The sequence below is a fragment of the Rattus norvegicus genome, chromosome 15, assembly GCF_021556685.1.
Source record: "Rattus norvegicus strain SHRSP/BbbUtx chromosome 15, alternate assembly SHRSP_T2T, whole genome shotgun sequence".
Classification (NCBI taxonomy): Eukaryota; Metazoa; Chordata; class Mammalia; order Rodentia; family Muridae; genus Rattus; species Rattus norvegicus.
This window is the reverse complement of record NC_141548.1, coordinates 95,900,418-95,972,506: the sequence shown is the minus strand read 5'-3', so window position 1 is coordinate 95,972,506 and position 72,089 is coordinate 95,900,418.

Genomic DNA, 72,089 nt, shown 5'->3' with positions numbered 1-72,089 from the left:
AGTGCATACCATGTGTGTTTTTCTGTGATTGGGTTACCTCACTCAGGATGATATTTTCCAGTTCCGACCATTTGCCTACGAATTTCATAAAGTCATTGTTTTTGATAGCTGAGTAATATTCCATTGTGTAGATGTACCACATTTTCTGTATCCTTTCCTCTGTTGAAGGGCATCTGGGTTCTTTCCAGCTTCTGGCTATTATAAATAAGGCTGTGATGAACATAATGGAGCATGTGACTTTTTTATATGTTGGGGCATCTTTTGGGTATATGCCCAAGAGAGGTATAGCTGGATCCTCAGGCAGTTCAATGTCCAATTTTCTGAGGAACCTCCAGACTGATTTCCAGAATGGTTGTACCAGTCTGCAATCCCACCAACAATGGAAGAGTGTTCCTCTTTCTCCACATCCTCGCCAGCATCTGCTGTCACCTGAGTTTTTGATCTTAGCCATTCTCACTGGTGTGAGGTGAAATCTCAGGGTTGTTTTGATTTGCATTTCCCTTATGACTAAAGATGTTGAACATTTCTTTAGGTGTTTCTCAGCCATTCGGCATTCCTCAGCTATATTTTCAATACTTCTTCCCTTCTTTTAAATTAAGTTAGATATTTTTCATCACACAATATATTCTGACTTAGGTTGCCACTTCTGCTACTCTTCTCATGCTATCATCATGCTCTTCATTGTCCACTCTCTTTCTGAATCTCATTAGAAAATTAATGGAGTTTTATGGGAGAATAATAAAATAAAAATTAATTAAATAACGTAGAATAAAAGAAAACAAAGCCAGCACATAATAGTTCAACAGGATGCACAAAGAGTAGGAAAAAATTCCAGTACAGTAAGCTGAAGTGATACTATAAACCCAAAGGACCTATAGGATATAAAGAGAGAATTAAAAAAAATAGTAATTGGATTTAAAAAATGTGTTACATCTACAGAATGGAGTGCTACTCAGCTATCAAAAACAATGACTTCATAAAATTCATAGGCAAATGGAATGAACTAGAAAATATCATCCTGAGTGAGGTAACCCAATCACAGAAAAAACCTACTTGGTATGCACTCACTGATAAGTGGATACTAGCCAAAAAGCTCAACTTACCCACGATGCAATCCACAGACCACAGGAAGCTCAAGAAGAATGACCAAAATGTGGATGTTCCCACTCCTTAAAAGGGGGAACAAAAATATCCATAGGAGGGTATTTGGAGGCAAAGTTAGAGCAGCAACTGAAGGAACAGCCCTACATGTGGCCTATGTGGTCCATATATATATATATATATATATATATATATATATATATATATATATATATATATATATATATATACAGCTACCGAAACTAGATAAGATTGATGAAGCTAAAAAGTGCATGCTGAAAGGGACTGGATATAGATCTCTCCTGAGCGACACATCCAGAGCATGTAAAATACAGAGGTCAATGCTAGCAGCAGACCACTGAACTGAAAATAGGACTCCCTTGGGGGGAATTATAGGAAGGATTGAAAGAGCTGAAGGAGCTTGCAACCCCATAAGAACAGCAATGCCAACCAACCAGATCTTCGAGGGACTAAACCACTATCCAAAGACTACACATGGACTGACCCAGGGCTCCAACTGCATATGTAGCAGAGAATAGACTTGTTGGGGCACCAGTGGAAGGGGAAGCCCTTGGTCCTACCAACGTTGGACCCCCAGTGCAGAGGAATGTTGTGGGGAGGCGGTAAGGGGGTGGGATAAGGGGAACACCCATATGGGGGAGGGGGAAAGGAGAGGGGGTTTATGGACATGAAACTGGGAAACGGTATAACATTTGAAATGTAAGTAAGGAAATATATCTAACAAAAAATATTAAAAATAATCAAACGAATAAAACTTTTTAAAAATGAGATAAAAAGAACTCAGATTAAAAAAAAAAGAACCCAGATGCTCTAATGTGACATTCTGAGAAAAGGAAACTTGAAGGATATCCTTGGCTTTATCTTCTTTCAGTCATCAACTGTTGGGCCTAAATCCATATCTATCCGTAGTCTGTTTCCCTAGTGAGGGTCCTTTGGAGTAAGGCCAGCATTCATTTTTAAGTAGTTGTCATCTGAAGATGGCTTCTGGCTTAGGGGTGGGGACATGTGTCCCCAAATTTGGGATCCATCGTTGTAGACTCTTGCAGGTCCTGTACATGCTTTTTCTGTGGGTTCATATGTACATCAATCAAGTCAATTTACAGGGCTTTGTTTCCTTGGTGTCTTTTATTCCCCTGGTTCTTACACCCCATCCAACTCACATTCCATGAGGTATCCATAGCCCCAAGTAGAGGGATTTGATCAAGACATTCCTTTTACAGGGAATTCCCCATGGTTTTCACTCTCTATATAATTCCAGATAATGGATCTTTGCTTTTCTCCCAATCTGCTGCAGAAGGAAACTTCTCCAATGGTTGTTGAGCAAGGTGCTGATCTATGAGTATAGCAGAATATTACTAGGAATCATCTCTTCGTTGGGTTTCTTAAAATGTAATTAACTAATTTGTTTTCTTTAGAACAGTAGCATTTGGCTTTACGCTATGTCCCTCGGCTATTTAGTCTCAGATTCTTGGTGACCTGAGCAGAATTGGTTATGGGTATTATCTCATGGAATGGTCCTACAGCCAAATAAAATACTAATTGGATACTCCTACAAACATTGTGCCACAGATGCTCTAACATGCCTGTCAGGTTGGACATAATTGTAGATCGAGGTATTTGTGGCTGAATTGGTGTGTACTTTTCCCTTTTGGTTGCATGCAGAGTACAGTTCTCTATCAAAGACACTAACAGGTAAAGGGGAAGAATTTGTGTAGGCACCAGCTCAACTTTTCTGTGTACAGTGAGCTACGCGTGTGCTGTCGTTAGCAACTGAGAACATCCACCACCTAGTGGAAAGCAAATTCTAATCTAGGCAATAACCTAGGCTCTTTGAGGGTTCCCATAGGATACTTTGGCCAAAATTCCATTAGATTTAACCAAACACTAGAACTTGAAGATTCACTTGGTGACATGATATACCCAATTGAAGTTCTATGTCTCCTATACTTTGGAAATTTTATTTAGTTGTATGTATTTTGGGGAGATTACACTGTATTAGGTTTCAATACTACTATTCAAATAGCCCATAATTTTACATGTCTCTCCATATCCCCTCCTTCATCTTCCTCAGACTTTTTCCTTTATACTTGATCCTTCTGTTTCTGTTGCCTTCCCATCCAATATAAGAATTTGTTCCACTTCCCTTCCTATGGAGAATTATCTTTTTCTCTGCCTAGACCCATACTCTATACCTACATTCTTGGTTCTATGAACTGTAGCTTCATTATCATAGACTGAACAGCTAGTATCTGCATATAAGAGAATGCATACCATATTTGATATCCGGGTCTGTGTTACCACCCACATGATGATCTGTTTTCTGCTTCCATCCATTTACCTGTGAAATATATGACTTCACTTTTTTCAATGTTGATTGATACTTCAATGTGCAGATGTATCACATTTTCTTAAATCCTTTGTTGAGGGACATTTAGGTTGTTTCTAATATTTGTATATTAGTAATAGAACGATAATGAACATAGTTGAGCAAGTTAATTTTTGGCATGATAAAGATACTTTGATTCTATATTGTTGCCTGTAGCTTTAGCCACCTACCTAAGCTCTGGATACCCAGAAAATATTGGATTAGACATACACAGTTATTCAATTTCAACTTGTCTTTTGACACAATTGTTGGGTTTCTCATCTCCAACTGGAGATGCTTGCCCTTATCAACACTCTCAGCTCCACACCTCTCCACCTGCGTCAACTTTATTTGCTCGATTATATCTAGTCCCAGCTAAACATCCTCAACTGCCAACCTGTAGAAATGGCCTGTGGCCACTCTGTCTGAGATCTGACATTGCTGCTTGGCTTTTGGTCTCTGAAGCATAATGAACCCTCCCTCTCCCTTCACTCCTCTCTACCTCTCTCCCTCCCTTCCTCCCTCTCTCCCATACTTTCCTGTGTCTGTCTATCTGTCTCTTCTTTCTGGGACCTGGAAATCTCACCTATTTCTTCTGCCCAGCAATTAACCCCGTGGCTTCTTTACAGATAGATCAAGAACCAGTTGGGAAACAGGACCTTATTATCAGCACCATCTCTACACTATATATTCTCAAGAGTTAGATTTTGAGGTAGGTAAGTTTCCATTTCCCTAAGGAACCTCCACAATGAGTTCTGTAGTTACTGTACAACTTTACACTCAAACCATCGGTGGATGTGTGTTCTATTTCCCTTATTAAAAATCTTTTTTTTTTTTTTTTTTTTTGGTTCTTTTTTTCGGAGCTGGGGACCGAACCCAGGGCCTTGCGCTTCCTAGGTAAGCGCTCTACCACTGAGCTAAATCCCCAGCCCCTCCCTTATTAAAAATCTTAGCCTGCAAAATTTATCACTTACTCTGTTCATTTTAGTCACTCTGATGTCTGTAATATGAAATATCAAAGGAGTATTGATTTCCATTTACCTAAATACAATGGGTGTTCAATATTTTTGAAAGTGTAGGTTAGTAATTGGAGTATTCTTTTTTGAGAATTCCCTATATAGATCTGTAATTATAGTATTTTTTACTAACAACTATATATATACATAAATATATATATATACATACATATATTCATATATATGTATATATGAGAGCATGTATTGCTCAAAAACCCAGAGTGCTGTATTAAATGTGTAGTTGGTAAAGATCATTTCCCATTCTGTAGGCTGCCACTTTGTCCAACTGGCAGTTTTTTTTGTTTTTTTTTTTTGTTTTTGTTTTTGTTTTTGTTTTTTTTTTTGATATTCACAGCTTCTCAGTTTCTGAGAACTCGCTTACTTTTCATTGACCTTAGTGCCTGCTCTATTGATGTTCTTTTCAGAAAATCTTTTGCTGTGCCAATGCATTCGAGACTATTCCCTGCTTGCTTTTCTATCAGGTTCAGTGTACTTGTTTTCATTTTGAAGTGTTTGATCCGTTTGGAATTAAGTCTTGTGCAGGGTGATAGGTATGGATCTATTTGCATTCTTCTACATACAGTCAGTCATCCATTCAATGAACACCATTTTGTTGAAGATGCTGTCAAAGCAGATGTGGATTGGGGGATTGGTGGAGGGGTAACCAGGAAGTGGGATATCATTTGAGAGGAAAAGGAATGGAATGATGGAGAGAGAGAGAGAGAGAGAGAGAGAGAGAGAGAGAGAGAGAGAGAGATTCACCTCTTCATTTGCTGAGTCTATTTCTCTTGTTCGCTTGAACTAACTTTAGGTTAGCCTTGTGTTTCTTTAGGTTAACCATGTTAGGTTAGGATTTTGCTTCTAACACCTTTTATAAGAGTTTTACTTATTTATGTGCATGATTTTGTTGAAAATATTTTTTTGTACCTTTGACCCAAGCTTTTTCTCCTTCCTCTTCATCTTGTCAGATAGTACTCTTAAACTGTCCCAGATTTCTTAGGATGTTGTATGCCTGGGGATTTTATATTTAACATTTCCTTTTATCAAGGTATCCATTTCTTTTATCAAGTATTCAATGACTAAGATGCTCATTTCCATTTCTTGTATTCTCCTAGTGAGGATTGCAACTGAGGCTCCTGCTTGAGTTACTAAATTTTCATTTCCAGATTTCTCTCAGTTTAGATTTTCCATTTATTCCAATCATGCTTACATATTTTGAATTGCTTTATTACCTTTCTACCACTGTTTGAATTTAGGCAAATTTCTTTAAGGTATTTATTCATTTCCTCTTTAAGAGACATTATCAAATTCACAAAGGCTTTAAATGGTCTTTGACTTGTGTTTCAGATGTGGTGCAATACTCAGAGCCTATTATGGTAGGGTTGTTGACCTCTAGGGAAGACACATTGTCTGGCTGTTCTTAACTGATTACTTTTGTTTGTTTGGTTGGTTGGTTGCTTTTTGTTTGGTTGGTTTATTTCATTTTTTGGTTCTTTTTTTTTCCTTTGGAGCTGGGGACCGAACCCAGGGCCTTGCGCTTCCTAGGCAAGCACTCTACCACTGAGCTAAATCCCCAACCCCGGTTTATTTCATTTTTATTGGTTATTTTCTTTATTGACATTTCAAATGCTATCCCCCTTTCTAATTTCCCCTCCACAAAACCCCTATCACCTTTATCTCCCCTTGCCTCTATGAGAGTGCTCACCTACCACTACCCCCCAAACAATGCTGCCTCAGCACCCTAGCATTCCTCTATCCTGGGTCATTGAGCCTCAATAGGACCAAAGGGCCCTCCCAGTGATGCCTGATAAGGGAATGGATGGTTGCTACACATCCATCTGGAGCCATGGGTCCTCCATATGGATGCTCCTCCTGTATGCTTTGGTTGGTGGTTTAGACCCTGGGAGCTTTGGGGATCGGGTTGGTTTATGTTGCTTTTCCTATGGGGCTGCAAACCCCTGTAGCTCCTTTAGTTATTCCCCTAACTCCTCCATTGGGGTCCCTGCTATCATGTTTGGCTGCAAGCATCCTCTTCTGTTTTGGTCAGCCGCTGGCAGAGCTTGTCAGGGGACAGCTCCCCTCAGTAAGTTCTTTGCATCAGCAATAGTGTCTGGGTTTGGTGTCTGTGGATGGGATGGATCCTTGGTGGGAGGTCTCTGAATGGCCTTTCCTTCAGTCTCTGATTCACTCTTTGTCCCTGCATTTGCTTTTAACAGGAGGAATTCTGTCTTAATATTTTTGAGGTGGGTGGCTCCATTCCTCAACTGGGGGTCATGCCTATCCTCTGGATATGATTTCTACTGGTTCTATCTCTCCTTTGTTGGATATTTCAGCCAATGCTCTTCCTGTTAGGTTCTGGGAACCTCTTGTATCCCTGGCATCTAGGATTTTCTAGTGGCTACCCCCCAAGTCCCCCTCCCCCACTGCTACTCTTCTCCTTTTAAATTTCTGAACCACTGGACTTCTCCTCACCCCCCATCTCCTCCTGCATCTGAACTTCCTCTCTTGTGTTTCTCCCCCTCCCTTCTCCCTCCAAGATCCCTAGGCCTTTGTGTTTGGAAAGACTATAATGCCAGTTGCTATAATTTGTGTGTTGCTCCCTGGTTTTTGTTGCTCTTCTGTTTCTTAGAAAATATGGTGGCTGTGTGTTACTAGGTAGGAAATTATTCTGGGAGCTTTATAGGTGTATCCACTGAGGATTTCATGTAAAATGTAACCTTAGGTATTGGGAGTGAACACTCAGGAAAAAGGATTGTCTGAGCGGGTCTGAGGGGAGGAGGAAACCAGGGCATTCTTCAGGCTCTCCTTATTACCCTGGCACCAAGGTAGCCTTGGCACAGCTGAGGATTGGACTGAGTTGGATATAGAAGAGAGGAAGGAAAGTGAAGGTTTGACACCTGCTTACCTGCTTTGGCATCTTATTTAATTCTTTCCAGGTGCTGCTGGTGGGTTCCTAGGAAAGGCCTGATAGACTACCTCCTTTTCTCTTCAGAGTGGTCTCTGGTTTCTCAGGGAATGCCTGTTGTACATGTTGATTGTTATAAAGCAATAAGTACAGGGAAGGGTGGTTGGAGAGAAAGAACAATGTGGTTCACTGGAGATGAGGGAAGTTGGGGAAGAGAGACTGCAGTAAGTTGTCTGCTGGGTGGGAGACTTGACTTGGGGATTAGATGTGGAGGAGGGTAGGGAGAGTGAAAGGTCTGCTGTTAGCATAGTCTGCTTACCTGACTGTAGTGCCCAGGTGGAAAGTTTTGATCCAACAATTTTTTCAGCTATTAAATTGTTACCTTTAACATTATCTGAAGTAGACTGAGAAATGCAATCTTGAGCATTTTATCCTTTAATATTTGTAAATTTAATGCCATTTTAATATAAGTTAATAGTATTGAATAGTTGAATAGTTAGTACTAAGTATTGGTATAAAATTATAGAAGCTAAGAAAATATATTGGTGGCAAAATATTTGTGTAATGCCATGGCCTTAATTGTCATATTGTCATGCCTGAAGAAGAATGTGTACACACACACACACACACACACACACACACACACACATTATACACAGTGACATAAGTTTTATTTTGCTTGAAAAAAATCCTACCTCCCCTAGTGACATAAATATTAAGAGTGTTCCTCCCTCACCAAAGCTAAACATATACAATTTTTTTATACAATTTGTGTATCTGCTACAAGAGAAAAGACACATGAGATCGGCCCAACGATTTGCTATCTTGAATGACAGCTAATGTTGAAAGTGCACACTGGGATCTGAAACTCACACTATTGAATCACACTGCAGATCTCTCAACTACAAGGAACTTAATTGTGCTCTGTAGGAACACAAGAAATTTAGTTCTCCATTTGCAAAGTGAACATATTGGTGTTTAACTGACCGTGTTACTCTGAGGGTACAATGATTTAATGCAGAGAAAATGGTCAGCCCTACCAGGATTCCATGAATACGAATATAAACGCTTCATACTTTAAGACTAATAAAAAAACTATCAGCAGTTTGTCATACTGTCCTAGCCTTTTTTGTAAATTTATTTTAATTTTTAGCCCTTTTTTTAAAAGAATACTAAAATGAAAACAATAGCCATTTGGAACACAAATTAACATTTTCCTTTAGACATTATAAGGTTTCTTTTGTAGTTCTAGAGTCTGAAAGTTCATTAGAAACATGCATTCCTGAAAGCACTTTTCAGGCTACTTGACAGTGGGTTTGTGTTTTCACATGCGGACATTCCTCAGTGGGAACGTTCACTTGCCAAAGTAACTTTTTTGAAATTGTTCGGCCTATTTTGTGGAAGATTACTGGTATACACTTCCTATCTCTAGTAACAATGTCACCTCCTATAAAATTAAAAAATTCCATTTTATTTGCCACCAAAACTCATCAATAGCTTTTCACAGAATGTTACAGGCCTGCTTTTGCTTAAAAAAATGGCTGGCTATAGTTTTTCTAACTGTGGTCAACTTGAGGTATTTATTCATTTTTCTAGGAATAGTGTATTGCATTCTGTGAGACTCATTCACCTGGTCAAAATTACGATTTGAAATGCAAATACCCCATGGATCAATGGCAACACATTAAATTATTGACCTGTTTTGTTTTCTAACCAAAGAGTTTAATTTTCCCAGCAACTTGAGCCAATTTATCTCTACTGATGGCCAGGGCTTCACACTCAGCTTTAGAAAGAAATTTCACACTTGGTCCACAGGAAATTAATGGACATGCTGTGAATAATGGACTCTTTAATTAAATACAGTCAGAGAAAAACTGGGTAGAACAAAGCGTTTTTGTTTTTTGCGTTTTTTTTTTTTCCTTCTCAAACTTCAAGTAACTTTTAATTTGCTAAACTTTGGATGTTTTGTTGCTGAGATCAGTTATGCAGTGTTTTATAAATGCACTTGAAAACAAAATGTTTTAGTTAATAGGGTATCATAAAAGACTGAAAATCTGTATGCCATGTCATCCCTGAAGGGAGATATCTGTCATTACTTGCCAAAGCTAGTTTAAAATCTTTAATTTATGTTGGCAAGTGTCCTCCTCCCTTTGTCCTAAATCAATAGTCCTGATGTCTTCCTATTTTATCACCTTCATATATTTACCTGAAACATATGCTGAGATTTTGATCTAGCAATATTACTTGGAGTTCATCAATATTTGTCATAGCCCTAAACCCAAGCTTTTTTAAATAAGGACTAGTATATGCACTATTTTACAACAAAGTTGATTTTAAAAATTAAATAAAGAAAAAATAAGCAAAGGCATAATGAGTTCACAGTATTTTAATATGTTGTGTTAGTTCCCTGGTTTCTCGGTATTTGCATATAAGTAAAGCATTCTGTGTTACTCTTAGTGACTGCTACTCTCAGTGAAACGCACATTTCTATTTTATTATGATACAGTCTTGTCTACTCTGCTCAGTTATATTCTGACAAGGTACTTTTGTGTGAAGCTCAGACATTTAAAATATCATCTCTGTCCGTCTAAGTGTGTTCTCCAAAATATCATTAGAAAATATTGTTCTCTAAGATCCTGCCTCTGTTTCTCCTGCCTTTTCATTGTCATTCAATTTGGATTGATTGTGTTCTTCAGCGTTTACTAATAAAGGCTTAAAAATTCTCAAATCTCTACCTTTACTATTCAGAATATGTCCCCATTTTACTCCGTCATTACAACTGATCACACTTCTCACCGTGAAGTTAGTATAGGACTGAAATTATATATTTTTTCACAATTATATTTGTCCCCAAGGACATTGACCTCTTCAGTGATTATTCAGACTGGATGATTGACAGTTTCAAAAGGTTTTTGTTGGTAAGCTGGATAAGGAAAACTGTCCTCTCTGAACTTACTCTGAGGCAAAGCCTTTTGTTGCATTGTACAGGCTAACAGAACCACAATCAAAGACTCGGGCCTCCTTGGTTCATCCTGTTAATTCACTATTTATATTCACAGCTAAGCAAATCCCAACCTTAAATAAAAGCATATGGCATTTTAAAGATAGATCCTTCTTCCAGTACTTATCTCGAAAAGAAGGAATCATCAAATTTAAGAAATTTATTTATTTATTTATTTATTTATTTACTCACTCACTTATTTTATGTTCTGACTTTATACCCAGTCATTTACCACATTTAGATCTATCCAGACTGTAGTATGTGAAAAAGTGCAGAATGCTTTCACTGGCACAAAAGACAGAGCCACTATTCCACATGATCATACCTTGATAAAATGTGGTAGAAGGAGCCCTTCTTTTCTCTGTATGCAGTCTTTTGTGTATAGTACATATTCATTGAAGTTGACTAAGGGCTTAACTCTTTAATTTTTGGCCGGTTGCATTAGCAGACTACTTTTCTGTGTCTGGTAAGTGCTCCATTACTCCTCTTAGAGCCCCATTGTAGGTAACTAGATCATTTGCTGTGACTTATGAACTATCTAATATATTTAACCATGCTGATGTACAAGACGATGCATTTGTCTCTTTGCCAGATTCTTACTCACCACTGCCACTGCTGTCCAAGCTGTGTGTGCTCATATTCCTGAGTGCTATCTATATTAAGCTCATATGTTTTTCCTCTCGAATATTTGTAATATAGTATAGTCAAGGATAATATAATCTACTATGTTCTTTATTATCTCATCCCTTGGGAAGACACATTAAATATAGCCAGGATTATTTGTAATAACCAACTTTACTCTTTCTATATTTGTCAGGAGCCTTCTAGGAATGGCTAAGGCTACCAAGTTCCCAAGAGACTTCATCTCAGGATGGCTTCTTGCAGCTGATATGCCTTTCCTGTCCCTCTTACTAAATACTCTTCTAAAGAATTCCTGGGCATTGGCCTACCTTATTGAACACACTTTCTGCAGACTAACATAAAAGCAAACTTTTATGAATTAATGCTGTTTGGATCAATTAATCATCTTACAGAGTTCCGGATTCGATTCAAATAGTCTTAGGAAAAAAATTTAAGAGATGGATTTACCTGTTTTACTAGAAAGATGTACTAAAGTTAGAATCAAGAATGGAATATGCCTATTCCCCATAATAGTAAGTAAAGGCTCCACACAAGGAATGCAATGAGCTTTCACAATTAGACCAAAAAGAGAACTAGGCTAGGGTCAAATTTGTGATCAAGAAAAAAAACACTCATTCTATGTCAGATCCAATGATTATGCCAGAAGTGTGCACTATGATAAGGTCAGGCCTTGTGAAACTCTTGCTTTGAACTTATACTGAGCTTACAGAATGAAACATTGCTTTGAATTCAATGTTAACATTCTTGTAACTCGAGTTTTGTGTAACAGTTTATCTATGAGGTAATTTTCTAAAGATCTTCTGTCTATGAAAGTATAAAAAAAATCAAAGAAAAGAAATTGTTGTTGGTTTGGGGGACTCTGCTCCACCCACCCATCCATCCATCCATCCATCCATCCATCCATCCATCCATCCATTCATCCATCCATCAAATGTATGGCTACAACCATTTTCTGTTTCACTCACTGTGTATGTAGTTTGTTATAGTGATTTTTTCCATTTCTTTTCTTTTCTTTCAGGTTCAAAAGAGTTAACAAGCTCTGTCCATCAAGAGTTTAGGAAAGATAAATATCACCAAAAGTAAGCCACTTTGTCCCAGTCTTGGCAACTTCTGCCACCCCATATGCCAATGACCCCATGGCTGCCTTCTAGACCTAGAAACCCTGTTGACGCCAGGAAGATCACCAGCACATATTGATAAATTCAAAGAACGTACAAATTAAACCAAAATGACTGTGTATCCTCCCCCTGAAATCACTGCAATTATAAGTCTTAGCTTGACTTTTAATAAAGCCTTTGCTGTGTTTGCCTTTGCTGCCTCACAACTCACTGGTCTCTCCATTTACATCATTCCCCAAAGAACTAAACTCCGATGTCAGCCCAAATGAATTTCACAATATGTTACTGCTTATTTGATTTTTAATTCTAAAGCTACATTAATGATATCTCATGTTCCTGGAGTGTTTAACTCTCTCTTTATTGTTGGAAAATTTTGTTTTTCAAATCCAGGAAGAAACTTTTCATGGCTTTTTTTTTTTTTTAAATAAATCATACCAAAATAGTTACCAGAAGATACTGTTGGTAGAAGGTAGAGCTTGCTGGCAGAGGGAAGGAACGATCACACTAGGGACCAATTATGAAGAGGAAAACGAAGATATGAAAGCAAATGCCAGAAGATATTGGAAGGTAGAAGGGAGAAGAATGAAATGCTGCCATGTCCTCTGTAGGCATCAATGTTCTGCCAACACCTTCATCTCTGCCTTGTGAAATAGTTTTCACATTGGCTCTTTCCAGAACTCTGAGAGAATACAATTCTAGTTTTTTTTTAAGCACTAAAATTATGACATCTTTCTATAGTGGCAGTAGGAAAGTCATGCAGAATTTTTGAACAAACCAAGTTAACAAATTTTGAGCATCTTTTATTACATTTACAATTATGTATGTGTATGTGTGTGCCTGTGCGTGTGCGTGTATGTGTATATGCACCTATGTGCATGGATACATGGGTACTTGTGTCTGTGTGTGCATGTGTCACAATGGAGGTGACAATTCACATGAGTCAGTTGTCTTCTTCAGCACTGTACATCCTTGAGTCTCAGGGTTGAAGACTCTTAGCCAGAGAATTTACCAGTATAGCTCTTATCAACTTGTTCTTTCAATTTTTATTTAACTTTTTATGGGTTCTTTCTGATTTTCACATTATGTACCTCAATCCCACTCATCTCTCTACAACTTCAAAACCACCCTCTTCCCTTTGAAACACCGTCTTGTGGAAGCTGTAGTATACCACAGTGTGTCCCACAGTGTACCCTTTTGTCCACAGTTCTTTGCTTGCAAATATTGATTGCAGTGAGTCAATGATCTGGTTTGAGGCTTCTGACTTCTCTATGCTATCAAAACTGGCTTCATTCTCACAGCTACTCCTTTTGGATATCACATTGTTGCCCTGTATCATGGAGATCCTTTAGCTTTGAATCTGAAGCACCCGTTCTGTCTCACACAGAAGCAATTTATCAATGTGATAGATGTTAGGGTAGGCCAACTCAAAGTCCGAGATCTAGGCCTGTGTGGTATCTGAATTGGATAACCTGCCAGATTTCCCACAGAACACAACATCAGGGTGAGCTCTCTGGCACTGGCCTGGCTAGTTCACCCAGTGCCTCAGTTAGCAACGTGCAGGGCCAGCTCTGCTACTGTCCTGCCTTAGGGACTGGGTCACCCACAAACCCATGCAGTCAAGGCAAGCTCTACTGTTTTACAAAGGCTAGGTGCAGGGCCTGCTCTTCCAAGTGTTGTAGCTGGTTAGGGTCAAGGAAACTTCTGAGCTCATAACCTTAGGGCCAGCTCTCCCACTTGCCATAGGTGGCAAAGAAGGGAGAAAGAGAATCTCTCTCTCTAGACCACACTACCACATGGCAGAAAAGTGGTAGAACAAGCACTACCATGCATACACCTGCAGGGACAACTCACCAACCATAACTCCAGCAATCAGGGTCAGTTTTACTGTGCTTCATGGGCTAGACGCAGTGACTACTCTGAGTACTGCAGCTGGCAAAGCAAAGAGCTAAGTCTCCTGCTCTTAGGTTTTTAGAACCAGCTCTCCCAAGATACCCAGACTAGGGGTTCGGCTTGCTCTGCAAAACCCTCAGACATCAACAAGCCCTCAGGTAGCATCCCTGACCAGGGACATCTGCCTTGCCTTTGATGGTAACAGTACCTGCTGCTTCATAGCCATGGAGTGGAACATGGCCCTTGGTGGCGGCATTTACCAGGTCCTCACCACAACCTTTGATAGCATCACAGCCTCCTCATATCAGGCTGTTCCTCAGTACTCTCAAGTCTCCCATTTTGTACATATGCTTCTGCATGCTTCTGCTCACTACAGCCACATGGCCATGGACTGGGGATGAAATCTGCATTTTGTTTGTTTGTTTCAGTGACTGGAAAACATTAAACGTTAAAAAAAGTCCTCTGTGGCAAATGCAATTTGTATGACATTCACATATAATTGTTCATTAATAAAATTTAATTTGAATAAGTCAGGCTGTCTCCTTCTTTTATGACTGATTTTGAGCTCAATTAACAGAGCACAAAAGGCACAGAAAAAGTTTACGCTACATTGTAAGTAACAATTCTCTATCTTCACAGGAAAAACTTGACACAATCTTTACCAAGTAAACCAACTTTTATGGTTATTTTATATCTTAAACTGACCACGAATTTAGAGAGTCAAGGTTAAACATAGAAAAATAAAATTTAACATTGTTAAAAAATTTAAAAGTCACTTGCCTTTTCTTCAGGCTCTTTTCCTTCTGTTGATTTGCATCTGTCCAGCTTCAATGTGATAGTTTTTGTTTTATATTATTGTATTTTATTTTGTCATGTTTGGTTCAGAGACAGGAAGTAGATTTAGATGGGAGGGAGGCAGGGACCAACTTGAAGGGATAGAGGGAGGCAAAGCAGCAAATAGGATCTACTGTATGACAAAACCGTCTATTTTCAATAAAAGGGAAAAATAAAGTGAAATATCTCATGTGCCGAAAAAGACTCACATTGAGACTATTATAAAGCAAAATGTCTAGAAATATTTACTTAGAACATAAATATGATGTCCTAACTCATAGACATTGCTATTTGTTCCTCAGAGTGGAAGCATTTAACCTCGCTGCATATTTAATATATAATATTGTATGAGTCAAAATATACTGCCTTAGTCACTTGGGAAATATAATTCTCAGGCTGCAGATTAGTATTACAACACTTGTGCAGCATACATGAGATCCCAGAACCACTCCTACCACTGTGAAAAGCCACCAACCAATCAATCAATCAGATGATAATTTGCCAAATTATACACACACTATTAATGAAAAATAATCACACTATTAATGAAAAATCAATAAAAATGAATGGAAAAAACAAAAAAAATTAAAGATGAAAGAAAACACAGCTAGAGTTGTAGCAAGTTCAGAGCTTCCTGGCTACCTAGAACACTTTATGCTGTGCACGATTCCGTCCTATGACTCTCACTGCCTTCCCATCTCTGTTCAGCTCTTTTCTTTGAGCCATTACTGAAGCAAATAACCTCTGATTCACATTGTTTTCCCTTAAGACTCCAATTAAGCTCATGTGGTCACACAGCCATAAAGACATTAACAAGTAGATGTGCTTAGTGGACTAAAGGTTGCAACAGAATGAGAGAGATAAAGGAAAAGATAATGGGGTTTAAAGTGTTCAAACCTTTATTCTCTGTTTTAATTTCTTTCTTAATGAAAAAGTTTTGATTACATTTTCTTTATTTTCTCTCAGATCCCACCCAGTTCCTCTTTTGCTCTCTCTGATATTATATATAATGTATATTATATAAACTTTATATATGTTATATGAAGATTGAATGAGACAGAATACTTTATATATATATGTATAAGACTTTCAAATATTTGAAGAACGAAGAAAGGAAAGTTACAGAAGAATTTTAAGTTAGAAAGTGGTATTGTTTCATGTACATATTTGTTAAAATTACAAATGATTCATGTTCATGTTTGTATTTATTAAAATTACATATTTTTTGAAACACACATAAATTATATTTCTGAAAGTATTTATTGAAAACAAAAATAAATCAAGGACAACAGTTTTCAAAACACTTTATCTTTGAAGTGAGGGTAAATGAACTTAACATATTTAGATTTTTCTTTTTTGCCCCATTAATTATTTATTTAGTTTACATCCCAATATCAGCCCGTATGCCATTGTACCATCCCCCTTTCACACATCTCCTTCACTCATTTCCCCTTCCCTCCTCTTCTGAGAAGTAGGTACATGTTCACTTTAGATTTGAGAACTTGTAATGCTTTCCAACAGCATATTATAATGACAATACGTGACTGAATAGTTTATAATGGATATTCTTATGCAATGCATGTTTCATTACAAATTGACTTTTCCTAGATGCCAAATGACTTTTCCTAAATGACAAAGTTGGAATTGGTACTTGCAAAGTACATATTCTCCAAGGTTGCAGAACCCTGAGAATGCTAAACAAGACAACTTTACAAAAGTTAGTCATTTCTGAAGTCAGCAGAACACCCCACTTTGAGCTTTATCAACTTGCGAGGTTCATTCTAAGATGAAAGGAATATTCAGTTCTTATAAAAGACTTATGAAGAGAGGCTTAGGCAGGAAGAAATGATGAGGAATTGCAACTTTTTCAATGAGCATCGTCTTACAAGTTCCTAAGTTGAAAAGTACTATGAAGCTACTGAACACAGAGAATCATAAGGAGTGAGTTTATTATTCCTTTGCTTATAGGGTCAAGCGTCTTTCGCAAAATCCAAGAGTGGAATATTCACTAAATTTTGAATTCATTTAAAAATGTATTAGGGCTTATTTTGTAAAAATACAAAATACAGTATCTGTTACTGGAAATATTTGCTTTTGTACTTGAGAAATAAATGAGTTTTTTTTTCCCTTTATTTCAGAGTACATTTTAGGATACAGATCTTTGTGCTCAAAACAAATGGAGAACCAGCCTTGGATTAGAGCCACTTAGAAATGAAGGAATTCACTACTCATGGTCCACTCATGACATCAATCCTTTTATATTGTCACCTTACAAATTTCATAGACTTTGATCTCCAGCTACTTAAATGATTTCTCATGTATTTTTAAAAATAAGGTCACTTGTACCCATTACATGTGTATTACAAGTACTAAATCTTCTTAAACTGGAAAATCTACATTTGAAAACTAGTTATTATTCTGTTTGCTATGGACTGTTTTTTGAGTAGTAAATGGGTAAAATAGTGTCAACAATTAGTTTGCTATCTACATGCTGGACTCTGGGAAACTGAATGATTAAAGCTGGTTAGAAAGCACCTTCTGACGCACTCTGTTTTCATCAGCAGGACTGTCAATTAACTTTAAATAGGACAATAATACAAACTCAGTTGAAAATACTTGTCTTTAACACAAGTACAATTGTCTTACGTACTTTATGAAGATAAAGTTTAATTTAAAAAATAGCACAGAACTTCACTTATGCCATAAGTTCGCACAGCTTTGCAAACTTTGAGAAACAAATTATCAAAGCGCAAGTTCAAAGCTTTCTTGCAAACAAGATTAAACATGAAATGAGATGTTTCTTTTTTTGCACTATTATTATTATTCATTATTATTTTACATATCACTTTATCTCCCACTCACTGTCTCCCTCCCAGTCACACCCCTCACACAACCCTTCCCATTTTACCCCCTCCTTGGAGCAGGTGGGGCCCCTTGCCTTTCCTCGACCCTTGCATATTAAGTGTCTCTGAGTTTCAGTGCATTCTCTCCCACTGAGGCCTGACAAGACAGCCCAGGTAGAAGAACATATCCCCCAGACAGGCAACAGCTTTTGGGATAGCCCCTGCTCCAGTTGTTCTGAATCCACATGAAGACCAAGCTTCACATCTGCTACATATGTGTGGGAGTCCTGGATGCAGCATGCTCTTTGGTTGGGAGTTCAGACTCTGATAGCCCAACATTCCAGGTTAATTGATTCTGTTGGTCTTCCTGTGGAGTTTCTATCTCCTTAAAGGCCACAATCCTTCCTCTTGTTCTTCCTTAGCGGTCCCCAAGCTCCATTCACTATTTGTCTGTGGGTGTCTGAATTTGTCTGAGTTAGTAGCCAGGTGGAGCCTCTCAGAGGACAGCCATGTTAGACTCCTGTCTGCAAACATAACACATTATCATTAACAGTGTCAGGGATTGGTCCTTGCCCACGGGATGGGTCTCAAGTGATGAGTTGCAGGTTGGGCTAGTTATTAGGTGGGCATCCCCTCATTCTCTGCTCTATCCCCTCCCCTGCATTTCTTGTTGACAGGATAAATTTTGTGATTTATTCTTTTGGTCACGTAGAAGTCTTTGGGGTTTCATTCCAAATCATCTCCCTGTTGCATGATCATTTAATGGTGTATGCATGGCTGTGTGATTTATTATATTCATGCTAATTTATATAACACACATGTATCTGTTTTCATGATGATTATTTCAATGTGCACTAACATATTATAGGATATTTCTTATTTTCTTATTAGCATATCACAATATAGTAAATTGTCGATGAATTCACTATATTGTGAAAACTTGTGAATATAGCAATATGAAGACATTTATTTTGTTCTTAATTCCTAATTAAATTCCTGTAAGCTGCTTAAACGTAGGTAATTTTGAGCAAAGAATTGTATCTCCCTAGTGTTTGTTTGCTCATATAGAGTATAAAACACTCCATAAATATTTTCCCTTATCAAAACTGACAATGCATACTTTATAATAAAAATAATGTCTCAAAAATTATTATGGCCTGAAAATAAAATATAAAAGAAATTGTTCAAGATGCTAGAAAACTACCAGGGCAAAAAAAGTTCTAAGACCAGAAATAATTAATCATAGTAAGTCAGATTTAGGAAAGAGTGAGATGGTAGTTAGTTAAATCATGTTGAAAGTGCTAAGTAATAGATTATTATTTGGGGGGTGTTGCTGAAATAATAAATTTAAGGAAAGCAAGATTATATCAATGGCAGACTCTGCTGAAACTGTCCTGACACTGTACAGATCTGTAGCTAAAGGTCATTTTCATTCCTATTGAGCTTCATGCTTTCTCATTAAATATCACAAAGTGTTCCATGAATATTTTATCTAGAGTGTATCATTTCACTCAAATTGTGATTCTGAGAGAGTGTTTTAACCTTGTCACAGTTGTTTATTAATGTAAATGCTTAGAAATATCCCCATTCAGAGTTAGCTCTGCCAATAAGTTATATTTCTGAGGAAAAAATATGAGATCTTTAGGACAAAGGTATAACATTTCTGACTAGCACAGCCCTGAGAAACAGGATACTGTTGACATCCTAATGCTTCACTGTTAACAGATTATCAGTAATGTTAGGGCTGGCCCAGTAGTTTTAATATTGTTACAGAATTTTAGAGGAGGACAGTTTTTCAAGATAAATGTAACCACACTTCTCTGGTGTTCCATCAAGTATCTCAAAAGTAAAACAGTTTACATTGTTCTTCTGTTCATATTTCTGACTATTACCTTATTGGTGGGACCAGGAAAGCCAAGAGCACACATCAATATTCATTCCTAGTAGTAAACATCAAGAACATCATGTAGAGATCTTCAGCACAAATAGTACCTATGGATTCACAAGAATATATTTGTTGGTTTTAATGACAGATGTGAGGAGGCAAATCAATGCCACACATTTCATATAATAAGACCAAGTTGTTAGTATTTAAATGAGTATATTTCCTATCATAACATATTTGCACCATTAATTCACTTGTTAAAACATCTCAGTTTGTTTCAAATTACCTTGCAAATTTTTTTCTAATGAAATAACTTATAAAACATTAATGAAGTATTTTACATATATTTAACACAATACTGTGATCTGAAAACATTCCAGACCTACAGAAAATTTTATTTTTTTGAAAATCCATAAACATTTTAATCTTTGAACCTTGTGTGCCTAGTTTGCAACAATAGTTTATAATCATATGAAATATAATTCTCACTATCCTTTCCTTTATTTCTCGTCTCTCATATCTATTTTGATGAAATGATTAGGTGATAAAAATTACTTCAGGACATCTAATTGCTTGTCTTCCTTTTGTTCTACAATTTAAACTACTTCTCAAAGAAGTTAAACATACCTGGAAGCAATGAATATTATCACGGGATTTGACTAATTAACCTATAATTTTAGCTATTAAAAAGGGCTTAACAAATGTCCTTTAAAAATACTTGCTACCGAGTATAAGTTTTTACTTTAAAAATGTCCCCATTTCGGGACTCAGAGATATAAAAGATTATACAAAATAAACATTGCATTTTCCAAAAATATTCTCCTTCACAATTGTAAAGAAGCAATATTGAAGTGGAAAGGAAGATAGGTGCAGGTGTTTCTATACAAGGGAAGCCTGACTCAGAACAATTCTGTCATCATCTTCCAGAATGAGAATTAGAGTTCAATAAGTTGGGTTTATTAAGCTTTACAGTGAGGCCAACTCTACACTCCATGGGACATTCCATGGCACAAAAGGAGGACATGAGAAGTATCCTATCATGATGCCAGGGCTTTAAAATAGGTTCGTTTGTTTGCTTTTCACGAAGGTGAAAAGCATGAGAGTTCTATTCTAGGATCAATAACATCAAAAGCCAGGAAATTTTGTATTGGATAAAACAGATATTTTTTTGTGTGGCAGTATGAAGCTTATTATTTTATGGTTTCCATAGGAAGGGCCCTGGTGAGTGCTAGTTAATTTTACAATGTAACCTTGACTTACCATCTCTGTTCTGATATGCATGAGAGGAAGATAACAAGGTCTAAGAGTGTCAGTTCAGATTTTCAAAGTAAATGACCATTCTTCACTGCCTTTACTTTATAGACACTATGAGAATAATTATTTAAAAATATCTAAAGGTGCATGTCTTCATAATATTAGATATTGAATAATTTTTAAATGATTAGACAGTTAAAAATTGCTGCCCGAGTTTTTGTATGAGTTAAAAAATGGTTTCCAACATTCATACATTGAATGAATAAATAAAATGTGAATTAGATTTTCTTGGAAATAAAGACAAGTTAAAAAAATAATGTATGGGTATCTTTTCTTTCCACTAAGGACTCTATTCCTGACAGTTTTGTCCTACGCACTGAGAATTTAGGATTGCTTGTGGCTATGCCATCTCCCAAGAAAGAGGAGCACAGGAGTGTGCCTAAGTGGATGGTCTATTGTGTCCAGGATACCTCATTTCTTTCTATTTTAATTTATTTTGAAGATGAATAGATTATTTCCTACTTTCTACACCTCTCATGTCCTTTCTTTCCAACTACAGGCCTCTCCTTACTCCCTTTCTGATTTATGTCTACTTTTACACACACACACACACACACACACACACACACACACACACACACACACACACACACACACCTTTGTGGTCATTGATGGTTACTCGAACAAACATGATTTCAGGGGTGAGTGAGATTGTATTACCACTTATGGTATTCATTCCTAGCAGAGACAGAATTCTCCCTCACTCTATAATCACTAGTTGCCTAGATAGCAACTAAATATCCTAGGAATATGGCTCCATGATGTATCCTCCTTCCATTTTAACATTCACTTGGTTATTGGTGTTGACATTTTTCTCATTTTGTTTTGCCAGTCAAATTGGTATAGGACTGTGGTGTTGGCCTGCATTCTACTCAATCGCTGGGGTTTGTGAGAGCAGTGTGTGAAGATGCTTGTTGGGAGTCCCTGTTTCACGCAGCCAGTGTGGAGGCAAATGTGGGGAGTGCAGGACTGAGACCTCCTGGACTACGGCTATAGGGTGCTGGGCTTTAAGGAAGAACTGAGACTGAAAATACAGCCTAGGATGTAGGAGGCTGAAGCTGGGGTTCTCTGACTCCCAAAAAATCCAGTCAAAGCTGGGATGCTGAAGAAGGAGTTGAGATGGAATTTTCAGGGTTCATGGCCCACAATAGGAGGGTGCTGGGGAAATGGGAACTCACTTGTGATTGTTCTGAGCTTAGCACCGGTTGTCTGGAGGCACAGAGAAGCCTCCTACAGGAGACTTCAGCCTAGAGCTCTGTAGATGAAGGCCTTCGCCAAGCTCCCCATGAGAGTCCATGTTTATCCATCTTGGCTGCTCATTGTGGAAAATGAATGTATACCAACTCCTTAGGGTGCAGGAGAAATTAAATACCTTATGAAGGGAGGAATGTCTGGGAAGTGAAGCTTATTGGCTAACCTCAGGGCATCTAGATACCTCATTAGCACGCAGAACTCTGTTTTGGGCTACTTGACCACAGATCATGCTCACTTGTCTGGGAAGTGTGGCGAGTGTTCTAGACCAGGAATTTAGTAGGGAGGAGGGAGCTGCCTGCACTCTCAGGGCAGTGCCTGGGTGCTGAGGCCTCTGAACCCACCCCATCTTACCAAGTTTCCTGGATTGGTCCATTGTCCTACATGACAGCTGGGGTCTTCCTGCCATTTCTATGAATGGTAATTTCAGTGGGTTTCTTAGTTCTTTGGCTTTTGTATATGCTACAACCCTTCTTCAGTGATATGTTCTCTAAACATAGTTCAGGAGACCATTTGTAGATTTATCCATTGGAGGTGGGGTGGGCACACAATAATTTGTTGATCTTTGAATTTTGAAAAGTTGTGGGCTTTTTATGGTCTATGTCTGAGGGGAAGTTTCTAGATATATCATGTGATGCAGACTCACATGGTGTTTTGCTGAGGCAGGACATGTGGAGGCACATGTGATGTTCAGAGAATATAAATAGGACTCACCTGACTGATTATGGGCTTACACTTCTAGCTTTGCAAAGTTTCATTGGTCTTCCCTTAGTCCTTGTCTTCGCTGATCTTAGAAAACTTTTCCTGGCAGCCTGGCTGGTCCTGGTAGCTCCCGTTGATTATTTTTGTGGGATCATGACAATATTGCTGGTTTGTGCTTGGTATCCTGATACCACTGAACTGAACTGCTGGTTATCTGACAGACAGAGATCTAACCCTACATTTACCTGTGGGTATAAAGACAAGCATTTAGATTACAGTTAAGAATTATGCTGGTCTAATGAAATGGTAGTGGTAGATTCATGATTGAGATTCACGATCTCATTAGTTTCTAGTAGCTATGTTTCCAGTATAATACTCAAGCAGGTCTTAAGTCCAAGGAGAGAGTTACAGTTTACTGCCAATTATAACTTCTGCCTCACACCAGTAGGAGAATGTTACAGAGCTGGTCCTTTTGTGCTTCAAAGGCATCATGACTACATGGGACTAATGACTGTGTCCCTTCTTCGGCAGTTTAAATAGCACCATCTGGTCAGATCTAAGTGGTATAACTCCATTTAAACTTATATGCATGTGTTTGTGTAAACATTTATATGCATTCTAAGTCACTTCATACTTCATTATAAGTAATTTCAGAATAAGGAATAATGTTTTCCTTAAGCATTATAGAACATTCTTAATGTAATTGGTCCCTTCTCTCCCAGGCCTTATTTTCTGTAGTAGTCTCCCTTCCCCTTCCTTTTAAGACCCTCTCCCATAGTTCCGAGTTCTCTCTTCACATCAAGTTTACCCTGCTTTTTCCTCAGATTCAGTGTTTTTTCCATGGAGTGAGTGTTTTTCCTTTCATTTGTTTTTTTGTTTTGTTTTGTTTTGTTTTTGTTGTTTTGTTTTCATTTTGTTTTTTGTTTATTTTGTGTATGTTTGTGTTTGTTTTGTTTGTTCTTTCTTTACCAGAGTATACTCAATTTTAGACCCCTGAAGACATTGTACTCTTTTTTGTGAGACTTTTCCAAAGTTTGCTTCTTCCTAATTCGTTTAGTGATCGTCCAAGTACTACAAACACATCCTCTGCTCTATTCTGTCTTTATTAGGGTCTTATTGCTCAGAAGAGACACCATGACCAAGGCAACTCTTACAAAGGAAGACACTTAAGGCTGGCTTACAGTTTCATAGGTTTAGTCTATTATCATGACTTTAGGGAGCAAGGTAGAGTACAGTCAGAAATGATGCAAGAGACCAAGAGGTCTGACTCCTGATCCTAGGACAGCAGGGAGAACCCGTGTCACTGGATATAGTTTGAGCATTGGAGACCTCAAAGCCTGCCCTCACAGTGACACACTTCCTCCAACAAGGACATACCAACTCCAACAAGGCCAGACATCTTAATAGTTCCCATTACTGTGAACCAAGTTTTAAACACATGCGTCTAAGATGAGAATACTCCATCTATTCAAACCACAACATAACCCAAATATTATTTTCTAATATATTTCCACAAAAGCTCTCACATTAATTTCAATGCATCGATTGATATCTATTTATCAGGTAATCAGGAAAAATTTAATACTAAATAACATTTCATTAAGCCTCCAGATATTAGCAAACAATTTCTTATTTAGGCTTTCTATAATTATCAGAATATTTTATATGTTTAGTATTTAGTTGAATGGCCTTTTCCCTTAATTTTACATTGTAAGAATGCTTTGATGTCTTTCTCAAATACTTGTGTTTTAACTCAGAATTATGAGGAACTCATATATTTCATTCCACTTGGGAATATACTAATTTATATTATTCTTTAATTTTTTGTAATTGTTCCTCTGTTTTACTCTGAAAGGTAGCACAAGTATTTTTTTTAACTTATATTGGGATTAAAAGATGTGTTAATTAAATGCAGCTTCTGTATTTCTCATATCCATTCCCAATTACTTTCTGATAATAAATTTAGATTTTTATACCTTGAAGTCCAAATTTTACTATTTAAAATTTCTTTGTTTTTAGGAAATATTATATTTTTCATAGAAGGAATTGCACTTTTACTGGTACTACTACATTGATAATATACTTTAACATCAAAAATGTGCCAGACACACTTCCTATAATGCTTGCGCACTAATTTTTTTTCTCCTGTGCTACATGCAGGTGTTTCTGACTTACTGAATCCCACGTTCTCTTTATTATCTATACACCTCCTTCTTTCTCTGACCCCATTTTTATTTTCTGCACCCATTCATTCTATTGATGATTGTTCTTTCCCTCCCTCACCTTTGTTCTTGCATACATGGCATATTGAACTTTAAGACCATTAAATTGTGGTTGGGATTCTATGGATAATACTGACTAAACAAAACCAACCACCTCTATAGTCACTAAGGTGTTCCATTATCTATACTCAAGGATGGTGATGCATCAGCCGCCTCAGGTGAAACCGGGAGCCCAGCTTCAGTGTACGAATAAGAAATTAATGATGTTGGTGAACTAAGGATGGTCGTTTGTCAGTGCTCCTTCAGGATACGTGCAAAGGAAAGTAATTGCTGCCTTCTCCATTATTATAACATTTTTACAAATGATTAAGCGATTTAATTTTCTACAATTATGGTTGGATTTCAAGTAAAGAATCAGAGAGAACAGCTATAATAATTGCTGCTGAATTTTTTTGTCTGATAGTTCAAAATTAACGCCACACTTTAACAGTTCCTTTTACCAATCTAGAAAACCCTTATTCTTATAAAAGTGGGTCAGTAATTACTTTAACATGTTTATATTTTGTTAACATCAACACAGTTTTTGAAGCAGAATAGTACAGTTTTTAAAATTTGTAAAATTGCCTTTATCATCTATGATTATCTTTAAAAATTTATGATTCTTTAATGCAGTAATAAATAACCACATTTATAAAGTATATTTTCGTAAGTAATTCTTATATCACACACGGACATGCAGTATATAATGTATGCACTTAAATATATATATATTCATACATACTTTTTCATACACATAAAAAGATGTACATGAAACTTAAGGACAATAGCGGTTGTTGATCACAGCACTCTACTTCTGCCGTACCTAGCTGGCAGGAGACCTACCTGCAGCTGAAAAGAACTACAAAAGACGAATAAAATATTTAAAAATCACTGAAGGCATTCATAAAACAACAAAGCCTGCCAGAACTGGAGGGCAAATTCCTACAGGGCAGAGTTATGATCTCACCGCTGCTCTCTCCTCCTGAGCTGTTAGTCAGTTCTAGGCCCGGGGCTCAAGGGCAAATAAAACAACAAGCCTGTAAGTGCTCAGTTCCCTTGGCTAAGAAAACCTTGTTGGAACTTGAGGGCCTCTAAGCAAGCTGGAGTGCTAGCCAGTGTCCCACGTTTAAAGGGCATCAGAGCCATAACCCTTACACCTTGTGTGTGGGAGGTTGGTAAGACTAGTTTCTGGTTTTAAATTGCTTAAGTATAAGTGACGACTCAAAGGAAGCATAAAGCTAGCTGGGAAAGAGCTACAGGGTGAACCAGAGAGCCAGTAGTCTCCAAGATCAAGAAGAGTAACAAGTTCAGCGTTCCAGGAGGACTCGTATAACAAAGGCTCGGTGAAGAACACGGGGTTTCTATTAGGAAGACCAAAAACCTTATATGAAGGGTGAAAAAAGAAATCAAATATATTTCAAATGAAATAGGTTGAGGGCCTCCCCTCCATCTCTTCTTTCCTTCCTTATTAGAGAATTCGGAGTACATATTAGTACCTATGGGTGTGCTTCACAGAGACATTGTCATTCAAACCATGATGCACTCTGATCCTATTCACCACACTCCTTCCTGGTTACTCAAATCTCTTACCAGTAGGATCCTTCCTTTATGTATATATAGTGCTTCTTTATTTTCATATTATAATGATTTTATATATACATTATATACAGTGCATATAATCATAGGTCTATATACTGACTTATACGTATATATATGTTCATTTATATAAACATTACAATACAAGCCTATATATCCACATATAATACATATGTATTATAATATATATATATATACACTAAGATTCTAATATCCAAATATGAAAGTGTTTGATACAAAGTATACAATGGGGAAAAGGCAATTCTCCTAGTGAAAATAATCATGTTATCAAGACATCGATTTATTTTTAAATTTTTGTTATTTTATTTATTTACACTCCCATAGTTGCCCCTTCTCCCAAAGTTCTTCAGCCCACTCCTCCTCCCTCTTGCCTCTGAGAGAGTGTTTCCCGCACACCAGACCTCCCCATTCCCTGGGGCCTCAAGTCTCTGGAGAATTAAGCACATTTTCTCTTACTAAGGCCTGACCAGACAGACTTCTGCTCTATTTGAGCCAGGGACCTGAGATTGGCGGTGTATACTCTGGGTTGGTGGCTCAGTCTCTGGGAGCTCCCTGAGGTCTGGGTAAGTTGAAACTGTCGGACTCCCTATGGGATCTGTTACTTATTTTATGCAGGCGTTATGGAACCTCCTTTTAAAAAGCATAGTAAAGAAGTTCCAAAGTCACAAGAAATGTCTGTGACAGCACATTATACCACAGCTGACATAGATATTACATTTAGATGAGGGTAACTGTTTGAGACTATTAATAACTGGGTATATCCGACAATGGCACAGTATTCATGACTTTCAGATTTATTCAATCTCCATAAACATTTCTGAAAACTAAAAAAAATTCTATTATAAAACTAATAAAGATCATTGAACTATTCTACAAATTCAAGATTTAAAAGTACAATGTAGCACTGATGGGCAAACAAAAGCAATGTAAGGAAATTCTTAGACTTGCTTGATTCATATACTTGATCCACACTCTAAACCTGGCCTAAAGCTCATTACTTGTGAAGGTTAAACACTCTGAATCCATCTGGTATTTTGAGGCAGAGTTCCTAAAGACCGAGTTTAATATGAGCACAAAAGTCTGAGGTGATTTGCTTCAGAAACAGGATTCATCAGCGTGCTGTGAATAATCGCAGTGGAGCCAGAACATTGGGTGCCTATTGTTAATTTCATTTTTATCATCTGAGGAAAGATGGAATCTTATTTATCTATAATGCGGACTTCAATTTACTTAAGAACCATTCCTAGTTCTGGTGTTTACATTTTCTTCAGCTTCTTTGTTTTTGAATAAAATTAACACCGAGATAGTCTTTTACTTATATTAGCATATTAACATTTTGTTCCTCATGCTAATACCTACAAAACACATTACATTTATGATTCAAGTTAAATAAGTACTCTCTGCTGGTCTTTATTGGAATGTTTTGGAGTGATAGTTTGGTTATTTTAGCTGTATAAAATTTTCAACTAATGAAACTCTGAAAATTTGAAAAGGAAACATATTAAGAAAAATGCACATTGGAATAAAATTCCATGCATAGCCATTTTTACTCTGAATATTTCTGTTTTTATACTTTTTTCTTCTTCTATTTTTTGTTCTTTTTTTCTTTCCTTGTATGGTATATTTTCTGTCTTTAAATTTCAAATGTTATCTCCTTTCTCAATTTTCCCTCAGGAAACCCCTCATCCTATCCCTCTAATCCCTGCCTTCATGAGGGTGTTCACCCACCTCCCCAACCACTCCCTCCCACCCTGTTGCCATGGCATTCCCTGCACCGGGGTACCTAGCCTTCAGAGGACCAAGGGCCTGTCTTAACATTGATGCCCAACAGAGTGTGTCCTCTGCTATACATGCAGCTAGAGACATGGGTCGCTCCATGTGTACTCTTTGTTTGGTGGTTTAGTTCCTGGGAGCTGCAGGGTGTCTGGTTGGTTGATATTATTGTTCTTCCAATGGGTTTGCAACCCCCACAGTTACCTCAGTCCTTTCTCTAACCCCTCCATTGGGTACCCTGTTCTCTGTCCAATAGATGGCTGCCAGCATCTGCCTTTGTATTTGTCAGACTCTGGCAGAGCCTCTCAGGAGACATTCATATCAGGCTACTGTCAGTAAGTATTTCTTAGCATCAGCAATAGAGCCTGGGTTTGGTATCTGTATATAGACTGGATCCCCAGGTAGGGCAGTTTCTAGATGGTCTTTCCTTCAATATCTGCTTCACATTTTGTCCCTGTGTTTCATCCTGTATTTTGTTCCTAATTCTAAGAAGGACTGAAGCATTCATACTTTGGTCGTCCTTCTTTTTCAGCTTGATGTGGTCTGTAAATTGAATCTTGGGCACTCCAAGGTTTTGTGCTAATATGTACTTATCAGCAAGTGCATGCCAGATGTGTTCTTTTGTGATTGGGTTACATCACTCAGGATTATATTTTCTAGTTCTAACCATTTGCCTATGAATTTCATGATGTCATTATTTTTGATAGCTGAGTATTACTCCATTGTGTAAATGTAGCACATTTTCTGTATCCATTCCTCTGTTGAAGGACATCTGTGTTCTTTCCAGCTTTTGGCTATTATAAGTATGGTTATGAACATAGTGGAGCATGTGTCTTTGATATATGTTGGAGCTTCTTTTGGGTTTATGCCCAGGGGTTGTATAGCTGGGTCCTCAGGAAGTACTATGTCCAATTTTCTGAGGAACAACCAGACTGATTGTCACACTGCTTCCACCAGCTTGCAATCCCACCAACAATAGAGGAGTATTTCTATTCTCCACATCCTTGCCAGCATCAGTTGTCATCTGAGTTTTTGATCTTAGACATTCTGACTGCTGTGGGGTGGCATCTCAGGGTTGGTTTGACTTTCGTTTCCCTGGTGACTAAGGATGTTGAACTTTTCTTTAGATGCTCTAGGACATTCGATATTCCTCAGCTGAGAATTCTTCGTTTAGCTCTGTACCCCATTTTTAATAGGGTTATTAGGCTCTCAGGACTCTAACTTCTTGAGTTCTTTGTATATTTTGGATATTAGCCTATATCAGACTTAGGTAAAGTTCTTTCCCCAATCTGTTACTTGCGTTTAGTCCTACTGACAGTGTCCTTTGCCTTACAGAAGCTTTGAAATTTTATGAGGTCACATTTGTTGATTCTTGATCTTACAGTATAAGCCATTGGTGTTCTCTTCAGGAAATGTTCCCATTTGCCCCTGTGGTCAAGACACTCCCCCACTTTCTCTTCTATTAATTTCAGTGTATCTGGTTTTATGAGGAAGTCCTTGATCCACTTAAACATGAGCTATGTAAAAGGTGATAAAAATGAATAAATTGCATTCTTCTACACGCTGACCTCCAGTTTAACCTGCATCATTTATCGAAAATGCTGTTTTTTGTTCCACTTAATCATTTAGATCCTTTGTCAAAAATAAAATGGACATATGCTTGTGGCTTTACTTCTGGATCTTCAATTCTATTCTACTGATTTACCTGCTTGTCTCTAACCAATACCATTTACTTTTTATCACTATTGCTCCATAATAGAGGTGGAGGTCAGGGATGGTGATTCCTCTGGAAGTTCTTTTATTGTTGAGATTGTTTTTGCTATCTTGGCTTTTTGATTATACCAAATGAATTTGAAAATTGCTCTTTATAACTCTATGAAGAATTGAGATGGAATTTTGATGGGGACTGCATTCAATCTGTAGATTGCTTTCAGCAAGATATTCATTTTTACTATATTAATCCTGCCAATCCATAAGCATGGGAGGTCTTACCATTTTCTGAGATCTTCATTTTCTTTCTGCAGAGACTTGAAGTTCTTGTCTTTCACTTGCTTGGTTAGAGTCACACTGATGTATTTTATGTTATTTGTGACTATTGTGAAGGGTGTCATTTCCCTAATTTCTTTCTCAGCCTGTTTATCCTTTGAGTAGATGAAGGCTACTTGTTTGTTTGAGATAATTATATATCCAGTCACTTTATTAAAGTTGTTATCGGGTTTAAGTGTTCTTTGGTGGAAATTTTAGGGTCACTTAAGTAAATATACTATCATGCCATCTACAAATAGTGGTATTTTGACTTCTGCCTTTCCAATTTGTATTCTTTTGACCTCTTTCTTTTTTTCTAGTTGCTCTTGCTAGGACTTTGAGTACTATATTGACTAGGTAGGGAGAGTGTGGGAAGATTTGTCTAGTACCTGATTTTAGTGTGATTGCTTCAAGCTTCTTTTCATTTTGTTTGATGTTGACTACTGGTTTTCTGTGTATTGCTTTTTACTATGTTGATGTATGGGCCTTGAATTCCTGATCTTTTCAAGTCTTTTATCAGGAAGGGGTGTTGAATTTTGTCAAAAGCTTTCTCAGCATCTAATGAGATGATGACGTGTTTTTATGCTTTGAGTTTGTTTATATAGTGGGTTATGTTGATGGACTTCTGTATATTGAACCATTACTGCATCCTTGGGATGAAGCCTACTTGATCATCATGGATGATTATTTTGATGTGTTCTCATATTCAGTTTGAGAGAATTTTATTGCATATTTTTGCATAAATATTCATAAGGTAAATTGGTCTGAAGTTCTCTTTCTTTGTTGAGTCTTTGGCTGGTTTAGGTATAAGCATAATTGTGGCTTTACTGAAGGAATTGGGTAGTGTTCCCTCTGTTTCTATTTTGTGGAATAGTTTGAAGAGTATTGGTATTAGGTATTCTTTGAAAGTCTGATAGGATTCTGCCCTAAACCCAACTGGTCCTTGGCTTTTTTTTTTTAATACATTAGAGATTTTTAATGACTGCTTCTATTTCTTTAGGGGTTATGGGGCTGTTTGTATGGTTTATCTGATCCTGATGTAACTTTGGTACCTGGTATCTATCTAGAAAATTGTCCATTTCCTCCAGATATTTCAGTCTTGTTGAACATAGGCTTTTATAGTACGAACTGGTGATCTTTTGAATTTCCTCAGTTTCTGTTGTTATGTCTTCCTTTACATTCCTCGTTTTATTAATTTCAATACTCTCTGTGCCCTCTTGTTAGTCTGGCTAAGGGTTTATCTCTTTATCTATCTTTTTTTTCAAAGAAGTAGCTGCTGTTTTTTTTTTTTGATTCTTTGTATATTCCTTTTTGTGTCTACTTGTTGATTTTGACCCTATGTTTGATTATTTCCTGCTGTCTACTCCTCTTGGGTGCATTGGCTTCTTTTTGTTCTAGAGCTTTCAGGAGTGCTGTCAAGCTGCTAGTGTATGCTCTCTCCACTTTCTTTTTGGAGGCACTTTGTACTATCAGTTTTCCTCTTACCACTGCTTTCATTGAGTCCCAAAAGTTTTGATATGTTGTGCCTTCATTTTCATTAAATTCTAAAAGTCTAATTTTTCTTCATTTCTTCCTTTACTGAGTTACCATTGAGTAGAATGTTGTCCAGCTTCTATGTGTATATGGGCTTTCTCTTGCTTTTGTTGTTATTAGTCTGTTGTATTTGATTGGATGCAAGTGGTGAATTCAATCTTCTTGTATCTGTTGAGGCCTGTTTTGTGACCAATTATATGGTCAATTTTGGAGATGGTACGATGAAGAGCTGACAAAAAGGTATATTCTTTTGTTTGGGGATGAAATGTTCTATATAAAGTTGTTAAATCACTTTGGTTTATAACTTCTGTTAGTTTCATTGTATCTCTGTTTAGTTTCTGTTTTCATGATCTGTCCATTACTGGGAATGGGGTGTTGAAGTCTCCCACTAATATTGTATGTGGTGTACTGTATGGCATGAGCTTTATTTAAATATTTTTTATCAATGTAGATGCTGTTGAACTGGGAGCATAAATGTTCAGAAGTGAATGGTACTTTTGGTAGATTTTTTCTTTGATGAATATAAAGTGTTCTTACTTATCTTTTTTATTAATTTTGGTTGAAAGTTGATTTTATTTCATATTAGAATGGCTACTCCAGCTTGTTTCTTCAGACCATTTGTTGGAAAAATTTTTACAAGTTTTTTACTCTGCAGTAGTGTCTGCCTTTTGTCTCTGAAGTGCATTTCCTGTATGTAGCAAAATGCTGGGCCCTTTTAATGTATTTAGTCAGTTATTCTATGTCCTTTTATGGGGGAATTGAGTCCAATTAGGTTAAGAGATAATAAGGAAAATTGATTGTTTCTTTCTGGTATTTTTGTTGTTAGAGGTGGAATTATGTTTATGTGGTTATCTTCTTTTGGGCTTGTTGAAAGAAGATTACTTCTTTTGGGTTTGTTGCAGCAAGATTATTTTCTTGCTTTTTCTATGGTGTAGTTTCCTTCCTTGCGTTGGAGTTTTCCACCTATTATCCTTTTTAGGGCTGCATTTGTAGAAAGGTACTGTGTAGATTTGGTTTTGTCAGAAATATCATGTTTTCTCCATCTATGTGAATTGAGTGTTTTGCTGGGTATCGTATCCTGGGCTGGCATTTGTGTTCTCTTTGGGTCTGCATGACATCTGCCCAGGATCTTCTGGCTTTCGTAGTCTCTGGTGAGAAGTCTGGTATAATTTTGATTGGTCTGCCTTTATATGTTACTTGACCTTTTTCCCTACTGCTTTCAATATTCTTTCTTTGTTTCGTGCATTTGGTGCTTTGATTATGTGATGGAGGGAGTTTCTTGTTCAGTCTATTTGGAGTTCTGTAGGCTTCTTAGATGTTCACGGGCATCTTTTCCTTTAGGTAAGGGAAGTTTTCTTCTATAATTTTGTCAAAGATATTTACTGGCCCTTCAAGTTGGGAATGTTCACTTCTTTGATACCTATTATCCTTAGGTTTGGTAACCTCATTGTGTCCTGCATTTCCTGGATGTTTTGGGTTAGGAGTCTTTTGCATTTTGCATTTTCTTCGACTCTTGTATCAATGTCTTCTATGGAATCTTCTGCTCCTGAGATTCTCTCTTCTATCTCTTCTATTCTGTTGGTGATGCTTGCTTGCATCTATGACTCCTGTTCTCTTTGCTAGGTTTTCTATCTCCAAGCTGTGTCTCTTTGTGATTTCTTTATTGTTTGTTTCTATTTCCATTTTTAGGTACTGCATTTTTTTTCAATTTCCTCACCTGTTTGGTTGTGTTTTCCTGTAATTCTCTAAGGAATATTTGGGTTTTGTTTTTTGGGATTCTACCAGTTTATCTGTGTTGTCCTGTATTTCTTTAAGGGAGTTATTTATGTCTGTCCTAAAGTGCTCTAACATCATGAGATGTGATTTTAAATCCAAATCTTGCTTTTCTGGTGTGATGGGGTATCCAGGACTTGCTGTAGTGGGACAACTGGGTTCTGATAATGCCAAGTAGCCTTGGTTTCTGTTGCTTGCCTCTTGCCATCTGTTTATCTCTAGTGTTACCTGCCCTTGGTGTCTCTAACTGCAGCCTGTATTTCCAGTGATCCTGGTTGTGTCAGAACTCCTCAGAATCCAGGTCTCTCTGTCATCCTGTGATTCTGGAATCCTGTGATCTTGAGATTCTGGTTGTGTCTGATCACGTGAGATTAGAGCTTCCTCTGTGATCCTGTGATCCTGCGTGTTTCAGAGCTCCTCTTATCCTGGGCTTCCTCTGGGTGTTGTGGGAGATCAGGCACAGCCAGTGTCAAAAGTCTATTAGGGCACTAGTTCAGACTTGATGGAACCAGATCCCTTGACTGGGCAATAGTTCCTGTGTCCCTGTATCCTAGGATACCCAGTTACTCCAGGTGTTGGGGCAGATATTATGTCCTCCTCACCTGTGATCCTGACTGTGTTAAAACACCTGGGAGTTGGGCTTGCTCTGGGTGTTGGGGGACTGGGTGCAGAGCCAGCCTTCTCTGAATATTTCATAGGACCAATGTATCATATTTCTGTTTAAATGATTCATTTGACAAAACTTGTAAGTCACTAACTAATGTTTCTAGATTACAGACTTCAAACTTAATAATGTTATTTTCTTCTTCGTCTTCTGTCTCTCTGTCTTTTTTTATTTTTTGTTTTGGATATTTTATTTATTTATATTTCAAATGTTATCCCCTTTCTCGGTTTTCTGTCCAGAAACCCTTTATCCCATCATCCATGTCTTTTAATTAGCTCTATATGATTATAATCTTTGTGTCTTTAACATAACACAGACACACACACAGACACAGACACAGACACACACACACACACACACACACACACACACACACACACACACACACCCACACACGCTTTCCCTTCACTAGAGAATGCTGCTGTTAGTCTCATTTATTCTCTTAGCTTTTGCTTTACTTGCCTTTGAAGCCAAATTTCTATGACCTAAATTCTGAGCCAGTCACAAATTATATTCTCCTTCTAGTTAGTACATTACCACGATGGGTTATTAACAACAACCCTTTATTGCACTAAAAGTAACTCGTGTTGTCACCCCACAAAAATAGTTTTATGGCCTGATAGTGACCATTAATGAAAGCTTTTTGCAAAACATGTTTATCCTCAGCAGCCAGTATGTCATTTATGGAAAAGCAGAACAGGATATCTTTTTGTCTATAAGAAAGTATTTAAAGTTAGCATTTATTGGTCAGAATCACTTACTGAGATATAATTGTATTGACTTTTGGAAGGTTTTTATTATTTTTATACAACACCTGTCTGAAATAAGCTGCTTTTTGTTTTTCAAACAACACAGGAAAACACTGATGAAAGTTGGGAATGGATTCCACAGTTACCTTTTATGGTGCAGTCTTAATCATTATTTTCATGAGTAGGAAATAGATACTTGCTTGAGAGTACATAATAAATATTATCGATCCAATAATCTTTAAAATCTTCTGTTTTCTGACTTATTTACAGAACTCAAACAAGGAGACATAGTCTGAGCCTCAGCATGATCTTTGAAAACTTAGGAGGTTAGAGTGTCTTCTTTGTCTGCTTACCGTCACTATCCAATTACATATAAAATGCATGTCTCAAATATCACATCTTACATATAAATGTGTAATGGGAGGTAGGAAATTCTTATAGAATTTTAAGGTTGACTCTCCAGTGTATGGTTACAACTTCTACACTAATTTTAAGTACACTCTCTTGGTAGTTTAAGTACTCTTTATATTTGAACATAATATTGCTTTTTTGGCACCTGTTTGACACAGAAAATTTTATATTTACTTTTCTCATTCAATATCTTCAACAAGAGGAATATAGAAAATATTTTTTGACCAAATACATTAGTGTGGATTTTAGAGAAAATGTCAGCGTCTCTTGCTAGAGGAAAAATAATAAAGAGACACAGAGCAGGAAGCACACAGGAACCGTTCACTGCCTGGATAGCATCCTCGTTTTCTATGCCCTCAGGAGCACACCACCTCATCTGGACTTTTCCTCACATTTATTTTAAAATCATCCTTTTTTTCTTTTCTGAGAAATTAGAAAGCTATGAAATGGCTGATTTATTTGCAGAAGGGATAAACCATAACCTATCTTTCAGGAAGCAGTATGTTGAAGACTCAGAAAATTACATGGCCCTCCCTAGACAACTTTTCATAGATGACAGGGAAATAAGACTGTCACAGAGCTACAATTTATTGAGTGTCACAGCTTAGCAGAGAACAAGCAATTTAGCTGCTTTTGGATCCATTCAAAAACCTCCTTAATCCATTGGAAGTTATATATATTCAGGAAAAATTTAAAAAAGGAAAAAAGAAACAAGAAGAAAACAACAATCAGTTCAATCAGTAGAAAGCATAGTGCAATCATTTAGCCTGAAAACACCTTACTACATTTCAAGTTTTAATAATGGTCCAATACATATCATCCAAAATAAAGGCAATCTTAATATCTAAGAGTGCAACGAAACTGACATTAGAAACATATAGGAAACAAATATTTATGGTTGCCTGGAAAAAATCAGTGGAGATGAACATTTGTTTTTATACATAAGGACACTTGTTTTTATTCATAAGAAATAATGCAGGTTTGTTTTGGAGAACATGAGCTTGGCTTTAGACTACCTTATGAGACAAATGGCACAGGAGTGAGTCAGTAAATTCCTTTCTCAGTGTGAATGAGCCTGATCTTTATAGAGGCTGTAGTAGATCAAGTATGTCATAGCATCTCAACTAAAATGTCCCTTAGATTTCTTAAAAAAAACCTTATTGTTAAAACATACCAATTCGATCTAAACCTTCAGAATGTGGCCTGTGCGTTGGGGACCAGCTATAGATTTCTGTCCTCCTGGCTACAAGGATGAAGGGGAGTCTAAAACTGGCGAAGTCTACAGGATCCTGGTCCAGCTAGGAGTGAGCACAAGGCACTGGCTCGAGGGGGCATGGTAGGAACACTTCTCTGTGGACTTTAGTTATAGTTCTTTTAGAGGATACTTAATGAAACAGCTCTCTGTGGTCTTCAGTGAAATGCTTGTGGGCATACACTTTAATCAGGGATTATATATATATATATATATATATATATATATATATATATATGAAGGGGGTTTCACAGTGAATATAAATCATTGGCTAGAATTTAAAGTACCCTGAATATCTCATCCTTATGAAGAGGTAGTTCGGGATTCTCAGGTACTTGCTGAGTGGGTTCTTATTAGGGAACGAGGAGTTTGCTCAGGGCTACATGACCTTTCTTAGGTAGAGGGTATCAGGTCAGGCAATCAGGCAAGGTCAGAGAAGGAAAGACATGCTGGATAAAGAGAATACTCCAGTTTGCACTGAGCTCACAGGAGCTATCTGGACATGGTAGACTTTGAGATTAAGTAGCTGTGCTTCCCAGAATTAGGATGCTGCTGTCTTTTTGTTTGTAGAGTGACAGACCTTGGTGATGCAGAGGATGGAGTGATCACGATGATTGTTAAAAGTGGGGTGATTATTGTTGCGGGGAGGGTGGTAATGGGGGGAGGATGGGGAGGGGAAGCCCATATAGAAGGGGAGGAGGAGAGGTTAGGGGGATGTTGGCCCAGAAACCGGGAAGGGGAATAACAATCAAAATGTAAATAAGAAATACTCAAGTTAATAAAGATAAAAAAGAAAGAGGGGTGATTATGACACTTAAAATGTACATCAAAGTTTAATGTGATTTGTTCTTTCCCCACAATAGCAAGAATTTCTCAGTCATGGCAGCAGTATAAATAAGTCACTAGACTACTATTATAACTTAAAACTTAGGTCTTTTGGCTGGGCAGTCTCCCAGCTAGTTCATCTAACTTAATCTATTTAATCCACAACCTGCCACGTGGTTAGCTGTATACCTCTCTACTCAAGTGTCCATTTCTGTTCCCTCCTTGCCTGCTTTCTATTCTCCCAAGTCAGCCTTCTCCTTAACATCTCTCTCTTTCCCTGGAAGTTCCGCCCCCTACTTCCTGCCTAGCTATTGGTTGGCAACTCTATCAGTAATGAGAAAACTTCTGATCCTTCACTACATTGCCTTTAGGCAGGTGAGGAAGGATGAACACTTACAAAATTGAAAACTCAGTGCTGGGCCATGAGATGAAAATGTCAAAGCCAGCCAGCACTTAGTTATCTGTCCATGAAGAATTAACAATTTAAAAAACAGAGGCACACATTCACACACTGAGAAGTTACTGCAATAACCCACAGACTTCTCTGCACTCTGCACGGCTGTTGGAAAGCAGAATTTCTTTCAAAACTTGATCTAAGCCTCTCAAACCTCATCTTTTCTTATCTATTAAACCATGTAATTTTAGTAAACCTTTTCTCATTATATAGGTAACATTAACAGCATCTTAGTCAGAAGTAGTTTCTATCAGAATTCCACTTTGTTCTTCTAGTAATAGCAACTCCCTGTCATCTATATTTAATAATGAAATAGAAACACTATGCTCACATCTTATGAGTCCTCTTATGAGTTTAGTTCTACTATTATTAATATCTCCCTGATAACTTTTGCAAATTCTTCAACTGAAGAATATGCTTTTCTTTTTTATTAATTTATTTGGGGTGGATGTTGATGGTGTGTGTGTGTGTGTGTGTGTGTGTGTGTGCGCGCGCGTGTGCGCGCGCGCGTGAGTGTGTGTATTTTCTGTATATATTGTGGTGGTGTGCTTGCCATGGAACATCTATAAAGGTCAGAGAGCAACTTGCAATTGTTTCTATTCATCAAATGATTCCCAGAAATTAAACTCAGTTCTTTAGGCTTGGCACTGACAAATGCCTTTCCTGGTGAAATAATCTCTCCTGCCCGAGGTCCTGTACTTTTCGTTCATTAACTTATATGTGGGTTAACTTTTCCAAAGCATTCTTATTTTTGAAGTCAAACATCCTCCCATGAAATCATGAACACTCCTAACAACATACAGAATAATAAATATTTTATGGCATGTTTCCAGTTTACTAAGAACCATCGGATGAACCACTGTCGAGGGAATTTATAACCTTATAAAGCACATTGCATAAGTAACAGGAGTTGAAAGTGAACATTACTCCTTCATGTCTGGGTTGAATATGGATCCCTTACACACAACTCTATCAATTGTGTGTTGAGACAGCAGGAACTTTGTACGTGAACAATAATCTTTGAAAGATATTTTTGTTATTGTACAGAAATACATTTTTGTAGCATACATTGTGGACACACACACACACACACACACACACACATATATATATATATATATATATATATATATATATGCTAGCCACAGTGTAAAAATATTTGCTGTCACCCACACCTTGATTTATGTGGCATTGATTAAGCATAGTCAAAGTTAGAAAATTTTTTTATGAGCACAAGAATTCATATATCGACTGAATAGTAAGTTACTGTGTTTACATGTACTCATGGTGTGTGTGTGTGTGTGTGTGTGTATGGTTTGTATATGCGTCTATGATATGTTTGTGTGCACACAAACACAAATGTGAGCTAGTTAGCGATCACCTTTGTGGAATCATTTCTCTTCTCCCACTTTTATGTGGTTCTGGGAATAATATTCATGTCACCAGGTTTGCAAGACAAACACCTGTATCTGCTGAGCCATCTTTCTAGTTCAGGGTTCAAGATTTAAAAAAAAAAAAAACAAAACTGCGTATAAACATTACATCAACTACAATTTGGCAGCTCCACCTGCCACAGACAAAAGTCACTTTGTCGTTTCGAGTAATGAGATCAGCTATGACCTTAGGTATGCTCAAGGAAATATTTGCATAACATGTAAGTTGTTTCATTTACACTAGGAATTATAGGGAATTTAGTCTCTGTCTCTGTCTCTGTCTCTCTCTCAAACACACACACACACACACACACACACACACACACACACACACACACAGAGTTTTAGACCCCTGGACAGGCTCTTTGGTCAGGTATTGGGTCTAGATATCCTGCATAAGTTGTTGCAGATTGTGCACTAACGCTTGATGCTGGAACTTGAATGTTTCTCTTCTAGGGAAATCATTTTCATTTATACTTCATAAAGCACCTGCTGTCTGACTTCAGTGCTGTGTCCACAGCCATTTTGCCTTCCAGAGACTTCACAGATTAAAGAGTTATGTCAATGGACCAGATTAGATTTTTGTTTAGGATGCTATAGTGGCAGTTTGATCTGTCAAATTTAGTAAGGCTTTTGCATCCAATTTAAATTGTTTTCCTTTCTTATCGTTTGAATATTGATTGCAGTTTTCCTTTCCATGCACAACCTAACTCTTTTATGCTAGATGCCCACAACTGGAGATGCCTCAGACTTTCGTGCCTTTATTGGCAAACTTAATAATTTGTCGCTGCTCCATTAACAAGAGACACATCCATATTCTCCTTCACTTGGCCACTTAGAGAGCATAACATGATTGTTAATTATATGATTTCAATGTAGTGTCACAATGACAAGGAAGGCACAAGACAAAGATAAACATGTAATAGAGAGATTCTGATGCAATCAGAATACACACATTATATTTTTATCCGTAACATTGTATAACGTGACCTAAAACAATTACAAAGGCGGTAACAAATATTACTTATGAAGATACTGTGAACTATTATAACAAAAATGTACGAACCATGAAACTTACAAAGTATGGTAGAGATATTCAGAGGGAATGTATACAGTTGGGGAAATACGATACCTTAAAGACTTGAACTACATACTTTCAATTTGATAAATGCAATCATTTCAAAGCAAAACAAAATAAGATGCAACAGAATTAGGTAAGTCTATAATCTAGACCAAATTTACCAATGGTGATTTGATGAGATGTAATAGCTGTCTATTACCAAACATACATGCTTTAATGTATGTATTGAGACTTAAAGAGCTTGAGTCTAAAACTTATAACTAGTATTTTTCATAGACACACATATATGCACATGTGAATTTCCCTGTGGTACGTGTAGGCATACATTGATTGCAAATAAACTATTTCTGAGGATGTTGAATTTGAATCGGTTTCTTTTGCTTTTAGTTAAAATTTGTTAAATTTAAAATCTTTTTTTTCTCTGAATTAATCAGGAATTATATAAGCAAATAACTGAAATTTTAAATTAAAACAATATCTTCAATGTTCCCTCCAAATGTACAGGTGCCTGTCATTTTAAAGAGAAAACTATAAAATCTATACACAACATATGAGTGCAATTCAGACATTTTATCTGGATATACATGTATTTTAATTTTCAAATCACCTCCATTATTTTTGCTCCGTGACTTCTAGCTTTATTAACGAAGTATAAACATAGTTGACCAATTGGCTAGTATAATTTTCTTTCAGCCTTATTCCCACCATAGAATAAAATAAAGAAAATTATAAATATTTTACCCTATGAACTATTTGGTTCATACTCAATCTTTTCTTATTGTACTTCTTTCACATCAATGACTTAAGGATTTTATGTAATTCCTGATTTAATCAGTACTTTTTGAGATGTTTATTTTTAATGAAATGCTTATTTATATGAAAGGATGTGCAAAATATGTGTGTTTGGCAAGCACACTTCTAAACTACTTAGAAATTTAGAGGAGATTGAAATGCTAATGTTTCAGATCTATCTATCATAAGTAGTATGATACATTTAGATACTTCAGATGAATAAAGTTATGAACACAAAGTATCTAATAACGTATTGATAATAATTTGAACTGTTGCCAAGTTTTTCTAAATAATACTGTTCTGTAATGCACATTCATATTAAAGCTAAAGAATATTTAATGAAAGTGTTGCTATCAGTTTTCTATGGGAGGTTTCAGTGGTCGGGATGTAGGATAAGAAGACCCGAGTAGGTTCCCTGACTTTAGTTGGTATTTGTTTCATTAATTGTTACTGTGATAAAATACCCTGAAAAAAGCAACCTGAAGGATAAAGTGTTCATTCATGTGTGACTTGTGAAACTCCAGCAATGGGGATTTGTAGCCGCTAGTTGTTTTCACAGTCAAGAGCAGAAAGTGAATAAAGCCCATCAGGATCATCCTCATCTCCACTTTCACAATTTTATGCTCTTCAGCTTCCCTAACTCGGCAGTTTTGACACTGGTAGTGGAAGAAGCTTCCTACCTCAACTGAAATAATGAAAACAACCCTTCATCCATGCCCTCAGGCAATCCTGGCCATGACAATCCCTCATTGTTACTCCCTTCTAAGATGCTTGTTGATTGTGTCAGGTTGACAATAAAACTATCAAGTTCTGTAAAGCCAATCTATCTTAAAACACCATAAACCTTATATATGATTTTGAACATTTTCTATGATAAACAACACAGTATTCTCATTTTCCCTTTAATTTACTGTCATTAAAGTTAACAAGCAAAGCAAATAAATAGAATATAAAAATCACTATATAATTTTGTGTTCATTTTGACCTAATTAGAAACATGATTTGTTTTCAAACACACTTAGCTATAAACACTTTTGCGGCTTATGATTAAGATCCTTGACAATTATTAAACTATGGGGAAGTGAAAATTGCCTGTCGATTGTGGATATCCCTGCACATGTTACATTTATCTCAGAATATTCTGTAGTGAGGCATACTTCTTAGATATTATCTTGGAATATAGACCACTTGCCTGTTGAAATAGAACTGGGGAAATTTTTAGGAAAATTGCCCAATACTTGAATGTAATGTCTGCAGTGATGGTTTTCAAAGTATTATACAACATAAGGTTGATCTTCTCTAAAGCACAGAAATGAAAGCGTCTCCGGAAGTATAAAATCATAAATGTGTTTACATAATTTGAAAACATACATTAAGGCAAATTATCAAAGAACTCAAATACGTATTTCTCTTTTGAATTCAAAATTAATTGATTTTTTCCTTGAGGTAAAGTTATTATTCCCAGTGCCAGTAAGTCTGATGGGAAGAGTAAGAGCTGTTACAAATGCCATGTGCCTTCCTTCTTCAGAAAGCACGCCTTCCAACAGCTACCCCTTATGTATATGTAATGCGTACATATACCTAAAATTCTTACAAGGAAGCATCCATGGAAAAGCTTTTATTAGATAACACCTAAGAAGGACACTTTTCTTGCAAGCTATGATGTTTTCAAAATCTATCCAAGGTTGAATATGAAATTCACAAAATTTAACATTACATATTCTGGATAGATTTATGTCAGCTTGATACAAGCTAGACACATTGACCAGTGTAATTGCTAGAAGACATAAGCTAGAATTGTTTTTGGAAGAGGGAATTTCAGTGATGATGCCAATCACTGGTTTGGCCTACGGGGTGCACTTTCTTGGTTGATTGAGGTGGGAGTGCTTAGCTTGTGTCAGTGTTGAAACAGGCTGATCAAGCCACGAACAGCAAGTCAGTAGGCAGCAGTCTTCTATGATTTGTAAACCAGTTCATTATTTCTTGCTCCTGCCTAGAGTTTCTGCCGTGCTTTTTTTTTTTTTTTTTTTTCTTTTCTGATTTTGCAGTTGTGGAACTGAAAGGTGCAATTAACCCTTTCTTTCCCAAGTTGTTTTTGGTCATGCCATTTTATTTTTGCGATAGAAACCCTAATACATATCATTAATTTTCTGTACTTTAAATAATTATCAAATGACAGAATGCTACTTTTAAAAAGTTGGTAATATGTGTGTCATAACATGGTCAAAGAGATGACACAGGGAGAACAATGCCTTGGAGAACTCAGAGAAGGCTTCAGAAAAAAAAAAAAAAACGCAGAGGGCCAGTTCTCTAAGGTGCCTCTTCTCCTTGGATGCCCTTGGATGTATTTTGTTCCTCTGGAGGCAAACATTTTATTCAGTTCATAAGATTTGTTTATTCTTGTTGGATGTCAGGTTAGAGCTATGGATCTCAAGCTGGTCAATGTATCCTGAATCTTAATGTGACTATCTGTCTTGCTTTCATGCTTTCCCATATACAATCTAGAGTTTGTGCCAAGAAATGGTGCTTAAATTTGTCTGTCCTGAGAAAGTTCTGGGAAATGGCTTCTGTATTAATATTATTATGTGCGTGTTGACCTTTATTTACATATTTTTTCTCATTATGATTTTCTGTACTCAAGCATCCGTCCTTGAATCAAATTTTTGTTACATTTGTCTTCTAAAGTACATTAAAACTAAAGGAACCTTGTCTACAGGCCACAAGGACAGTTGTGATGTTTATTAACTCTAGTTATTGTCCATTTCTAAATGTACTGCTGATGTCCCATTAATGCTTTTATGTATACGGACATGCTGCTGACCTTTCTTCATTTGTTACATAGCATTCATTATACAGGCCACATAGTTTTTCCAACCTGCTTTAGATATAATATGTTGAACTCTCAAGTTTTGTATAAATAATGCTGGAATACTTTTATGAATTATAGCACTTAAGTAAAGTACTGTCGATCATATAGAACTTTTAAGATGATTAACATAATGTAGGCTAATTACTGAGTTCAGTGTCTGCCTCTTAATAATCATCCAGTCCATATTAGCTTTCATTAATATGCCCCCAGTGTAAAAGTCACAATTGACTTAGGAAATTCATAAAGATAATCTAAGTCACTTGAAACTTCCAGTTGACCCAGATCATTGTCCTACTTCTGCTTTTATTTTTATCATATTTTCAAGTTAGGTCTATAAAATATCACATACAATATCACAGAGCATAGCCTGCAATGCTTCATATCTCTATAAAGCCACGGCATAATATGTTATAATACTTAAAGATCTTTGAGATCTATAAGCATGTGCTAATTTATTTTGACAAGAATTGTATCACAAAATGCAAATCCAGAACTACAAAACATGAACCATAAATTTCAAAATAAGGCAGCCTATTTTAAGGTGTAAGTGTAGAAAGAGTAAAACATAATTAAATCATGGAATTCTCTCAAACTTTGGAGAACAAGGAGCAAATCCTGAACACCAATTCTATTTTTGTTTGGCAGCCTGTCTTCCAAGTACATTTGTTTCTCGGAGATTTTGTTCATGTGTACTCCTTTCATATGTATTCAGACAGATTAATTTAGACAGTGCAATCTCATGGATAAAGCAGTGAACATGAGAATAGTTCCAAGATGCTTTTGCCAAAAGGCAATGACTTTCATCTTGTCTCCTCCCTACCTTTCCTTCTTGCCCCTCAGCAATTTATCAAGTTGTTAAGATGAATAAGTAGCAACACCAAGGAGCTGTAGACCATATGTAGAAATCGTCAAATAGCTGAAAAGTTCAGGGCCCCACACTGTAACCTAGCAGAAACAGGAGTAATCGGTTTTGCAGGAAGGAACTTGTTCCAAAGAAACTAGAAAGCAATTAAGAGTCGTTGCTTTGACCAACGAATTGGAGATCATCTATTGGTGACACACACAGAACAAAACAAAATAAAAATAACCCATGTTTGAATAGAAGCAGCAAACTATCTGCAGCAGCAATGAATAGGACTTGTATAAAGGCAGGGCAGGTAATTCCAATAGAAGTACCAAGAAGAAAACACGGAAAGGGACTAGAGCAAATGTAGAAGAAACCATGCCAGTACAGCTTCTATAACTACCTGAGTGCCTCACACACATGAGAGCCAGGAAGTGTCATCACAGCATTGTCTCCGACTGCATCAGCTGATACGAGAGAGCCGTTCAAAGGGTGTGTAGTGCCTTCTGGTAGCCGATGAAACACCAAGGGTCATGGTATAAGGCAGGTTATTCACAGTTTGGTTACATTGTCATCCTTCTTTTCAGCCACTCATCTCTTTTTTTTATGACCCACTTGTTATAAAAGGAAACACCTTTCCTTTTATACTCTTTCATATTCATCAAATGTAAAATTTCTTTATAATCAGTTTTCTTTACTAAAATTTTGATAACTAGGGTATATTATGTCAATTCAGTTATAGCCCTCATTTATTCATTATTATACTTCAAAAAATGCCACTTTTCTTCCATTGTATTTATAAGCTAATGTAGCCATTTCATTGATTTTTTAAATTGATTTTGTCTTTCTTTTTGCTTTCAACCTCATATGCGTCTCTAAATTCTTAAGCTCCAAACTCTTTAAAAACGGCAATGAATTGGTTCATGTCTCACTATTGTAACTCTAGGCAGAAATAGTAAAGCTTAGGAAATTGAATTCTACATAAACACTGCCATTTACACTATTAAATTCTTCGTGGATAGGAAAGAAAGACAAATTGTATCTTCTCTCATGGAGTTTTGTAAGAATTAAGGGGTGGCATTTTAAAAGTAGATATTTCAGCTGTCATTTCTTTGTTGATAGTTAATTAAAAGATCTGTTGTTAAAAAGTCTGACTAATAACTACATTTTATCATGCCATTATTTAAGGAGAATTTCAGCACATAATTTCTAAAAAAGAAGAACAATAGACAGTTCATAAACCACAATACATTTCACATTTCAGAATAAAATGAATGCAAGAGAGAGTTTTAGTATTTCTGAAAGGTTTTCCTTCTCACTGTGTGTGTGTGTGTGTGTGTGTGTGTGTGTGTGTGTGTGTGTGACTAACTTTGCAATGATAACCATATGATTATTCACTTCCATTACACCACTTCTAAGGTAAAGTAAAACATAGACTTGAGAATTAAATCAAGTAGTGCTGATAATTTATTCTATTGAATTTGATTTTTTTTAGATGCAGAGTTGATGAAAAGCATAGGCTCTTTTTGCTGAGTAAAAGAAAAAACGAACTACAAATGATAAATTAGGGATAGTAAAATGGAAATTTAAATAAAAACTAATTGCCGAACCTCTAAAGCTTCTTATGGAGAAAAGTTGGCATTCTAGAAAATGTCAGCAATACATGAGCCGAATATAGCAATATATAAACTGAATATAAAAAAATCTATATAATTTTCACAAATCAATAATTACAGATGTCATTACTTAAAGCCAGAACTGTTCAAAATGTAGAAGAAATTTGACAATAGGGTGTTTATACCAAATTAGTACTTTTACAACCTAATTACTATTTACCTTTTTCTCAAGACACAAATGAGAGGAGGAAAGATGAGCCAGAGCCCCAGACATCTGCTGAAAGATAGTCTAGTCTATCAATGAAAAAAATAAGTGAATTAATTAATTATATATAAATAGGTCGTGAGGTGACATTATTTAGAAGGGGGTAGGAAGAGAACGGTAGATCTGGAATGATTTGAGAGAGGACTGGAGAGGGAATATGATTAAAAACCATTGTATAAAGTTCTCCTAGAGTTAATAAATACATCATGTTATTTCTAAAATGTTATCTCAACAATTTTAATCCTTACAAACTTCCAGTAAAATTCGACTGTGGGAGCTCTAAAAGGCTAGGGTTTCTGGTTGGGGTCTCAGACAGAGCATTGTTACTTTGGGCAAGGATCCAATAAAAGATCCACTAGCTGCGGACAGTTGACATCATCAAACTGCGCGCTTAAAATAATTCAGAAACTCTCTAGGAAAACTGTGGCCATCAACCTGAGTTCCCTATAGTCCAAGTGTGGGCAGAGGTTCCTGGTTCTCTCCATGATTATGCCTTCACCTGGTTCCCACTGGAGCTGGATAAACAACCCTAACTTCATCTGGAAACACTTTACCTTCTAACAGCCTCAGGTACACAACACTTTTAATAACTCTAAATGCTGTTTCTTTTCTACTTGTTACAAAGGTAGGACCAGCTTGCCGGAGGACATGTAATTTAGAGCAGACAAGGAGAATCTTCTGCACATAGAGTCTATCTTTCATAAGCGCACGCAGTACATAACAGCTTACCAATAAAACGTACATTGCACACGACTGCCTTAAATATAAGGACTATCAATCAAACAGACAATGAGATTATCTTTGCTTCTGCTCCAGCTTTCTGGTACTCACCTTAGAACTAAAGCGAAATGATTACATCTTACGTCCCTTCCCTTCGTCCTGGAGGTGCAGTATCTGTAATGGCTGCTTAAAACAGTTCTTTGTTTGTTTGTTTGTTTGTTTGTATCACAAATTTCATAAGACAAGCCTCATTGAAGTCTAGGTCACTGTACAACGTTTCCTAGTGTAGAAAGTGAAGGAGGCTTCCTTGGGTATCTAAGAGAATGACAAGACTTTGATTGGTTAGTCCACTCACTAGCTTCTGAAGTCCAGAGGAAGCTTTCATCACTATGATTGGAATGAAGAGTGAAGACTGGAATGAGCCCAGACAAATGGCTGTAATTGATCCAACAAGGGTAATTCATTTATCTGAAATATGGCTTTTGATTGACGCATATTCCCCTTCTCAATCTGTCACCAGTCAAAAGAATCAAACCCTCGATGGTGTAAACTCTCTTGTGTTGCCTCTGTTGGCACTGAAGCATGAGGCTTTATAAAACTTTGGCCTGTTTTTGTACTCTTTTGCTTGCTTTTGGTTGTACAGTTGAACTTGTAAACAACCAGTTCATGGAGACAAGTAGGGAAGGTTGCAGTGATGTACATGAGTTGCAGTGATGGCTGGAGACAAGCATGCCTGGAGCTACAGGCTCAGTTGTGTGAGAAGCCATGATGGATAGCCCCCTTTGAAAGCTACATTGACATTCCAGTAACAGGGGGCATATTGGGTCTGCTAAAACCTGGCTACAGAGGCAGTAAGCATCTGGCACCTTGGCTCCAAAGCCATTTGGCTTCAGAAGTTATCTAGAAAGGAAAGAAGCTTACATTATATGTCCAGAGTACAGTCTGAATAGAGGCAGGTAGACTGAACAATATACATCAGTAGGAAATTGTGGAGGCAGTCAGGCTGAAAATAAGCTGTTGGCGAGCAGTCAACACAGGAAAATGGGTGAACAGGGTACAGCAATCAAGTGAGGAAGGACAAAACGTTCCAACCAAAGAAATCCAGCAAGTCGTGAGCTAGGGAACCGAACGTGCCCAACTGCTGAGGACTTCAGTACATAGAAACTTCATGAACACTGCAAAGCTTGTCAGGCACCATTGCCAAGACTCCAGGCCTAAATGAGGACTGCAGCTAGGTAGATAATAATAATAATAATAATAATAATAATAATAATAATAAGCCAAATTATAATATAAATGAACTTGTTTGTCTTTTCACTGGCAAGAAACATCATGTACACAAGTTGTGGGATGTTTGCCATAATAAAATTAAAGCAAGGATTTCATCTATCTTGTAATCGATACCAGATAGCTGTCTTCCAAATGTGTGAACACACTGTACAATGATCTTATACAGATAGAAACAGTGAGGTAGCTTACTGAAGTCACGGCAGTCTTGCATAATGCGTCGGTTGGGGAGGATGGCATTTATGAACCTCTTGCTTACCAGTTCTTATTTTTTGCTACTGTTTTATGTCCCAGCTGTCTTTTGTGCATATTGTGGAAGAAATAGCGTTTAGGAAATAAATAGGAATGAATTGCACTGAGGAAATATGCTCATCCACAAAACATGTGTTCTTCAAATTAATTAAAATCTGCAGTAACAACTGATGGAACAAAAGTACAAATGTTTTCACAAGGTCAGTATTAATCGATGTGTATTTTTCAATGACCATGTGTTTTAGGTCCCATCAAGGTAACAGATTAAAACAGTATGAGCTGAAAGGAAGATACCAGCATTTTTCTGTTTACTTTTATTTGACTCTTCATTTTTATCTCATACAAATTATATGTTTAAATATAAAAATATGCCTTTGTCTATTTAAAATGTGTACTAGGCAATGAGCGACAAAGTCAAATGGGAAGAAATGAAGGATATGGATAGAGAAGAGGAAGAAGGGAAGAAGGAAATAAGAGATGGATACAGTCCTTTATTGACTTGTTTCATTCCATAAACATTGTGCAGAATGAAAACGAGATGGCAGCTGTTATGATTTTGTGAGTTCAGCCCTGTCCACAAATATTCTTCATTGTGTGGAATTCTTACATTCTTGGGACGCCAATATCTAGAGAAAGACAGGAAATTATTTTGCTCATGTCCTCCAAAGCCGCCTTATAACTGTCAGAGTTAAGAGGCTCTCATATATTTTTTTCTGTCAGGAAAAGAACGTTTCAGGTATTTAAGGGAGTATTACTGAATGCTGTAGATTATAAGCAATGTCTGCTTAAGCATATTTTTTGGAATTTATTGCTGTATGAAAGGGGTGCCAGCTTCCATTTAGACATACCCATATTCTTAGCAGTCACTCTTTTGTAATGATTGGGTTATCATTATTTGTTAATCCTAAAGTCAACTGCTTAAATTTCTACCTCAGTGTGAGTCTATTGATTCTCATTAAACACCAAGTAAGTTGATTTCTCCTAAGAGAAGTACATCTCTGAACCGATTCCCTGCCTTTATTTCCACAACAACATTTAACACTGCCTCTTTAAAGAAAATGGCTCATCCCTTTCCTTTACTGGAAGCTTTCTGTTTCACCAAAGGTGAAATTTTCATTTTTAGGTAGTTTACGACATCATAGTTTTAATAATGCATATTTTACTTTGGTCTTATTCAGCCTGTTGACACCTTAGTGCCAGTACCTTTCGATGTAACTACCTTTCCTTCCACAAGTAGTTCCTGCTTCTCCCTCTGGTCTTCTCTATTTCCCTATTTTAAACATCTTTCTTTTTTAATATTAATTAATTAATTAATTAATTAATTAATTTTTACACTCCAGATTTTATTAACTTCCTGGTTCACTCCCCCAAGGGTTCCACATCCCATACCTCCTCTCAGCCTCCACGTACTCCCTCCCAGCCGTCTTCACAAGGATGTCCCACCCCACCCACTCACCAGACCTCTAAACTTCTTGATGCCTCCAGTCTCCTGAGGGTTAGGTGCATCTTCTCTGACTGAACCCAAACCCGGGAGTCCTCTGCTGTATCTGTGTTGGAGGTCTCATCTCAGCTGGTGTATGGTGCCTGGTTGGTGATCCAATGTCTAAGAGATCTCAGGGGTCTACGTTAATTGAGACTGCTGGTCCTCCCCCAGGACTGCCCTCCTCCTCAGCTTCCTCCAGCTTTTCCCTAATTCAACCAGAGGGGTAGCAGCTTCTGTTCATTGGTTGGGTGCACACATCTGCATCTGACTCTTTCAGCTGCTTGTTGGGGCTTTTGAATGGCAGTCATGATAGGTCTCTGTTTGTGAATGCCCCATAGCTCCAGTAATGATGTCAGGTCTTGGGACCTCCCCTCGAGGTGGAACCCACTTTGGGCCTGTCGCTAGACATTCTTATCCTCAGCCGCTTCTCTATTCCCATCCCTGCATTTCTTTCAGACAGGAAGAATTATAGGTCAGAGCTTTGGATGTGGGATAGCAACCCCACCCCTCACTTGATGCCCTGTCTTTCTGCTGGATGTGGGCTCAATAAGTTCCCTTTCCCAATTGGAGAGCCTTTCATCTAGTGTCCTCACTTGGGCCTCTCAGCTTCTTGACCTTCTTGAGTTCTGTGGACTGTATCTTGGGTATTCTGTACTTTTATTTATTTATTTATTTATTTATTTACTTACTTACTTACTTACTTAATTTGACTAGTATCCACTTATTAGTCAGAACATACCGTGCATGTCCTTTTGGGTTTGAGTTACCTCACTCAGGATGATATTTTCCAGTTCCACCCATTTGCCTTCAAAACTCAGGATATGGTTGTTCTTAGTGGCTGAATAGTATTTCATTGTGCAAAAGAACCACATTTTCTGTATCCACTCTTCTGTCGTGGGGCATCTGGCTTGTTTCCAGGTTCTGGCTATCACAAATAAGGCCCGCTGTGAACATAATGGAACATGTGACCCTGTGGCATGGTGGGACATCTTTGCAGTATATTCCCAGAGTGGTATTGCTGGGTATTTAGGTAGATCTAGCCAAGCATCTTTTTTGTCTGTCATAGCAGTCTTTCTACTTTCATGGTGTGTGTGTGTGTGTGTGTGTGTGTGTGTGTGTGTGTAGCAGACAAATGTGATTTAATCTTTTTAAGTCTTTTTATTTTGCTTAATGAAGTAGTTTTCATCTTAGAATCATTTTATAGCAATATCTTAGTATCATAAAATTTCATGAGTACATGAGCAACACTTTATCCACTGATATGTTTTGGGAACCTACCTAGGAATCATATATATATATATATATATATATATATATATATACTTGTTATAGTATAAAATCAGTTTTGTGTGTGTGTGTGTGTGTGTCTGTGTGTGTCTGTGTGTGTGTACAGAACTCAGCAGGAATAGGAAGTTATTCCTGTGATTGGTTTGTGTACAAACCTTTGGGTACACACTTAGAAATGATATTTCCAAATCATATAAAAGTTTTGTTTTTAAATATCCAAAGGGGCTTCTCTTCTCTTTCCCACAGAGGACACACTGGTTCACATTTCCACTAGCACAGTACAGACATTTCTCTTTTCTAACATTCTCACCTCCATTACTTACCATTAGTTTTCTAGACAGATATTACGAATGGGTTGAGATGCAGGTTTAATGTTAAGGATGTTAACTGTTTTTTCCACATATTTATAAAGAAATCATATTTTTTGTTATGGGACCTACCTCATCAATTCGTTATCCCACATATTAATAGAAACATGTGACTTTGGATGTTGATAGTTTTCTTTTTATTACAGCTTTTATGTAAATTGTCCTTGCAGACTCTATATGGGCATATAATTGCATGGTTCTGGTTTCAATCTTACATTGATACCAAATCTAAATGAAAGTAAACTCCAAGTACAGAAGGTTAAATTTACTGCCTGATATGTATTTATATATTGATAAGCATATACAAGTAATCAGCACATATGTATGTAATCTGATATATGTATATCATGTGCATCTATCAAACAGACTTACAAATACATATACATCTATTGCAAACCAAATGGCAAATCCAAATCCAGAAAATATTAACAAATCACGGCCTTTGTGGACTTTGATGAAGCTGGATACATTCTTCTTGCGAGGATGATTCAAAAAACGTGCTGCCCTCTTTTAGAGACACAATCTGAGCTCCTTTTGGAATGTCTCCTTCATTGTTTGTGGGTTTTTATTTTTAAATTAATTGCCAGTTCCTCTGCACTGATTCTTTTTATTCAAAATGTTATTTTTTTTCTCTTCCTACCAGAGACAAGGGCCAACAAAAGGAATAGCTTTCACTCTGTAACAGTATGACATAAATCACCAGGATATATGTACTTAGTTTTAAAATGTCACACTGCAGATAAAATACTGTTTTGATAAAATTACCAATAAAAAATGATTTTTGGCAAGTACTTTCCCTTCTTTGTGTCGCAGGGAGTATTTTAATTCAACAATAAATGCAAAGGCGGCAAAAAAGTAAAGATGTAGCCCATGATCCCTTATAATGACGACTCCTGCGTCCACATAAGAGACTCAGAACTCAGGCCTAGGAACTCAGGTGTCAGCAGGACACAAACACGGTACACGTGTGAGCTCCGCATTTGTTATAGTATGAAATCAGTCGTATTGAAGCTCTCTCTGTCAGACGAAATTGGTTACGTTATTTTATTCTCTTGTCATGGTACTTTCCTACTGGTGACTAATTTTGGCTATTCATAAAACCTCCATCACAATAATTTGCCTTTATCCACTGGTGAACTTTATATCAGCATAAATGCCAAAAGTGCGTACCTGGCATTTTCATCAAGTCATGGATTTATAAAATTGAATAGTAGTTTTAAGTGTACGTTTTGGAGGTACCAAAGAGCCAACGAAATCAAGAGATCTAATGATGCTAATTCATTTGGTGATTTTTGTAGACATCATTGCCAAATTATCTTTGGCTGCAGTTTTCATTAGATTACATTTTTGATCAGACAATAAAATTATCGCTAATCTTTACATCAAAAAGATTTAAAAATAAGCACCAACACTATACACTGTTTTATAACCTCGTAACCAGGGTGGAAAGTTTTAACACATGGCAAACGTTTCAAGGATGCATTGAAAGATCTCACTGCATTTTTATCGTTTATTGAGATTTCAGTATAATTACATCAATTCCTCCAATATACCCGCTCCTTGATTTCTTTTAATTTCATGACTTCGCCAGTCATTAATTTTTTATTAAATACAATCCAAAATATATAATTTATGAACCATCCGGTGTATTAGTTATGTGTAGGTTATTAGCGCTGTCCATTTGGTGTTGGATAACCATTTTCTTTCTCTTCTCTAGGGAAGGCTAAATCTATTTCAGCATTTCGTAGTTGCTGGTAGTTCGCTCTTCAGGTTTGAATTCATACTCCACATTAGCATGACTATTCTTGTTCTTGCTCAGCTCAAGGTGAGAAAGTCATGTACCTAAGACTGTATGCGTGTAGCTCTCCGATTCCTGGGAACCACACTTTCAGAGCAAGTACCAGGTCCTTTGCATCTTACTATCTTTCTACTTTCTCTTCTTCAATCTTGCCTAAACCTTAGGTGTGGGGTTTGTACTGTAGATATACAGTGGGAATTGGACTCTACAACCCTACACTTTAATCTGTGAATGACAAAAATCACCATGCATCACACAATCAATTGAGAATAATTATTTGCCTCTTATGAAAACCATCTTAGGGTGGAGTCTTTCAGTCACACTGACCAATGCAGTTGCTAGAAGACATTTCTATGAAGGGTTGTAAGCACTCACATTACTGGAGGAAAATGATAACAGCGGTATAAGTTCTGTAAAAAGGTGGCATGCAATTACTTTCATTAGTTAGAACATTCTTGTATATGTATTTTACTTGATGTTCTTAATAATGAGTATATGTCAGTGAAGTTTGCCATTCTTTAGAAAAATAGAAATACTTCTAAGTAGTATGAGAATCTGTCACAGAAGAAATTGATGCTCTTGATTATGTACAGGAAGAAAATTAGAAAAAATTATTCAAATTAATTTAAATATTCTATTCGACAATTTCTGTGAATAAAATAAGTACACGACATTAAAATTTGTAGGGCTATATAAGCTTAGTTTTAAAACCCAGTTCAGATATGGAAAATAAATGTATCCTTGAAAGCTTTTATCTGTAATATTTGTAACGGTTTTCTTTGGATTTTCAATTCTCTCTGCTCTGCTGTATTAAAAGATGCATATCTATTTGAATCATTTGCAACATTTTGAATGAGTTGGTAACATGGGCATATAATAGAGTTATAAAAATAGGAATGAGTGCTTTAAAGACTTATGGTTTGCATAACTAGGGAATTGTAATTTAATTACAATTAAAACATATTAAATATTAAAGCTCACACACTTGTCAATGCATTAACAAGTTCTGTGAACATTGACATAGATTTAATTTGGTAGATTTTTAGATAGTTTGCGTTCTTAGAGTAATTCTAATGATATTACAGAATCCTAGAGTTTAACACTCTTCAAGTATACTGACATTATTCAGATTTTAACAACTATCAGTACACTCTTACAGATGTATATATCTTCATTTTATAATTTTGTCACATGTGTGGGAGTCAATAAAGAGGACAATTCTATTATTCTTTTCTTCCACTTTGAACTCAGACAATCTTGCCCTCTTTTCTAATCCATTGAAATCATAAAAGAAGTCTATGATTGCTATATCGGTACCACTTCATGAATTTTATGCACAATGTACAATAGACTGTGTAAAGTTCTTTCAGTAAATATATTTTACTAGCATGTTGAAAGTACATACAAACAGCACAAAGTGATGTTTTAACACACACACACACAAATTCTTTTAATATATTTACCTTTGCAAACATTTATAATACACTCATGGTAAAATATTAAAAATATTCTTCTTTGACATATACCATACAGTTACTCTCATTTTATTTTGAGTGTTTCATAGGTAGCAATTTCTAGGTTCCTCCTTGAGTCTTATACAGTGAGAACAGCTACCACTTAGGCTTATTAATTTAAAAGTTGTGTTCAGTAGTTTTTTCTCATATGTAGGATAAGTTAGACAGACATAGGCTCATTTGCTATGCCTCTGGCTGGGTATACATTGAAACATATCATCATATTCTGTAGTTGGGTAGCATGTTCTGAATATAACAGTTACATGTTGCTCACATTATGTAATTCTTTCTCAATGTCAGCATGAGGGAATAATTCAACTGTCTGTTGAGTTACACAGGTATCATGAGAGGTAGAACAAACAAAATGCAATTACCATCACTTTCTGTCATTTCATTCTATGTTTGGATGCTGTATAGAAGTGCAGAAGTAGATGGTGAACATTTAGTCATAAACAGTTAACATCAGGATACAGAACAAGTGGTGTATTATCCAGTATAATAAATAATTATGTAAGTATTAGCCTTGTTAGAGAAGGTATGTCATTATAGTAATTCAAGCTGTATGTTACACAAGCCTGGTACACCATTTTCAGTGTGCCTGTCTGCCTTCTCTTTTGGATCATGTTGTAACCTCCTTTCTGTTTCTTCCACCTCATGCTGCCCAGCCATCATGGACTCTAACCCTCTGAATAATAATCCTAATCAAACTATGTTTTATAAATTGCCTTGACCACGGTGTATTTCTCGCAAAAGAATTTTTTTGTTTTTTGTTTTTGTTTTTTTCTACTTTAGCTATTAAGAAATGATTCTCTTCTACAAACAGGACTCATAGTTCTATAATTCCCTGAAAAATACATAGAAGGCAAAACAGAAGCCTAGCAAATTTACTTCTAAATTGCTCCTTGAGTCTTACTTATACACTTAAGACAGTCACTGCTTAGGCTTATCAATTTAAAGTTGTGTTCAGTATTTTATTTACCCAAATGTAGGATATGGTAGGCAGACCTGAGCTATCTTAAAATGTAGGGAAGTCCTGTGCATTAAAAACCTGAAATAATAAAGCAAGGATGTTGTCTGGGTATCTCTGATTACTGCCTAATAGAAATCTTACATGTGAGACTCAGAGAATATTAATTATGCTATTTTCTTCATTAGTACTCTCTACATCAACCACGACTGAGCTCTCTGATCATTTTTCTGGATTAAGCATCACCTTTGAGAGTGGATAAGGCAACTACTTAGGTCGTTGTGTATTTTTTTTAAAAAGGCTTCACTGTTATAAAATAAAAATACATTACTGTTACCGTGAAATGTGGTAGGCTTCATTGAAAACTTTCAAAGTATTTTGAAAGAATTATGAAATTGATAATAATCAAATTACCTGATTATGTTAATATCCAATATTTTTGAACATTTAAAGTTAGCTTGAATTTGTATCTTTTTTTGTAATTCGGCATAAAAATCCAACTGATATTTTTTAATTTATCATTAAGAAAATAATGCTCCCACCAGAGAACGACTAAAGCTGATAAACAACTTCAACAAAGTGGCTGGGTATAATAAAATTAACTCAAATAAATCAGTAGCCTTCCTCTACACAAAAGAGAAACAAGCCAAGAAAGAAATTAGGGAAACGACACCCTTCATAATAGACCCAAATAATATAAAGTACCTCGGTGTGACTTTAACCAAGCAAGTAAAAGATCTGTACAATAAGAACTTCAAGACACTGAAGAAGGAAATTGAAGAAGACCTCAGAAGATGGAAAGATCTCCCATGCTCATGGATTGGCAGGATTAATATAGTAAAAATGGCCATTTTACCAAAAGCGATCTACAGATTCAATGCAATCCCCATCAAAATACCAATCCAATTCTTCAAAGAGTTAGACAGAACAATTTGTAAATTCATCTGGAATGACAAAAAACCCAGGATAGCTAAAACTATCCTCAACAATAAAAGGACTTCAGGGGGAATCACTATCCCTGAACTCAAGCAGTATTACAGAGCAATAGTGATAAAAACTGCATGGTATTGGTACAGAGACAGACAGATAGACCAATGGAATAGAATTGAAGACCCAGAAATGAAACCACACACCTATGGGCACTTGATTTTTGACAAAGGAGCCAAAACCATCCAATGGAAAAAAGATAGCATTTTCAGCAAATGGTGCTGGTTCAACTGGAGGTCAACATGTAGAAGAATGCAGATCGATCCATGCTTATCACCCTGTACAAAGCTTAAGTCCAAGTGGATCAAGGACCTCCACATCAAACCAGACACACTCAAACTAATAGAAGAAAAACTAGGGAAGCATCTGGAACACATGGGCACTGGAAAAAATTTCCTGAACAAAACACCAATGGCTTGTGCTCTAAGATCAAGAATCGACAAATGGGATCTCATAAAACTGCAAAGCTTCTGTAAGGCAAAGGACACTGTGGTTAGGACAAATCGGCAACCAACAGATTGGGAAAAGATCTTTACCAATCCTACAACAGATAGAGGCCTTATATCCAAAATATACAAAGAACTCAAGAAATTAGACCGAAGGGAGACAAATAACCCTATTAAAAATGGGGTTCAGAGCTAAACAAAGAATTCACAGCTGAGGAATGCCGAATGGCTGAGAAACATCTAAAGAAATGTTCAACATCTTTAGTCATAAGGGAAATGCAAATCAAAACAACCCTGAGATTTCACCTCACACCAGTGAGAATGGCTAAGATCAAAAACTCAGGTGACAGCAGATGCTGGCGAGGATGCAGAGAAAGAGGAACACTCCTCCATTGTTGGTGGGATTGCAGACTGGTACAACCATTCTGGAAATTAGTCTGGACGTTCCTCAGAAAATTGGACATTGAACTGCCTGAGGATCCAGCTATACCTCTCTTGGGCATATACCCAAAAGATGCCCCAACATATAAAAAAGACACGTTCTCCACTATGTTCATTGCAGCCTTATTTATAATAGCCAGAAGCTGGAAAGAACCTAGATGCCCTTCAACAGAGGAATGGATACAGAAAATGTGGTACATCTACACATGGAATATTACTCAGCTATCAAAAACAACGGCTTTATGAAATTCGTAGGCAAATGGTTGGAACTGGAAAATATCATCCTGAGTGAGCTAACCCAATCACAGAAAGACATACATGGTATGCACTCACTGATAAGTGGCTATTAGCCCAAATGCTTGAATTACCCTAGATGCCTAAAACAAATGAAACTCAAGACGGATGATCAAAATGTGAATGCTTCACTCCTTCTCTAAAAGGGGAACAAGAATACCCTTGGCAGGGAATAGAGAGGCAAAGATTAAAACAGAGACTGAAGGAACACCCATTCAGAGCCTGCCCCACATGTGGCCCATACATATACAGCCACCCAATTAGACAAGATGGATGAAGCAAAGAAGTGCAGACCGACAGGAGCCGGATGTAGATCGCTCCTGAGAGACACAGCCAGAATACAGCAAATACATAGGCGAATGCCAGCAGCAAACCACTGAACTGAGAATAGGACCCCCGTTGAAGGAATCAGAGAAAGAACTGGAAGAGCTTGAAGGGGCTCGAGACCCCATAGGTACAACAATGCCAAGCAACCAGAGCTTCCAGGGACTAAGCCACTACCTAAAGACATACATGGACTGACCCTGGACTCTGACCTCATAGGTAGCAATGAATATCCTAGTAAGAGCACCAGTGGAAGGGGAAGACCTGGGTCCTGCTAAGACTGAACCCCCAGTGAACTAGACTGTTGGGGGAGGGCGGCAATGGGGGGAGGGTTGGGAGGGGAACACCCATAAGGAAGGGGAGGGGGGAGGGGGATATTTGCCCGGAAACCAAAGAATTATTATTAAGTATTAAATAAATTAAAAAAAAGAAAATAATGCTCTGTTTTTGACTTCCATATTCCAGTTTTTCAATAGCTATAAAACTTGGCTAATATTAATAAGATAAAAAATATATAATCGATATTTCCATGTAAAGCATCAATGTCTATGCTGAATTTAATGTATATTTTATAAAGTCAGAGTACATATTAGCTATTGCAGTTGATTGTATTATAGTGATCAATAGCAACTATCTGAATTTTAATATTAAATATACTGTATACTGTCAATAGGGCAAAATGGCAACCTACAGATTATGTAAAGATCTTCATGAACCCTATATCTCATAGAGGGCTAATATCCAAAATACATAAAGAACTCAAGAAGTTAGACTCCGTATCATCACTTTCTATCATTAAAGCAGGGCCTAAATTCATGGACTTCATTTTCCTTCTTTTTCCTGCCTTTAAACCATTCATATATATCCTCTTTTCAAATTTATACTCCTTTTTTTCTTATCAATTCTGAGGCATTATACAGAGACTATATCTACACTATACATATGTGTATGTATATGTGTATATGATGTATGTAAAATAGCCCGTTCGATATGTATGATGGTTCTCATACTTATGTTTTCAGGGCTTTTATTTAATTCTCTTGGCCGTTCCAAAGATAATAATAAAAATATCTCTACGAAAGCTAGTGTTCAAAAATTCTCACTATTGCAAACCAAAGAGACACAGAATGGCCAGAGACATGGCTTAACATCTAACTCCTTGCTGGTCTTCAGTGGTTTCATTTCATATAGATAAATTATAGGTTTCTCCAAAATGTGGTAGTTCCTAACGTGGCGATGGCTTTTGCTCTTTATCCAGTTCTATCTCTAACTGAGAAGCACTCCATTATAACAGTGGGTCTAGCCAAGAAGAGGGATGTGGTTCTTAAGACATCTTTTTAAAAGCTTACGATTTAGGCTAATGCAGCAGGCTTACTGTGCAACTTACTGTGGAGTTTCCCGACTTATTATGCAGTTCTTAGAAGCTATTGAGTGTCCCTATTGTCACACTTCGTGATTTACTGAGCAACACAGAGGAGCTTATCATATACCTTGATAGCGCAATTGTGATTTACTATGAAATGGTTGTTCCAATCTCTTTCTGAAAAGGGAAGAGTTTATTCAGTGTTTCCTAATTATAGACAAGCCTCACCAGACACTTTGCTTTCAATGCAATCAGAATCTAAGAGGCTTTCAATGCTTCTTTTGAAATGGGGAATTTCCTTCCTTCAAAATGTTCGTTTATCCAAATCACTGTCTTAAGTCAGCTCTGAAAAGTTGAAAAGCTGCTTCTATGTTAGATAATATTGAGGCATGATGACATATCAATTAATTTTCCTGGCATTTACAAAAAGACTAAAATTCTATTCTTCTAAATGCATTGACACTATCTTAGAGAAAAAGAAGATTTTTAAAGTTGTTTTTATGATGCTTGGGTTTAAGTAGTTGCCTTTATTTTATTTAACCTTACTAAAATTCATCTATTATAGTTATATATTAAGATTATACATTTATAAAAACTGTTTGTATGTTCGAAAAATATGTGTTCATTTTTCACCCTAACATATGAGGAAATCCTATAATATGACATGGTATTCAGATTGTTAAGATTTGTTTAATTTTATGTATTCATATATTGATTGTAAGGTAGGTTTAGTATGGATTCTATATATGCATGCTGCTGATGCAAATTATGATCTACTGAACTCAATGACCACTTTTACTTCAGAAGTCACATACAATATAAACTACTGTGCCAATGTATTTCAAAATTCTGTTCTATTATTTTATTCAATTAATCATTTAATGTATTTTCACTCAATGTTCATCAATAATTTAGAATAAAAGTTGAATGAAATTAATTTGATGTTTATTTTCTAATATTTGAACATTAAATTGTTGCGACTCTTTTATTACTCTTTCTCTATATTTTATACCTAACCAATATAAATTATATGATTATCACTCATAGATTACGTATTATAATTTCTAACCTTGGTTCAAGGTCCATATTTAGATTATGTAGCAGAAATATTATCTAATAACAATGAAGATAATTAAATGAAGACTAATATACTTTCTGATTTATTTTAAAATTTTTCAGTTTAAAAATACATACATATTCTGGAAAATGAGTTTCTACTTTGTTTTAAAAACATACTTTAGTTGTAGTTGAGTAACATTTTATTTTTACCATTCAGTATAGATTTAGGAAATAGTTACTTAAAATTTCCAGTATTTGTGGCTTACATTATCTGAAAAGGAATGCTCATAAATATATAATATTATCACAATTCACAAGACCTCATACAATGGAGCCCATTTAAAAGAGTATGTTTTTTTTGTGGAGAATTAATTTGAAAGAGCATGTTGATTATCCAATAAACTCATTCCTATAGATAAAAAAGTATGAACATTCAAAGGTGCGCATGTCTTCATATAAGTCTTATCCTTCAGATTCTTATAGTAACTGAAGTGACTTGTTTGCACAGCTTACTAAGCAGAACAAGCCTTTGTTTCAAAAACGTATATCGTGTGAGGACAGCGATTTTAAGCTCTAAATCTACTTCAGGCATCATACATAGGACTTGGCCTACAATAGTTTGTTTTTCAAATAGTCTGCTTTAAAATTTTATAGATTGTTCTTATTGAATATATTATATTACAAGATTTGCTTCTAATTAATTAATGGTGGAGTTAAAGTATTGATTTTTAATGGTATGTTTGTAACTTGTTATGAGAAGAATACTGGACTCCAGGCTTACTTTGCTTTCTTAATCGCTTCATCGGCATTACATTTCAATCTGTGATGATGTCACCACCAGAAATGTGTAAGCTTCCATATACATTGCTTTATGAATGTATGGAGAGGTTATTTGTACGATGAAATTGATACGTTCCCTCTGATACCTTCTTGGCTGGTTGCCGACATTGGATATAGTTATTGGATAATTTTCTGAATCCAACTATTATTTAGTATTTTTACTTTAAAAAATTCTTTTTGGTAACTAAATTTTAATACTAGGAAAGACCTCAAAAATAGTTATAAACAGTCATATATTCTCTACTTTGTTAATTTATTCTTTCCTATAATCTCTGTTTTTCATCAAAATATCACACATTCAATTTGTTACTAGTACCATAAAGAGTTACTGGGAAGAAACACAGAGACCTACTAGAATTCTATATGTTTTGTTATATGTGAATATGCCTTCTCATGACAACATATGCTGGAATACCTGGAAGAAGTTATAGATTTTCACAGCAGTCTCACAAGATGGGCTCAGTTCTCATTTTTATACCCTGCAATTAATTGTTTTGCCCCCATCTCTTCCTGTTCTAACAGAAATCTTTTTAGTGATGTAATCTAGGGGTCAGCAGTATCTAACTCTCATTACATTGCCTATGACCATTATGAGTTGCATTCAATCTGTTCTCATTGATAAAATAATAGAAAATAGAGATGCGTGTAGCATGTTGAAAGATTATGTGCACACGTGCATGCATGTGGTTATGACTTTTGGCAATGATTTGATTTTTGTCTTCTAAACTTTTATGTTTCCATTATGTTAGTTCATTTTCAGGTAAGAAGAGAGTTGAACAAGCTTAGAAGACACATACTGTTATTTTTGGATAGTAACCCATGTTATAGAACTTAGTAAATTTCTAGTGATTTTCCAGTTTGCAACCTTCCAAGCACAAACACTTTTCAATGGCCTGAAACTAATTTTAGGTGGTTTTCCTTCTAGTCACCATCTGACTTTTTTTTTAATTAATTTTGTTTTGGGAATTTTTGATCCAAACAGCAAAATATATACTGATATAACATTCATATTATCCTGATTGCAAAATGCCAATAAGTAATCCCAGGATCTTTAATGCATTTATTACTTTTATCTATTAGTAAGTTTCATTTTTTTCTATTGGAGTTCTGTTGTACAGCTAGGATTGTCCTATAGAACATGGTGAGATGAGTAAATTAATTGCTGTGTAAAGTAAAGAATATACCTCATAAAACCCCACTGCTTCAGACCACAGTTATGACTTTCTACAGTCTTAATTTTCAGAATTTTACCTGTATTCCTTCATACATCTTTGGGTTCTGAGTAGTAGTATGTCTAAAGATGATCTCTTGCTTTTATTTCCAACTATAGTTTCTGGTTCCCTACTCTAAAGGTTGCAATCTCTCTGAAAGCATCATTCTCATATAGCTTGGGATTTGAAACTTATAAATTACACCAGACATTTTTGAAAGTGGAGACAAATTTGAAGCTCTTCTTGTGTGAGTAGTTGGGGGGACTTTCATATTCTCCTTGAAAGAACTCTTGAAATTTCTTTACTGTATGCGATGACACAAGCAAATTCATTTTGAAAACTCTTATTTTACAATAGTATTAGTTTTCCCAGGTTAGTATAGCAATTCTGAATGAAAATTTCATGTTTTTGTGTTGGGAAACCTTTCTAAGTTTAATAAACAGATCAAACTGACTAGCAACGCGGATAAAACTGTAAAACTGGCAAATAAATATGGAACACAGAGATTTCCAAAGACACACAAGATGATCATCTACACAGTCTTGGTCCTGGTACTCGAAAAATATATATTCCTTTTCCCAGAAAAAAAAATTCTGGTCTCTTTAGAAAACTCCCATCTTCTATGTTCTCTGTCCAATGAGAGGGAAGTATGGTTGTCTATGGCTCTTATGTAAAATCAGATATTAATGATGTCATTCTAACTTATTCCTTCAGTTCGGCGAGGAGCCGTGAGTCTGCCCTCATCCTATTACCACATTGATCTTCGGAAGAAGTGAGGCATGAGAAAATGCCAAGAAGGTATTTTATAGCAAAGTAGTATCTGTTCAATCTAGAAAGCAGTAGTAATATATAAATATAAAAATCGAAGATTTTAGTTGTATGTGTTCTGTACAGCTAAGCAGGTTACATTGAATTGAAATCTAGAGAAACTAAATAATAGTAATGATAATTATTATCATAATTACTATCATTATTACAAATTCGATAGATTTGTCATTTTATCAAATGTGTTTGATGTAGACTCATCAGATACCGATCTGCCTGATTCTGTCATCGACTTCCAACTCTGTTGCTATTACAGAGTACCAGATAGTACACCATTTTTTAACTGCATGTATTACATCTCAAACTATTTTTCAATCAAATAAAATTTCCGAAATATGATAAAACTATTCCTAAGCTTCTTACTTCTTCAGTCTTGAAAATATTTCAGGAACATTAGCTGATATTGTATCTCCAAATAACTAAGACATAATTTAAGAACTATAAAAGAAATAAAAAATTGTCATATAACATGTACACTTATTATATATATATATATATATATATATATATATATATATATATATATATATATTGGTTCTTTTTTTCGGAGCTGGGGATTGAACCCAGGGCCTTGCGCTTCCTAGGCAAGCACTCTACCACTGAGCTAAATCCCCAACCCCTATTATATATTTTAAAACATGGCCACCCTTAAAGGTTTGTAAATGGGAGGGTCTGATCATATTCTTTATATAGAAGAAAGGATATAGTCTTATTAGACATCATTTTCCAAAAAATAGATGAATAAGAGAAAATTTGGAATGCAAATAGATTTAACCATGCATGTTAACCACTGATTTATTTGTACAAATTAACAATAAAATCTATGCAGATATACAGAAACATATAATATACATATATATAATTTTATGTTCATATAAATGCACACATATACATCTCTTATACTCATACACACTTGTATGTTGTTTTATATGTCCATATGCTATAGATAATATAAAAAAATGGTATATTTCTTTAAAACCAAAGGAGCATGATGCCTTGTATTTATGTGTTCATCAAAAGTCTGTTACACAATAATGAACTCAATTGTTAGTACAACAGGGAATATCTAATTACTATTAATACTATGTTTTTTTATACTTGTATTCCAAACATGAAATGGTCAACAAGCTAATGAAATAATGCAAAAATTACAATGTTAGAAGGTCTAGTTTGGATAGTCCTGTTGGGGACACTGTATGGTATAGCTACTATCTTTACCAGAACAGAGCATGCCCCGGCCAATTCCTCCATCCTCTGGATCTTACAATCTTTCCACACCTTCTTCCACAGTGTTCCTTGAGCCTTAGGTGTGGAGTCACTGGGCTCCTCAACTCTGCATTTTGATTGGTTGTGCTCTTCTTAAGGGTCTTTTGCAAAGAGAACATTCCATGGTAGTGGGTGAAGAGCTGAACAAACGTGATACCAATACAGATGGCAAAATGGGTGCCGAAAGCCCACGTTACCTCAACTCTACCCAAGGAACTAACGAGAACTGAGGAAAGCTGGGGGTGGGGCAGGGGGCGGGGAGGTGGTCTTTCTCATGAGAATCATAACAGTTGGCTCTCCAGTGCCAAATGCTTCGCCTGACAAATACATACAGGGAACATTACATAGATTAAGCAAGTCTACATACTTGAATATGCAGTTATACACAGAAAGATGTATGTATGCAATAACAATTTATAAAAATGGAAGCCATGAATTTGAAGCAGACACGGGAGAAGTATATGGAAGGATTTGGGGGGAGAAAAGGGAATGACGAAATGTAATTATATTGTAATGTCAAGATAATGATAAAATCATAAACTTATTCATATTTACTGAAAATTCATTTTGAATCAAAAGTTATTGGATAGTTTAGTGTATAATGAAAACATACCAGGAAGTTATGTCACCTCATAATACTTTTATTGAGAAACCAGCTTCAAAATATCTATGGAAATAATTAGGAAATAGACTGAATCACATGTTCAAACGCAGAACTATTTAATCCAATTAAAGGATCGATGATAAAAATTTTATATAAAAATTTAACACATAGATATACGTATGGCCAGTATTCATTTAAACTTTTAACTAGACCACATCTTGTTTGTTTTAGATTACTACCAATTTCTCAATTCAAAATGCAAACATAGAATTTCTTCTTTTCATTTCATATTGTTCTTCCTTGAAGCTGTTATATTCTTTTACAAAGAAAACCTAGAAGGAATAATGAAAATTAAAAATTTCGAGTATGTTTTATCTAGCTATGAGGTAATGTACTTATCACTTTCTCTCGCATTTTCTCGAGTCTTGGATTTTTAATCCCTCTGGAACAGAAACTTCTGTCTTCATCCAAGAATCCCCGCTTGCAGCTGTTGTTGATCCTCAGCTTTTTCACGTTTAGTTCCAACAGTCCATGCACAGCTGTGCCGCTGAAGGGATTAAAAGTTAGAATATTGTTTTGGAGGAAGTTATGCACTGTCGGCAGGAAGAAAAAACAGTTTCCAACTCTTCAGAGTTCACAAATGTTAACTCTATCTCCCGAGGTAATCCTCCCTCCCATTACGTATTCTTGAACTCCTAAGATGAGCAGCATCTCACTTTTGATGTAGGAAGTAAAGTATTTCTTGCCTTTAGCAATAATAAAATCTTTACAGAGAACGTTGCATCCCACAGACTGGAAGCAGTACTACAAAATACCATGATCCAGCGCCGGTAGCTCTTGAAGGGAATTTGGTACTAATATATAAGTTGTGCTAAAGGAGAGAAAGGAAAGAGCAGAAACAAAGGTTTGAGCTCTTGTTGAAAAGTCTTTCTGCATGCAGGAAAACATTGTTCAACATTGAGATCTTCTCCCAAATTTGTTGTTAACCAGTCCAGGCGAAAAGCTGTAAGAAACCAGGAAATCCAGCGGGAAAGAAAGCATGTGTGCCTCTCTGAGGATACATCTAAAACTGTAGAGTGTATTCCATGAAGAAAAGGTATTCTTTCGAGCCAAATTCCAACACTCTTCCTATTTCAAACCATAAGTGTCCCAAACAACTGATATTTAATGGAGCACAACTGTACATTGAGAACAGGCTGCAGGTAGTCATAAATATTAATTATTCTGCATAACATAGACCATTTTAAACAAGAGAAACCTAGGGAGATAAGAGAGAAGAACAGGTGCAAAATACAGCAAAAACTGAATTACTCTTGAATGAAATTGTTAAATGATAAGTAAAATATCTTTGATTCTTCATCCAATTGATTCCTAAATATATTATGTGTTTGATCCTTTAAGGAAAATATTTAAAATTTTAGAATAACAGAAAGAATTTTTAAAAATTTTGTGAGAAGAAGTTTCCTTAAAGCAATAAAATTCCTGAAGGAAAAATATATTTGCCAGAGTAAAAATTAGTAATATATGATTCATAAAACTTCATTAATATATGGAAAGGTTGACAAAATACTCGTTATTTACCTCAACAGTATATATTCTAAGTAATTCACGTTTGTGTATATGTTCATAATCTTTGGATTTGCAAGACAAATTTCCTATTAAAAATAGCTAAACAGGGCTGGAGAATGACTCACTGGGTAAGAGCACTGATTGCTCTTCCAGAGGTCCTGAGTTCAATTCCCAGCAACCATATGGTACCTCACAAGCATCTGTGATGGGATCCAATGACCTCTTCTGGTGACAGCTAAACTAAACAGCTTTGTAGCCAATTCACAGAAAGAGTGATGTACAGTTCATAACCATAAAAGATGGTTATGCATTCATTGGACTCTAAAGAACTGTAGATAAAATGCAATGCCTGCCGGAAGACGGAGATCAGGACTCTCCCAGGGATGAGATCTCATATTGGTTGTCCAGTGTAGAATGATGATCAGCCCTGAAACCCTGCACAGATGGACAGACAGACACAGACACAGATACACACACACACACACACACACACACACACACACACACACACACACCGTCAGGAGATCATATTTATGTATTTGTGCATACATCAGTGTATATGTATGTATATAAAAAGAAATGGAATCCAGCAACTCAAAAACATGTGGGCGTTGTAGGGGCGAGGGAGAGTGAAGAAGGGGAGAAACGTATGTAATTTTATTTCAATACATTACAAAGACACATTAAGCAATATAAGATAATAGCAGCCTTTAATGGTGAACACAGCAAGCTGGGCAGCTTATTCGCTCTCCTCAGAAGAATAAATTGGAACAAGTACTTGTAAATAATTTTTCAGCTACAGTGAAGTCAAATCATTTCCAATCCTTTTCATGCAGTGAAGAAAAAACACTTTAGAATGTACATAAAATACAATTCAAATGAGAATCTTTCAGAAGGAAAAAAAAAACTATGAAAAGTAGACTTTGCGGATGTAATCTGTTAAATTCATTTAATAAATAAAGATGACTCCTTTACAGCCAGCTGGTTTAAAAAAAATAACCTTTTTCCCTTTTAAAAAGCACTCTTTAATTTAGAAAGATCTTTTAAAGGAAAACTTGCATTGTTCATGGACACATATGAAAATAAGACTGTAGAGTGAATAAAAGCAGAGAAATAATTAACTCATATTACGTGATATTTATTTTTTGTCTCTGGGTGAAGTCTAATATAAAAGAGAGGTTATTGGTGAAAGAATAATCAAATAAAATTTATGGCCCAGGATGAGATATAGTCTGTAGCCAATTTGTCAAAAGATGCTTAAAACTAATTACGTTTCTAACAGGTGTAAAATACACAAGCCAATTACTTTATGTGTATGTATACTTTTTGTAACTGCTATCCTGGGTTGAGGGTAGCCCAGACTTGTCTCATATGCTTATTATTTTTTTTTATTTAGAACTTTGCAGAACTTTCTACCCTCACTTGCCATTCTAATTGGGTGCTGCAATTTTCTGAATGGTATTTCCTCTTAAAAATAGATCTCAAAAGGCTATTAAGCTTATCCGTTTCTCTTTCTTCACATCCACACAAGCATGCATTATCTCCTGAATTTAGTATCTTAGACATTCTAATAGGTGCAAACTGGAATCACAGGGTCATTTTGATTTGCATTTCCCTGATGTCTAAGGACTTTGAACATTTCTTTAAGTGCTTTTTTGGTCATTGGAGATTTTTCTGTTGTGAATTCTCTGTTTAGCTCTGTACCTTATTTTTCAATTGGGTTATTAGGACTTTCAGAGGTTAGCCTTTTGAGTTCTTTATATAGTTTGGATACTAGCCCTCTATCAGATGTAGAGTTAGTGAAGAATCTTTCCATTCAGTTGGTTGTTGATTTGTTCTACTGGCTTATCAAATATTAATCTTAGAACTGGAGCCATTGAAATTCTATTTAGGAAATTTTCCCCTGTGTCAATGAGTTCAAGGCTGTATTTTATGAATACATAAAATTCAGTGAATCTGCTTTTATGTTGAGGACCTTGATCCACTTGGACTTGAACTTTGTGTAAGGTGACATATATGGATCTATTTTTGTTTTTCTACATGTGGACTACCAGTTAGACCAGCATCATTTATTGATGCTTTCTCTTTTCCATTGTATGTTTTTGGCTTCTTTGTCGAAGATCGAGTGTCCATAGATATATGGGTTTTTTTCTGTGTCTTCAATTCTAGTCCATTGATCAACCCATCTGTCTTTGTACCAATATCATGTGGTGTTTACCACCATAGCTCTGTAGTAGAGCTTGAGGTCAGAGATTTGTGATTTCCCCCAGATGTTCTTTTATGGAACACCCTTATAGAAGAAAGGGAGGGGGATGTGATGGATGGGAGCTTATGTCTGGGAAACCAGGAAAGGGAATAACATTTGAAATTTAAATAAAATCCAATAAAAGGAAAAAAAAAACAAATTCCAAGATCTCTTAGACACTGGATCACCAAACAGGCAGCATACACCAGCTGAGATGAGGCCTCCAACATATATGCAGCAGAGGACTCCTGGGTTTGGGTTTAGTCATAGAAGATGCACCTAACCCTCGAGAGACTGGAGGCCCCAGGGAGTTTAGAGGTCTGGTGGGGTGGATGGGGTGGGGCAGGGAGGACGTATGGGATGTGGAACAGTTGGGGAATGGACCAGAAGGGGAATAAAATCTGGGACGTAAAAATAAATAAATAAATAAATTTAAAAATAAATAAAAAAGAATTATTTTCGCTATTCTAGGTTGTTTGTTTGTTTATTTGTTCTTCCCTATGAAATTGAGAATTGCCAGTTCTGTGCCTGTGAAGAAGGGGGTTGGAAAATTGATGGGGATTGTGCTGAATGTATCGCCTTTGGTAGGATGGCCATTTTTAGTATGCTAATACTGCTGATCCATATGCACGATTGGAAGGATGATCGCTAACACTGCTGATCCATATGTATGATTGGTAGGGTGATCGCTAACACTGCTGATCCATATGTATGATTGGTAGGGTGATCGCTAACACTGCTGATCCATATGCATGATTGGTAGGGTGATCGCTAACACTGCTGATCCATATGCATGATTGGTAGGATGATCGCTAACACTGCTGATCCATATGCATGATTGGTAGGGTGATCGCTAACACTGCTGATCCATATGTATGATTGGTAGGATGATCGCTAACACTGCTGATCCATATGTATGATTGGTAGGGTGATCGCTAACACTGCTGATCCATATGCATGATTGGTAGGGTGATCGCTAACACTGCTGATCCATATGCATGATTGGTAGGGTGATCGCTAACACTGCTGATCCATATGCATGATTGGTAGGGTGATCGCTAACACTGCTGATCCATATGCATGATTGGTAGGGTGATCGCTAACACTGCTGATCCATATGTATGATTGGTAGGGTGATCGCTAACACTGCTGATCCATATGTATGATTGGTAGGGTGATCGCTAACACTGCTGATCCATATGTATGATTGGTAGGGTGATCGCTAACACTGCTGATCCATATGTATGATTGGTAGGATGATCGCTAACACTGCTGATCCATATGCATGATTGGTAGGGTGATCATGAGAACAATATCTTCCCATCTCTGAGGTCTTCTTGGATTTCTTTTTTCAAAGATTTGAAGTTCTTAGTATGCAGATCTTTCAGTTAATTGGTAAGCGATACCCCAAGATATTTTATACTAATTGTGGCAATTGTGAAGGGTGTTATTTTAATATTTTTTCTCAGCCCATTTATCATTTGTATAAAGAAAGGCTACTGATTTGTTTAATTTTGTATCCAGCCACTTTTATGAAGTTGTTCATCAGTTGTAGAAGGCCTCAGTTAGATTTTGGGGGGTCACTTATGAATACTATCATGTCATCTGCAAATAGTGATACCTTGACTTATTCCTTTCCAGTTTGTATCCATTTGATATCCATTTGTTGTCTTAATGATATTGCTAGATCTTCAAGTACTACGTTGAATAGGTATGGAGAGATTTTAGTGGGTTGCTTAAAGCATCTCTCCGTTTAATTTGATATTGGCTGATGGTATTCTGTATAGTGCCTTTGTTATGTTTAGGTAAGGGAC